The sequence below is a fragment of the Anastrepha obliqua genome, chromosome 2, assembly GCF_027943255.1.
Source record: "Anastrepha obliqua isolate idAnaObli1 chromosome 2, idAnaObli1_1.0, whole genome shotgun sequence".
NCBI classification, from domain to species: domain Eukaryota; kingdom Metazoa; phylum Arthropoda; class Insecta; order Diptera; family Tephritidae; genus Anastrepha; species Anastrepha obliqua.
Genome location: NC_072893.1, coordinates 69,870,229 through 69,937,734, shown reverse-complemented (window position 1 = coordinate 69,937,734; position 67,506 = coordinate 69,870,229). Strand labels below are relative to the sequence as shown.

Below are 67,506 nucleotides of genomic sequence, written 5' to 3'. Positions count from 1 at the left end.
TCGACCCGCAAATTGGGTTTTGAGGGCTGTACTAGGGCTATCTTTCAAAGCAGGCTGGAAGGAGGGGAGAGTCTGCACGAACATAGGTATCTCTAAATCAGCCAACATTTTAGTATCCTTTAAATACTCAGAGACCTTCGCAATCCTGCACGCATGCAAAATTTTTAGGTATAGCTATTCGGAGGGAGATATAAACATCTTTTCTGATAGTCAAGCTGAGATCAAGGTTCTGTCGTCGCCACAATCCACATCTAAACTCCTGTAAGGAGGATATCAAACATCTCGAACGTGCAGGAAATATGTCTCTTATCTGGAGGTACAGGCAGTCACTTACCATTTTTGCGACGACTACAGGTGTTAGAAGGGCTTTCAAAGCCAACTGACTATCTGCAAAAATCTCCTTTTCCTACTGAGACATTCGCTCACACACATATGTCTCGATGGCATGCTTTTCTGTCTGGAAGATTGTTGGGTAAAAACTCATTGGAATCTATTCTTTGAGTTTAAGCCCATTGATTCCCGCTCTTGTTCTGCGATATTCTAATTTCAACCCATCAGTCAACTGTATCTGGGAACCAGGTTTGAAGTTAGTTCCATTTCTTCAGGCCGTACGTACATTAATAAGAACTTGAAAGTTCCTGAACAGCATGGGTTTGAGTAATAATGTTTTTACCCTATGAAGAAAGTCGTCTAAGACTTTTAAATATCTTTTCATATCCCCTCTTTTCAGATCGGATGTGCCTTTTAATCTTAAAACGCTCAAACAAGCTTATTTTTCAATTAAAATGGAGAGCTTTGATAGGAGTAAAATCACATCTAATACGTCAGTTGAGCATGTCTTCATTGCTCCAGTTATACCGACATAGTCGAAGCCATACAGTTTGATGAGTTCATTTATCGCCTTTCGTTGTTTAACTTTAGACTATCAAGCCAGGGAATCGTAAGTGACTGTGGGTTTAACAACTGTAGTGAATGTCCAGTAGGTCATTCTCGGGCTCAGTCCACAAGTATTTTCCAAAAAGACAAAGAATGCTCTTGTGGCTGTTGCAGTAGCATGCGAGTTCCAAGTGAGCATTTCATCAAGATTGATGCCTTTCTTGATAGTTCGTTTCTGTGGATAGTTGAAGAGTTGATTCACTTAGGATAGTTTGATTAATTCCCTTAGGTTGATGTTCCTTTCTAGCGATGTTCACTTTCTATGCGTCCCTAGAGAGTTCATGTATAGTACCAGGTCATTAGCATAACTTTGAGTGTGGAAACCTCGATTGTTCAGTTTGTAGAGAAGTTCATCTACCTGTATTACGAATGTTTACAAAAGAGGTGAGAGTACTCCCCCTTGCAGGCAAGTTCTTGTCCGCTTGATATATAATATAATATATAAGTATAAGTATATATGTATGTACATATATGGAAGGAAGAATGAACTATGTAATAAATTCTAAAGAAAATATTTTGATTGCCAATAGAGTGATTTACAAGAAAATGTAAGTAAGTGTGTATGTATATAATTCCACTATTATTTTTAGATGTTGCAGTGACACAGCTCAAAGAAAGCTGGACTGATATTATCACCGCTGAGGGCAAAAGGAATATTGGCACATCAAGAGTCAACTTGCGGAATGATAATTGCGGCTGTTCGGAGTGCAATATTGGAAATTTTTATGCCGACGCTCTACTTCATGCAGTAATTAACCTCAACTTTAAAAACGAATTTCTATTTACATACGATTTTATACATTTTGCTTAAAGTTTTTAGAACTGGATTCCTACAGTGCAACGAAATGGGCCAACGCCTCAATAGCATTAACCACCAGCGCTGAAATGCGTGCCTTTATCCCACGCGGCAGTAAGATTAATTTGGTATTACTTTATTTAATAATAAAATCTTGTATGGACTAATTTCTTTTACAGATGTTACGTATGAACAAATTTTCGCACTTGGCATATACGAGGGCGCCATTATGGCCTTCGACTTGTCTGGTAACCATTTGCTTGAAGCTTTAGAGTACAGTGTCTCAACGATTGATTTGGCAGAAAATGTCAATGAGACTTACAGATTTCTGCAAATTTCCGGCATAAGAGTCACGTATGACTTGCAAGCGATAAAAGGAAATAGAGTAATTAGTGCTGAAGTACGTTGCACGGCTTGCACTGTGCCTGCTTATGAGCCACTGTCCCTAACGAAAGTCTACCGGATTATTGCTACGAGATACGTGGCTAATGGTGGTTATGGATTTACAATGTTTGCTGATTTTGGTTCGTCACGCCAGTAAGTGCTTACTTTTTTTATACAGAGACATAAAACAACCGCTACTTTGTTGTTATTCCAGAATACTTCCGACCAATGAATTTTCAGCGTTAATCAAATATTTTCAAGTTGAAACGCCAATAATCAAAGGTTTGGAAGGACGAATCAGAGTGACTTAATACAGTAAATGTTGTATTGCCAGATCGAAGAGCCCATATTCATATGAAAAAAACTTAATGAAATCAAGATCTGGAAATGACGTGCGCTTTTGTAGTAAAGTTTTTTTATTTTTATTTTTAAAAGTTAAGAAAAGCCAGCAAGGCAATTATAACACAAATATAAAAATTTAAATATATGTACACACATATGCGTATATAAGGTGGAGCAAAATTAATCATCCAATCGGAAGATTTATACAATAATTTTTGTAAATGGCGTCGAACGTCAATTATATTTGACACTTGTGAACCAGACAGCTACAGTGTACAAACAGACAAGCAATACTCGTAGAGCGCAGAAAGCTTAAAAGATTTCCATGTTTCAAAATCATTTTTTTTTTATTTAGTAAGAAAGTTATTCAAAAACAAAATGATGATTACTGATGATTAATTTTGTAGATACATTAAATACATAAATACATTTCGCTGAGATTTTAAGGCTACTAAAGATGAATCGGACTTCATTGTTATTTTCTGAAGTTGTCTGAAGTTGTTAGTTGGTTTTGTAAAAATTAGAAATTTTTAAATTTTTTTACCAGTTCCAGAAATAGAGCGTAGAAATAGTCAAAATAAAGGTTTCTATCACTCAAGGTCATTTTATTTTTATTTAGCAAACAAGTTATTCGAAAAAATAATGGGATGATTAATTTTGCGCCAACTTGTACTATAAAGAATTTTTTTTCCACTCAATGCCACGATATACAAAATGATAAAAATTAGACTGGCACATACGTATGTAATTGGAAGGTGGTTAAGTAAAACTTCTTTTCGAGACTATGGTGTGCGCTGTTGTTGTTGTAGCAGTTTACTAAACCCTGCCAGTGCGATGTAGTCACCGTTCGTCTTCTAACTCATCTAATGGCAGGCCCAGAAAACGTGCTGTTTCGCCGGGTTGGGTCCAAAGCGAGAGGGTTGTTAGGTGAGTAGGTGTGATGGGGCATGTGAAGAGGAGGTTAATGTCGTGCGTTGTGCTTTCACATGCTGGACATACATTGGCTAAGTCGAGGTCGATTCTGGATGAATAGGAGTTTAACTTACATACTATAATATCTAGAACGTAATTAAGCCAAAGTTACGAGGGTCTCGCGAGGAAGCTGAAGCTCTTCGGGTTCGACTTCAGAAGTCGTGAGTGTAGGAAGGGGGTAAGGGTTTCCCGATGAATGTCGTTTAATGTCTGTCTATATACTATCCGATCCAGTAGTTGTAGTTGTATTTTTGCCCTGGATTTCGTTATTGTAGTTGAAGAGATACCTCCCGATATGAGTAGGAGGTGGCTTACTGAGTATTTTGATGTGCTCCTTAGCTGGGAGCATGGTATTCTCATTATGAAGGTGTGCGTCGGTATGTTACCTCTCAAATGTGTGGCTCTGTAGATTTGCGTGCTCCACGAAAGGCAAGTAGCTATCATAAAAACATTTTTAAAATTTTATTGTAAACATTATTTTTTGTAAACATTATTTTTTTTTTTTTAATTTTTTTTTGCAAACACTTTTTCTTTGTTGAAGACAGCAGATTTGACACTTCAAAATTTTACATTCATTTTACATTTTTGTAGTAAGGTCCAGGTTTTTTTACATAATCATTTAACATTTGTCAAAATTTACTGCCTTCCAGCAGCTTTTCAAGTTCTAAAATATTTATGAAAAAAAATTGATTAAGGACTTGTACTGGGTGCAAAGGGTGAAGAGCGCCAGACAATAAAAGTGTTTTACCAACCTAATTTCCTGTCAAAAATATATTCTTTTATATGAAGACATGAGAAGGTGTTTGATCGATCAAACAATTTCGAATACAAGCTTTCATAGTTTCACTGGACTACTAAATTTTAAAGATTTAAAGATTTATTAATTTATTTGAAGCAGACTAATCCCAATCAACGTAGAATCTCCGTTGTCATAAAGTACTACTAAGTAGGTAAATTAGTAGTAAAGTCCTCTCTCGACGAACAAAACTAACACTTTACAAGGCTTTACGACGACGTAGAAATAGCGCAGCGAATAGAGATCCAGCGGCTACGTCAGCTGGGTCATGTCGTCCGAATGGATACAAACGCTCCTACTCTGAAAGTATTCGATGCGGTACCAGCTGGTGGTAGCAGAGGAAGAGGAAGGCCTTCTCTGCGTTGGAAAGATCCGGTAGCGAAATACTTGATGTGTCCGATTGGCGCGCTTTGTTAAACTCGGCCACAATCCGCCAATTAAGAAGAAGAAGAAGAATCCCAATCTAATATGAAAAAATATATATATATAGTTGGCACGTACACTCCTTTCGGGTGTTTGGCCGAGCTCCTCCTCCTTTCTGTGTCGTGCGTCCTGAGTTTCTTCCACAAATGGAGGGACCTACAGTTTCAAGCCGATTCCGAACGGCAGATATTTTTTATGAGGAGCTTTTTGATGCCAGAAATACACTCGGACGTCAGCCATTGCCTGCCGAGGGGCGACCGCTATTAGGAAAGTTTCGGCTACGGCGGGCTCCCATTCAAATTGAAAAATTTCTTCAGTAAAAAATTGTGCAGAAATTTAACCTACAATCAAGTAAATAGTTATTTTGGAAAAGTGCATCAGAATTGAGCTTAATTGCTCTTGAAACTGCTTTTCTCCAGGCTTGCTGAAAGAACTTTCTTTGCCATGTCTGACAGATAATATGCCAATACATTTACATACATACGCTAGATTATTGGACTGTTCAGAAGCATACAAAATTACCCCAGATATTCTTATAAAATTATAGGAGATCAAAAAATTAATTTTTTTTGCTTATTTAGGTGAAGCTAATAAAACATTTAAAAACGAACAAAAAAAGTGGCGCTAGGAAAAAACATGAATTACTATTTCATTATGATAATTTTTGGGGAAAATGTTATGTGATTTCAATAACCCATTTTTTTCGAAGAAGCTGCGTTTGATTTGTACTATATTTCTCAATATCTCTTAAATTAAAATTCATAAGCAATATTCGGTAACAGTTTTTTGTATTACCGAATTGAGAGTTATATTGCAACATCAGCCGAAATCGGGAATAGGGCTGAAATTGTGTGTTATGCTTTGCGTTCTTTAAATTTCACTGATCCAATTCGATCCTATAAAAGTGCTTGTTCATTGATCTAAAAACATTATATATGTATTAGGACTATTCTCTCCCTCATTTTCGTTTTCGATTTGACCTCCATTGCTGCTCGAGAAAATTAATTTCAACATTACACAGTGAAGCTTACGGAATCATGGTTAGGAATGGTAGAAACTAATTATGCTTCCAATGCTTCGATTTCTAGAACTTTAGGAGAATTTAATTCGATGCCAAATCATATTGGCTTATATTTTTCATTAACGAAGATTCACTTCAAATTGCTACTAAATGGATTGTTGAACTAAACTAAACTAAACAAATTATACCGCCAACCACGCCTAATAGAAAGAGCAAGGTCACACCATTATATCAATGAAAGTCCTTACCTTCTAGTGTCCCTATAGAACCCCCAGGAAAAGCTTTAAAATTTGGTTTTTTACGACTGTATTTGTATCTTGTACTGAAATCTCGTTAAAAAGAAATGTATAAAGCAATTGTTAACCCAGCAAGCATTTAACTTAGGTTTTATTATTAATACTATTTATGAAAATGTTGTTTTATCGTAAAATTTATGGGTCACTTATATGGGCGAAAAATTTATTATTTTTATAAAAATTTTATTTTATATATGGGGCATTCTTCGCCAACCGGACACCCCCATCTGCCCAGAACAGTTTTTATAAAAAAAATTTTTCCCTATGCCGAAATAAAAGCTTATGTCATGTACTTTAATTTGTCATGTGGCACTTTTTAAATATTCAAGATGGACGACGAATATTGACAAATATGTTGGAAAACACCAAAAAAAATGAAGTAGTTTGTTAAGAAAAGTAGAGAGAGAGATTCTGGTGCAACGTTCGACTGTTTCATTAACAGCACTAGTTCTTGATGTATTTCACATGTCAAACGGTACAGAAATAATTTGAACAAATTATAGAAAAGTCTAAACGAATAAACTATTAAAAATAAATCTGTCAAACAGTTCTTTTTAGAACTATTATCGCATCTGTTGTCGATATCGCTAAACTTCGTAAAATATTGTTTAACAGTTTTATTGACAGCACAAGTTCTGTATATGTCTTAATCGTTAAACTGTCTGGAGATTATTATAAAAAATTCTGAAAGAATAAATTAATATCTAATACCTGTCAAACAGTTCTTTTCAGAACTATTATCGCCTAAAAAATGTCGGGAAAATCGAGAAGAGATCGATGCATTAATCCCTTTAGAAAAGTAGCTCCATCTTGAATATTTAAAAAGTGCCACATGACAAATTAAAGTACATGACATAAGCTTTTATTTCGGCATAGGGAAAAATTTTTTTTATAAAAACTGTTCTGGGCAGATAGGGGTGTCCGGTTGGCGAAGAATGCCCCATATATTTTTTATTTTATTTTATAAAATTATTTTTTTTTTGTAATATGAATATATATTAAACCAAAAAAGCACCGCAATCGAAAATTTGGACTAAAAATCGCGCGAATTTGGTTCCATCTTTTTCAGTGCTTGTAAAAATATATATTTGAAATTGAAAAAGCGCCCTTTAATAAAATTTTTTTTTATGTTTTTAACATGAATATATTTTAAAACAAAAAAGCTCCGCAAGTGAAAATTTGAACTAAAAATTTGCGCTATGTTTTATTCGAAATTTTCACTTATTTTGAAAATATTATTTTATCGCGATTGATTTAGTCCAAATTTCCACTATTTTTTTAAATAATGATTTATCGAAGGCCAAAACTTAATTTAACTCTTTTAAAAACTGCAGAAGTTGTATCGAACCTCATTGTTGGTTGACTGGGTTTGTTTGGTTTCTCTTTATTCTTTTCTCATTATCGTCATATATCTGACAGTTCGCATATTTATTTTGCACGGTATTACAAACGTTTAGATGAACATTTATAATAATAGAATTTAAAAAAAAAAAAAAAATACGTAGTATTATTGAGTAAAAATAGCTTTAAATCAAATCTTGAATTAATAATGAGTCTTTATAAGAGAATATTGTTATTTTTTTGTATTTGTATTTAAACAGTTTGTAATAAGCGTCTGTCTGTAATAGGGAATTTTTTCAAGCTTATGCAAAAATGAAGCATTTTTAACGTTCAATATTGCTATTAATTCTTAATGGTAATTTATAAAAAGTACTATAAATCAAAAGACTGACATAGTGGCTACATTTATGTGTTATAATTTTTAAATTCGATCCACACCATAGACATTATCAGCAAATCTATCGTGATAGCAATGGAAAGTCAACACGTGCAAGCACCTCCCAAAGTCGCAAATCGACTATTGTAATCTAGTTGGGGTAATAGCTGGCGTGTGAGCACACAGTAACTATTTAGCGTTGCAGGTGGCAGCACAGGCAACATTAAGTCAAATTACAATAGAAAGAATAAACAACACTAAATGTCAGAACAGCAATAAAGTAGAAGAATCGACCCAATGTGAGAAATGGAAATTTGCGAATATATTTGCGTCAATCGAGAACGTATTATGAATTGACCGTTGGTGAAATATTAAAATCTGTTTTACAAGAAAAGCATTAAATGTGATTAAACTGAAAATATATATATTAAAGTCATTAAAAACGCGTTTAGATTACGGAAAACACCATAAGATTATTAAATATAGAGGAGTAGCGGGTTTCGTCTTATATTCTTGTGTATGCATGTGTATGTGAAAAGTGTAACATAACCCCACAAAGAGAGATGCATAAATTGCAGCTATATAATATGCAATTTAAATGCTGTTGTTAAAATATGTACAGTTGCAATAAGGTGAAGTGCGTGTGTTTTTAAATTAACTTCGATTGTTTAGAAATTAAGTGATCCAATACAAAATTCCGATAGGAGGCAGAGGTGATCAAAGTGAGTTGGCTAAAAACTGACTATTGTTTTTGTTGTGCTAATCACATTCCAATTGGAAATGAAGGAGATTAGTCACACAGGACTTGCTACATTTTCAAGTACCATGCAGGATAAGTGATATTTTTGTTTCATTATTAAATGAGCAAAATAATATATGATAATTTTGTCGCTCAGATGCAATTGCAAGTAAAAGCGAAATTCAAGAGCTAAAATGAAAAGGATGAGTTCTTACTACACATATGAACGCACATTTGTGTCTAATTTTACTCATGTATGCATATACATATGTACATAGTAATATGTATTTCTGGATTAGTGGTTTTGGATGAAATCGAAAGAAGTCATTGATTTTTGTGTAATCCTGCCATGTTCAATTCATATTTATTTTATAAAAGAAAACATAATTCTACACAATAATGATAGAATTCGAAGATAGTTATCTCTATATTGTAAATCCCTGCTTAGCACAGTGTGTAACTACATATAAATGCGTATTTACATTTGAAACCCTGTGAATACTTATTACCGAGTTTATATTAAAAAAAAAAGTTCTTCAGCCGAATGCCTTGGTATCTATAGCTTTTTAACCCTTAAGGAGGAGATGTATTTAACATATTTTAATGGCAATATTCATCGTAGGCACGTGGTCCCTTTTATTTTAGATTTTCTGTGTGAAAATTGATACACTGATTTTAATAATATTAGTACTGTTCGCGTACAAGATAGTTTGTACCAATTGTCATTTTTTACCGTTCTACAATAAAGTTTGCAAGCAAGGGGAAATTGAGAGCGAGAAGTTACCTTTATATTGAGGTTACATTTTATTTTGAGATTTTAATGGAAACCAGAGACTTTACATACATTAACGTTCTCTGTGGATACATTTCAAGAATGATAGATTACAATATTGGGACATCATTAAGAGTATATCTGATTCTGACGTAACAATTGGAAAGCGAGAAAGAGAATGGCGTAGCACGATAAATTCGCTCGTTAATTTCAATCAAAGTTAAAAGCAAAACAAATACAAAATTATTACGTCAACAAATCAGCTGATTCTCTCAAATACACTGAGAGCGGGACAGCATTTCACGGATGTCCCACCTTCTGTATTCTCTCCAGCGTGGATATAAGTATTTTTATTTGTAAGAATTAGCCAATAAAAAAACAGCCTTCCACAAGCATATGTTCATACAATAAATAAAAAAAAAGCTTAATTTTGAAAAAACTGTAGTGAAAAACTTTAAATGCAGGGAAGTTGACATATGAAAAGTGTGCTAAGCTTAAATCGCAGTATAATTAGCGATTTTCTATTTTTTCAACTTCATGAAATGCGCGCCAGGAAAACTGGTTACTTTTTAGAAGTTTTGCGTTATTGTACTTTTTGTGATATTTGCCTTTCTCGGAGCATATTCTACCATAGATAGAGCATAGATATCTATATATATAAAAAGAAGTTACATTTCCTTGGTAATCTTATAACTCAAGAACCGCCGAACCGATGACACAAAAATTTTAGAGTTCTTTTCTATCTTTGAGGAGGTGGTTTGTGTGAAGTTTGATCGAAATCGGTGCAGCCGTTCCTGAGTTATGACATTTCATGTGAGTAATGGTTTCCTCTCATACGAATTGCCTGTATGGGAAAAACAACAACAAATACACAGCCGCTTATGAGCGTTTCTGTTGTACTGTTGTGGTTGTAAGTGTATTATGTTAATATTAATTTTGGACGAAAATATAATAAAACATGAAGCATTCAAGGAACTGGAAAAACATTTTTAACTTTATTTATTTTAGCATAATTTATTTAGCGTAAAAAATTGAAATGGAAATTAAAGAATCAAAGTTTAATTACAAGTTTTTATCGGCTCTTTCACCTTACCTGTATATAGGTGACCACCACAATCAAACTTTAAAAAAGTATAGAAAGTATGTTGAATGAAAAAAATCAACTAATTCAACTGTTTAAACATTTTACGAGTTCTATAAAGAAAACTTAATATGAAAAATTTCTTGCGATATAAAAAAGCATTTTATGTATGGTGGTGCGAAGCCCACTGGGAAATGCTAGTACCGTATATTTTTAAATTCAACTATTTTTAAATTTGTCAATCTACCGCACACGGTTTGAAAACTACCACCTCTTCAAAATACACAACTTGCTTCTTTTGGTCTGGCAACTTTTCTATTCAAAGTACTGAGCTTTGTAGCAACATTTAAAAAGAAGATCGACAAAAACACGTATGGCAGCACATTCATGTTTAGCAGAGAGGGGAATATTTTCAAAGGGTTCCGGTGGTCTAGAGCTCGAAAATTTAGGGCATTTACAGGAATTTTTTTTTACGAAATAAATTAAGTTTTTTGGCTTCTTAATTTAACTTAACTTTACTTCGTTTACATACCAAAAGGAAAACATTTTTTAATTCTTTTAATTTTCTTTTAATTCTAATAATTTTAAAAATGGCGCTGAAGTTTTTCCCTCCCTGAAAATTGAATCTAGACGGTGTTGTCCGTTTTTACTCTTCTATTTATCTGAAACGCAAAAGCCAAAAAAATTATTAATCAGTATAACTGTAGCTATGTCCCGCTACTAAAATAAAAAAAATGTCAAAATGGCGCGGTCTTGAATTTGACACTGTAAAAATCAGTTGTTTTTCAGTTTTTTAATAAAAAAATACGAAATAATTGAAATAATAATAAGATTCTAGTACGGGCGATAGCCATTGATGTTGTGAACAACATATTAAAATTTCAGACGAATCGGTTGAATAGTTCTTTTTTTTTTTACAACACCAGGCCGAAAACGTTGCCGACCAGTTTTCCCAATCCATTTTTCCCAAAACTTTTTTCCCAATGCTTACTTTTCCCAAAGGCAAATGTTCCCAAATTTTTTCATCCAAACTGTTTTTCCCAAGACATTTTTCCCAAAAGTCATTTTTCCCAAAACTTTTGTTCCCAATAAAATAAATTCTTTAGAGGAGTTCTACGCAAAAATACGGTGGATTGCGTAGCCGGAGTCGGACTGATGAGGGTTATTTTTTTGAAGCGCGGCCGAAGGCCGCCAAGGCGAAAAGGAGTTCTACGCAAAAATACGGTGGATTGCGTAGCCGGAGTCGGACTGATGAGGGTTATTTTTTTGAAGCGCGGCCGAAGGCCGCCCAAGCCAAAAAGAGTTCTACGCAAAAAAAAACAAGTTTGGGAAAAATAGGATTTTAATTGAATTGGGAAAAATGGTTTTGGGAAAATTGGTTTGGGAATTATTTTATTGGGAACAAAAGTTTTGGGAAAAATGACTTTTGGGAAAAATGGATTGGGAAAAGTGTACGTTAACCGGCCGAAAAAGGTAGTTTTGAGATAATTGACTTTAAAGTTTTGAGAGTGGCCGCTTCACGAATCTGACTCTCCTGCTAAAACGGTTGTAAATATAATCGAAAATACGGGAATATCCTTCCAGTGTATTCTTAAAAGCCTATACTTTCGAAATATAATTTTTTGAAAATTCTAGACCACCGGGACCACTTAATGAATGTTATTTAGTACCTTTAGTCGATATACTTGTAAGCTGGTTGTATTGCCTCTCAGCAGTAGGGCTGGAGAGCCAATATTTTCTGTTATGGAAAATCATAAAACCCGAAAAAAGAAGTCGATTAAAGCTGAATCCATAAGCGATCGTAAGCAGCGTGTATTGTGGATGATCTATGATGATGACGTCTTCATTATTTCTGCGCAGATGTATACGTTTGTAGATTGAACTACACGAGTTTAATAAAATATATTTTAAACGCTTTCTAGTCAAAGAAATAACCTCTTTAAAAAGCATATAGTACAAACTCCGTATTTATAAGTGTTACGTGCGTATGTACACTTGTGCTCACAAAAATAGCAACCCAGCAAAATTTTATTCCATCACTAATTTATTCCTATTAAAATATAGTTTATACTCGTACTAACTACAAGAAAAACATTTTAACTGAAAGTTTCAAACTTTGTACCTACTTCAAAAAAAAAAAAATTTTCATAAAAATTTCAAACCATTTAATCAGAATTTTTAGAAAAATTTCCAGTATGCAGTTGCATAGAATTTTGGTGTGAAAAGTTTAAGTTCGAAGTTTTGAGCCTTGCGTTGATTTTTGACAATTTTTCCTCACTGGCAAAAAAGGCTATAAGATTTTCTTATGCCTTTTTGTAAATAAAAACAAAATTGAACGAAAAATAAATCTTTAAAATATTGCTATTATTGTGAACACAGGCGTATATTATTTTGTTGAATATATTAAGAATAAATCAAAATCTAGAACATTTTACTCGAATCTACCCAAGGCGAATTCAATAATTAATAATATTACTTCTTTTCATAGAACAAATGCATACCCAAATTTTTTTCTCTTGCACAAATTTCTTATCTACCAATTTTTATCTGCGATTCCGTGGATTAAAAATATAATTTCTGTTTTCAGGTAATAATGATGTATGATCAATAAACCAGCAAAAAAAAGGCGCAATCTTTGTAAACCACCACAAATGACGGAATAAGAAAAACAACGCGAATTTTTAGAATTTTCTATGATCCAAACCTGGGCATCGGTTGCACACCAATCGTGAATTGATCAATTTACAGGTTCAAGTGCAAGACAGCACAACTTAAATCATGCGGGTGGTTGCAATGGTTAGCGGTGGCAAAGACAGCTGCTACAATATGATGCAGTGCGTCGCTGAGGGGCACGAGATCGTTGCGCTGGCAAACCTACATCCAAAAGATCGCGGTGAGTACAACAGTGAAATGAATTGTGCAGAGATATTTTAACTCAAATTTGTTACATTAGTGCCTACTATTAAAATGTTAGATTATACGATTTATTCCAAAAATTTTTTTTAGTTATTCGAGTCGAGTAGTTAGAGTAATTTTTAAAGTAAAAACACAAAGGTCTAATATTAGCAAAAATTAATTTTACACCAGCCGACTGAAATGTAAAATACAGAGTATCTGCCAGAAAGCTGCTTAACACAATAAATTCAACTGCTGATATCTTTTAAAAACAGAATTTATCTGTTTGTTTACATTTTACATCCCGCCGGTAAACAAACCGAATTCATATCCGTTCAAGGTTGACTACAACAACTAGATCGACTTAACTCATCTACTTGATCATTTGGATACAAGGACGTTTGTTTGTGTTAATTAAACAACTATCAGTTTATTTGTCTAGATAAATAAGATAAATGCGACAAGCACAATTATTATGGTATTAACATTATTACTGATGCTGATGTACAGAGGAGGTACGTCGTGAGGACTGTTGAAATTTTAAGAAGAGAGAACAAAAGCAAACGTTTTTAATTTCTCCAAACTTTTTTAAAGCTGATGGCCTAGTCGCTAATTGCTTTTTAATTCATTGTGATTGTAATTCATTACTTTTCCAATTTTCAAATAAAAAAAAAAAAAATTCTCCAAAAATACAAATTTTTTTTCTTTAATTTTTGTTATTTCTCTGCTTTGGGTTAATATTTCACATAAAATGTTTTTACAACGACGCAAAAAATAAAAAATATATATTTTTTTTTAACTTTTAATTATTGACAAAATCAGAAGCATACATTTTTTTATAATTTTTTCTATATTGGTATATATATTTTTTAAATTTTTGTTTTATGATTTGTGTTTTATAATTTTTGATCTATATTTGTAATTGATAGATTTCGATAAGTTCCTGATCTTCGCAGGCTATGACATTAAATGTTTCTACAATAATAAAAAAATTTAAACTTTTAATTATCAACTTAAAATTTTTTTTTTTAACTTTTTTTTTATAATTTGTTTTATATTGTTTTTATTACATTACATTTTGGGTATATATTTGTCATTGATATAATTTCGATAAGTTCTTGATCTTCGCTGACTGTGACATAAAATGTTTATACAACGAGGTAAAAAGTAAGATTTTACAATATTTTCTTATAATTATTTTTTTACAATATTTTTTAAATATTTGTTTCTATAATTTTTTTGTTTATAATTGTTTTCTTTTATAATTTTTTTTTCATAGTTTTATTTCTTATAATATTTTTTTAATTTTTTTTATATGTTTTAAATATTTTTTTATAAGTTTTTACATACTTTTTTTATGTATTTTCTATAATTTTTATTTTTATAATTGTGTTTTTTTTAACTTTTTCTTTTTAAATTTATTTTTTTTTATTTTTTTTTATATATTTTTTATAACTTTGTGTTTTTTTATATTTTGTTTTTATACTTTTTTTAAATTAAGGTTTGGTTGGTTTTTTTTTTAATTTTGTTTATATACTTCTTTTTTTATAAGTTTGTTTTGTATAATTGTTTTTATAATTTTGTTTTATATTAAACATTTTTTTTAATAATTTTATTTTATAATTCCTTTGGTTATTCCTATGCTTTTGGTTTATATTTGTAATTGATATAACTTCGATAAGTTCCTGATCTTCGCTGACTATGACATAAAACGTCAACAAGCCAAAATAACATTTTTTTAATTTTTTCTTATAATAATTTTTTATTTTACTTTGTTTTTATAATATTTTTGTTTTTTTATAATTTATTTTTTCTTTTTAACTTTATTTATTTTTTTAATATTTTTATATAAGTTTTCATATAATTTTTTTTATTGTTTTTGTTTTATTGTTTGATACTTTTTCTTTTTAAATTTATTTTTTATAATTTTATTGTTTTTTATAATTTTATTTTTTTTTATTTTGTTTTTATACTTTATTCTTTAATTTTTATATTTTTTTATAATTTGGTTTTTATTTTATATTTGTCTTTATAATTTTTTTTTTATAATTGTTTTATTTTTATATTTTTTTATAATTTAATTTTTATTTTATATTTGTTTTTATAATTTTTTTTTATAATTGTTTTATTTTTATACTTTTTTTAAATTTATTTTTTATAATTTTTTTGTCTAACAGTGTTTTTTTGTTTCTCATATTGTTTGTTTATATAATTTTTTTAAAATAATTTTTTTGTAATTTTTTTTGTATAATGTTTTTCTTTTATTACGTACTACTTTATATGGTTGTTCATACTTATTTTTCGCATTAATTTAAATTTTCAAATTGTAGCGCGCATTTGAATCTATACCAGCTTATTTATACTGCTTTATTAGATTATTTATATATTTACATACAGATATGTATTGCTCTCATATATTATTGAGCCCTTTCTTTGCATCTATTCCAGATGAACTTGATAGCTTCATGTATCAGACTGTCGGACACATGGGCATTGAGAGCTTGGCGAAGGCAATGGGCTTGCCACTTTATAGGCGAGAAACTAAGGGTAAAAGTACACAAACTGGGAAACATTACGTGCCTACTGACAATGATGAGGTTGAGGATTTGTACAGTCTTTTGGAATTGTGTAAGGTTAGTATTGTGGTGTCAAAAGCGCTTCGAAGCCAAAATACAAACAAAATTCATGCAACATACTACATTCAGATTTGCTGTAATAGGGTCTGAAATAGATTTCATAGTAAAAATTTAATTGATTGAAACTGTATTTTTATTAATTTGTCTTGAATAAAGACATTAAAAGGTGTTCACTTTTTTATTGAGGAAAACATATGTATGAATGTCACACCTATATGAAAGTTGGAAAACATACACATAGCGAATAAAGTCTGCGTACACCTTTCACAAATTTTTAAATTGATTAAAAACACAAAATAAATTTATAGTTGAAAAAATATATTTTTTAAATTTATTTATTCGTGCATTACATTTTTAAGTTATAAAAGCAAAAGAAAATAACAAGATTCATCACTTCATTGTTTATATAACGGTACGTAACTGCATCAACATGTAAATATAGCCATCAGAAAGTCTGCGTACAGTTTTAAAACATATGGAAAAAGCTTTATAAATAATATACAAAAACGAAAATTAATATTTTGTTGGATAGCCACGATGTTTTAGGACTTCACTTAATCTAATTTGGCATTGAGTTTACTAACTTCTCTGTTTGCTGAGTTGTAATCTTCGCCCATTCAGCCCACTCAACTCTTCGCAAAGCTTACTTGTTATAAAATGCTGTCGAATTCTTTTTCCTAATAGATTCTACACTGATGGTTTGTTTTGAGCTGTTTTGGAGCTTTGTACGAGAGCCAAAGCTATCGATATAGGCTGTGTGCTTTGGGTCGTTGTCTTGTTGGAATCGAAACGTTCTTGATAAGTCAACATTTTCGACATTCTGTTTCAAATTGTTCAAATACCACTATTTTTATCCATTGTCGATTTAGTAAATTCTAACTGACCTACACCACTTGCCGTCATGCATCCTCACACTATAACTTCACCACCGTCTTGTTTGACTACATCAACAAGATTTTGTTTCTCAAGAGCAATTCTAGATTTGTGCCAAACAATTTGACGCCCTATTATCTCAAAAACACCAAATTTATCTGAAAAAATGACTTGTTTCCAAAACTCTGGAGGCTTGTTTAGTTATATAACTATTAACGAATTCAATGCGCTTTCTTCTGTTCACAAGTGAAATAAACGGCTTTCTTCGAGCGACTCTACAATTATATCCAGCTGTATGTAAAACATTTTTAGCAGTTTCCACAGAAATATTTTTTAGATATTTGGTTTACGTTTTTAACAAATTTTTAAGAAATAATCCGTGGGTTCTCGGACCGATAGTGTTCTTGGACGCCCAAACCTGTGCTTAGATGTTAAGATTCCGGTTGGCTTGTAATTATTTACTACGCGCTAAACGGAGAAAAACGTTCCAAAAATAGCTTTGCCAATATTTCGGAAACTATTTCCATCTCTTCACACTTTTATATGTAATTATTTTTCTTTCTGATTCACTAATTTCTTTTCCTTTGGTTTCCGATTTCCACTTTTAAATAAAATGTGCAACTGAGTTCGCTAACCGATTAATTATATGTAATAACAAATAATGAAAAGTGCGCAAAAGCGAAAAAAATCATAATAAAGTAACGGTATTATTAAAAGAAATTAACTCTACGCAGACTTTCTGGCGCGCATAATTACATGTTGGTGCAATTACTTACCGTTATGTAAACAATGAAGTGAAGAACTTTGTTATTTTCTTTTGCTTTTATAACTTAATAATGCAATGCACGAATAAATAAATTTAAAAAATATATTTTTTCAACTATAAATTTATTTTGTGTTTTTAATCAATTTAAAAATTTGTGTAAGGTGTACGCAGACTTTATTCGCTATGTGTATGTTTTTCTATTTTCATATAGGTGTGACATTCATACATATGTTTTCCTCAATAAAAAAGTGAAGTAAATTAAGAATGCAATGAAAGAATAAATTAATTAAAAAAAATTTTTTTCAACTGTAAACTTATATTGTGTTTTTAATAAATTTAAAAAAATTTGAAAGGTGTACGCAGACTTTATGAGCTATGAGTATGTGAAAAGAATTTTGAGACAGTACCGAATAAAACATCTTCGTTTTAATTGCTGTTTTTCTAAATCACTTTAAATAAATAAAATATCACTTGCACTCTTCATATGAACGCACGTGAAGTTTCATTTCAATCTGTCAATTCATTATTTATTTACAAGACATTTATAGTAGAATAAGCTTGTTGTGTTATAAAAATAAATAAATAAATACTCGTACGTGCATTACTTTCGAAATCCACTTCCAAAATTTTTTTTGTCAAATATTTCCATATGAAAAGATTTATGTGGCAAACTGAATGTGTAAAACCATTAAATCCAATAGCAGTACTACCACAGCTTAAAACAATTTTTTTCCAGTAGATATAATAACAAATATGTATGTATATGTAGGTAACAATCCGATCAGAATGGCACACTTTCTTCAATCATGTTTGCTAATGCCTTCTTGAGCTTCTCTTGTATAAAAGTAGCTATGCAAATACATATGTATGCACTCATATATATACAGATATATTTATATGATATGTGGGCATGCGGCCAATAATTTCAAACTTTTTATTTGCTCTCGATTTGTGATCGTGTGACCGCATACTTACATATACATATACACATGCACATACAAGGTGAAGTCCAAAATAAACAAGACTGAGCTAAAATAGAAACGACAGTAGCTTTGTTCTGATAACTTCGAGTTTATTCAAAATAGTCCTCTCTGGCCTCGATACACTGTTTTGCGCGATCTTAAATCTTTTCGAAAGAGTGTTTCAGGCGATTAGCCGGAATGTCCTTCAAGATGTCGGTGCATGCATTTTCGATGGCCTCTACGGACGCAAAACGTTTTCCTTTCATGGTCAAATGCAATTTTTCAAATTGGTCGAAGTCACAAGGAGCCATATCCAGGCTAATGCGGTTAGTGATTGATGGTTAAAATGCGATTTATAATCAAAAAATCAGTCGCAAGAGTGGTTCGATGAGATGGTGCATTATCATGCAATATGCGCCAGCTTCCTCCTTCGCAGTATTAAGAGCGAATTCGACGAATGCGATGCAACAAACGCTTCAAATCGCCAAGATAGAAAATGGCATTGACGTCTTGGCCTGTTGGCACGAACTCCTTGTGGACAACTCCCTTGGAATAGTAAAAACAAATGAGTATCGACTTGATTTTTCACTTCTCCAAACGCGATTTTTTGGGTGGTGGCTCCTTTGGGGCCTTCCACTCGGCACTTGGACGCTTAGTTTTAGGTTCATGTTGGAAACACCATCATCAACCAATTGCAATGTTCTCACCTCTTTAATGAGGTCTTTCGAATGTTGAATTCTGAGCAATTTTTGATCCTCAGTTAATTTGTGCGGAATGAAAGGTGCACAAGTCTTTCGTAAGCCTAAATGATAAGTTATATATATATATATATATATAATTGGCGCGTACACCCTTTTTCGGTGTTTGGGCAAGCTTCGCCTCCTATTTGTGGTGTGCGTCTTGATGTTTTTCCACAAGTGGAGGGAGCTACAGTTTCAAGCCGATTCCGAACGGCAGATATTTTTTATGAGGAGCTTTTTCATGGCAGAAATACACTCGGAGGTTTGCCATTGCCTGCCGAGGGACGACCGCTATTGGAAAAAACGTTTCCCTAATTTTGGTGTTTCACTGAGATTCGTACCAACGTTCTCTCTGTGAATTCCGAATGGTAATCACGCACCAACCCATTCGGCTACGGCGGCCGACGAATGATCAGTTAAAATGCGATAAATCGATGATTTGGAGATATTCAACTCAGATTCCATGAATTTTAACCAAGATTTCGGTTCATTTTTAATAAATTTATGGTTAATATCGATGGAGTTTTCGGTGATTACTGATTTGGGCGGTCCGTATGTTCGTTGTCATTTATGTCCTCACTCTGGCACGAGATAGACATAAACTTTTTTCGTCAATTCAGATGCTTCAGTAAACATTTTACCGACTTTAAAACAAAATTTGATAGGAGCTCTTTGTTCGAAACTCATTTTTGTACCGATGACACAAACATACTGACACTTTAGACGCAATAACTTCGCTTCCACTGAACCGAATGTCACCAAGCTTTCACTGGAAGTCAGCTAGGGATGTAATTTCCAACACACTAACTCATTAAAAAGATGGTCACATCAAAAACATTTTTATGATGCCAGTCTTATTTATTTTGGACTTCACCTCGTACTATATATACAATAAATAAGTATTATGTCACGTTGATCAAAACAATTTCATGCGACATTTGTTTACTTTTTCTATTGGATTGTGCTAAAAGAATAAGTGGAGATTTAAACGGGATATATGTATATAAAATTATATGTATGTATGTAAATATATGCATTATACGTTTTGTACGTTCATACATACATATAGTATTTATGCCCAACACCTACGCGTCGTGGTTAGCTGGTTGTAAATACTTAAATTATTACTACATTGGGCATGGCTGAAAATTCGGTACATTTTACAGTTTTTCTTTGATAAAGGCGAAAATGCAAACAAGGCCGCTGAAATTGTGAATGGTGTTCGTGGTGCGGATACTTAGACAGTTAATCGCAGGGTCCGGCACTCGAAGTGTAACCAACTTCAGACCGCTCGCGCAGCTCATGCACGGGCATCGGTTGTCTGTTAGTTGGCTAAATGACAGCCCAAAGTATTCTTTACAAGCGCGCGGAAGCATTTTGCCGAGAGTAAACGCGAAAAAATAAAATCAGTAATGGATTTCAAACGTAATAGTGTGATTGCATTATATTTGGGTGGAAAATCACAGCCAGCATTTGTTCGTGAGCTCGAGCACCTTAAAGTAAATACAGTTTTTTATTTATCGCACCATTACTCGTTATAATGATACTGGTAGCATCGTGAAACGTCATAGAGGTGGCCATCAAAAGACTGCAACGTCACGTGAAATGGTTCAAAAAGTGAAGAAGTGGCTTGAGCGAAATCCCCGGCGAAAGAACTGAAAATAAATGGACCGTAGCATACGCCGCATACTGAAAAATTATCTCAAAGGCAAGCCTTACAAGATCCAAGAGGCGTATGATCTCACACCAAAGCAGCAACAAGTCAGACTTGAGAGAGCGAAGGAGTTGCACCGCTTGGCCGAAAGCGGTCAATTTCCGAACATTGTGTTTTCTGACGAGAAAATGTTTCAAATTGAGCAATTCGTTAACTCCCAAAACGATAGGGTTTATTTGACCGACCGTTCATACGAGAATTTGAATCATCGATTGGCCACCAGAAGGTAGCACCCGCCACAGATAATGGTTTTGGGTCGCTGTAACCGCAGATGAGCGCTCTCCAATCGGTTTCATCGAGCTTGGCGTCAAGGTAAATGCGAAATACATATTTCGGGAAAGTATTCTGGAGATAGCTTTAAAGCCGTGGGCAGACAAACATTTCGGCGGCAGACCATGGACGTTTCAACAGGACTCGGCATCGTCTCACAAAGCTCGAGTGAATCAAGAATGGCTGAAAAACAACGTTCCAAACTTCATAACGTTCACAAAATGGGGCCATTTTGGAAAGTAAGATCACCAGTCTCGAGGCGCTGAAAAAGGCAATTATCCGCAAATGGGCCAAAATACATGCAAGTCACATTCGGGCAACTTGCGATTCATTTCTGGACCGTCTCAAGGCCATAGTCAAGGCAAAAGGTGGTCATATCGAGCGAAAGTGAGTTGATTCTTAATTTTGTATTATTTTCACACATTTTTTACTTTGAATTTAATAAAAGTAATTTTCCAATCTAAATGTATTGCCTTTTTAATTGGTTACACGCGAGTATCGGACCCTGTAGGTGCAATTTTTGTTTCGTCGATTCCGTTCCGGCATTTTTGATGTTAAAGAAAATGTCGATAAAATCACAGAAACAATCGAAGTTGACCAGTGTGTAAGTAGTCGTAGCATGGCTCAGAAGCTAAAGATCGTCCATGAAACAGTTTTAAACCATTTGCGTAAAAATTGGATTTATTTTTCCCCAAACTATATGCACCTTGCTGATAGTTAAATAGCGCTTAAAGCTTTCGATATTGACGTTCAGCAGGCGTTTTTAATTTGTTAGTACGAGAGACCTACCATAAGTCTAGCTGCGTGCACCTCCGCGGCTGACTGTCAAAACAACAACTCTATCCGATCTAATTGAAAAGGGTCAAGGTTGTCTTTCTATTGAGAAAAGTAGAGAGTTTAGGTAATGCCAGAACAGATCCTCAGATGAATCTATTTATAACTAAAAATGTACCTAATGGAATAAGGATTTCTGCGGGAAAATCGAAGTGAAGAATAATTAGCACAGCTGCAAAATGCCGCACCCCGACCCGATAACAACATTTAAATAATGCAGCCGCCTGAATAAGGTTAATTAACTGAAACAATAATCATTGGCTACTTATTTGTACATTAAATATTTATTAATATTCTATTATATATATATTGAATTCACATATCTGCCAGCAATGCTTGTTGGTGTACATATGTATAAGTATGTACGTATGTGTTCTGTTTTATAATATATTTGATGATAACAAAATGTGCAATTATTAGGCAACCAAATACTTAAAGGCATTTACATAAGTAAATACTGATAAGGCTAAGTTAAATACATTTATTAATGGTGTTTATTTGATTTGATATGGAAAAAAAATTCTAAGGTATAATTGAAAACGAACACAATGAGCTAAATATACACTTAGTAAGAAGATAATAGAAAATTCATTATGATATATGGGCTCCTCGTACACACGGCAAAGCTCTGCTAATCTGTATCAAATAAAACCTACTCAACCATATTATAAAAGCATCTTATTTTTGTTTTTTGGAAATACACAAACAGCTCGTTCAGAACATAGAACTCGCGTCGTACACCGCTCATTGCATTGCTTTCTTTTCATGCTCATCCTCCTCAAGACAGTCGGGGCAAATGGGGCTGTCACGTATGCCAACTATGTTTATGTGTTGGAACTATGAAAAATTATCAGTCAGCAAGTCAGCAATTCCACAGGTTGTCTTGGCGTGCCATCTATTCAATGAGATCACGTACACACCTAGCGAGGCCTACTGAGGTTATCAACCATGAGTTGACGTTGCTGCTGCTCTCCGATTCCTCTCACTCTTCATTAGCATGAGTTGGTTCACTACTTGACTATTGACGTCAGACTTGTCAAAATCACCAAAAATAAAGTAACTGCACCTTCTGTATCCAATTTGTCTCGCCAAATTTCGAACTATTTAAAATTTGTTGTGTATTTTCCTACAAACTGCTGAGAGAGATGAGTTCGTGATAGGTCAGGCCACAACATCTTTGAATGTAGAAATTAGATTCATCAGTGAAATATTGTCATTAGAGCCATTAATAGCAACAAGTGGGATATCTATTAGGAGGCACGAGATATCGAAATTACACGCAGGCAAAAAAATAAGATTATTAAAAATCAACGCAATTTTAAATAGTGGACGAAATAGCTAAAGAAAGCGCGAGCCTTGCAGGGGATTAAATAAGTCAGGTACTTAAACCCTTGCTCACAAATCAAAACGAACTAGAGGACCACATCTCCAGAAAGGCGAAGGCAGATAGCTTTGACAGGTATACTATTGTAAATCGGTTATGTCGTTCGATAGAAGGAACTGTAGAACTCCAGTCGTTGTACAAAGAGGACACTGCCTAGTTGCAGCTCATGCTTACAAGCTAAATCTCACTTTCAACGATCGTCATCGTCATACATTCCTAGAGTTCCAGTGTGGAATATAGGGTCTTAACGATGCTTGCAGGAAGTGTAATGAGCCGGGCTCAACAGAAACCCTGGAGCATATTCTATACTACTGGCCGGCTCTCTCGAAAACTAGTTTACGCTACTTGAATGCCCAGTTTTGAAAGACAAGAATGTATCCCTGAACAGGAGCGTGAGCGTCTCTAAAATTCGCGAACAGTTCGCGGATATTGAGTGATGCATAGTTTCGTTAAAAAACAAAAAAAAAGGAACTCTGATCTGGTATCGCTATGGACCAAAACGGTCCCTGCGTTGCTTTGGCCAGCCAGTATAATCAAACATAACGCAATTTTTTAGGCGTTTCAAATTTGCCCTTATTCTATTTAAATTTTATAAGCCATGTTAATTTCACACCCGGAAATTTTCCAAAAATTCCGATTAAAAAGTTTGAAATTTGTAAATTTTTTATAAATTTTTTAAAATTTGTAAATTTTTTTTCTACTTTCCATATTTTCACCAACAAATTTTATCAAGAAAAACATTGTAAATATTAAAAAAAATCACCAAGTATCCAATTATGCTCGTCTGGGTATGTATAGCACCTACGTTGTACATAATTATAAAAGGCGTTTTAAAAGTAGTGAATAATTCAAAAAGACAGATGCACAATTTTACATGATATAGGGTGGGCCATGTAAAATTTGCTTTTTGAATCGGCTATAAAAAACAAACTAATCAATATTTTTTCAAACTTTTCTTTTATTTTGAAGATTGAACATTGTCATTTATGAATGAAAAATAATATCGTTCAAATGATTGCCTCGCCTGGCCTTACAGTAGGCCATTCGATCAACCCAATTTTTAAGCACATTTTCGATTGTTTGGGCTCCAATTTCATGAATAGCAACTTCGATTTCGAGCTTTAAAGCATCAATCGTCTCTGGATGGTTCGCATAGCATTTGTCCTTAACGGCTCCCCACAAAAAATAGTCCAACGGGCTTAAATCACAGCTCCAAGGCGGCCAATTGATATCGGAATTTCGGCTGATTATTCGGTTTTCAAAAACGGTAGCCAAAAGTTCGAGTGTAACTTTGGCAGTGTGACAAGTTGCACCGTCATGTTGAAACCAAATGTTGTCCATGTCATCCTCTTCAATTTTTGGAAACAACTCGTTGAGCATGTCACGGTAACGCTCGCCATTTACTGTAACCGCGGCTCCTCGCTCATTTTCGAAAAAAATGGTCCGATGATGCCGCCAGACCAAAAACCGCTCCAAACATTGACTCGTTATGGATGCATTTGCTTCTCTACAGTAACGTGTGGATTTTCTGAGCCCCAAATCCAACAATTTTGCTTATTGACGTAGCCACCGATGTGAAAATCAGAAAAGAAGAAGAAGACTCACCACTATGGAAATAGGTTTTCAATATTTCCCAATTTTGTTCAAGCGTATAGCGTCCCATTTCGTAAATGTCAAACCGTTAAGTAAATTATGAATACATTTGACATGTCATTTGTGTTACCATTCTCAAAAAAAAAGGTTATTCCAAAAGCAAACGCTATATGGCCCACCCTGTAGAACAACGCGTTAAAATTACTGAAATTAATTAGGGAAATGGTCGATCTTTAAGAACAACATATCGCAAAATTCGTGATTTGTTTGGTGGAAATAATCATCCGAATGGGTCGAAATTTCGAAGGTTGAAGAAAAAAATTTTAAGAATATGGTTCCGTCGAGTATAGAAATAAGACTGGTAGACCAAAAACTGGATGCTCTGTCGAGAATATTGCTGCTGTTTGTGAGCGCAATTGTTTCTGAATAACTAACACCCAATCTAATCGATGTCTTAACGTTCTCAACAATTAGGCATTCATGAATTGACTGCTTACCGGAATTTATCTGTAGTCGTAGCTCATAATCGACATTTAAATGATGCCATTTTTCACATAAAATTGCTAAGAGTGTATTTTGAATAAAAACAATAAAACCTCAAAGAATATACATTTTTCAAAAAATTTTAAAACAACATCTGAGCGCGTCTTTTGAAATAATAAATTTAAATTTATATCATTTTAGAATGAATTACAAGTTGATGCAGTTGCTGTGGGTGCCATTCTCTCCGACTATCAGAGAGTGCGTGTCGAAAATGTTTGTAGTCGCCTAAATTTGGTATCGCTGGCGTATCTATGGAGGAGAGACCAGACTGAGTTGCTGCAGGAAATGATTGATTGCCAAGTACATGCCATTATAATAAAGGTAAAACATTATGCAATATATGAAGTTTTAGCCAAAATGATAATTTAGTAAAAGTCTTGCATAGTAAAAAATCTTTCCAACATATACAAATATCAGCCGACCCAAATTGAGGGCTTTTTAGAGGTTCTAATATCGGTTACAAATGTTCAAAGTTTTTCTTGCTTGGCCACTAGTGTGCCTGCTATTTGAGTAACTTTATGGAATACCTTTTAAGTAGGTGCTTGAAATTTGGGAATGCCTAAAGAAACTTTCAAGAAATCATACATATAAAATTATAAAAGTATTAAATCGCACAAAAAACATCCTACAACGTACTGAAAGGCCAATGAACATCAAGAAAGCAACGGGCCTGCATTTTCGCCACTGCAAAATCCTAACACACTTTTAAAACAGCTTTCACGCGCGGAGCGATGTTGACTGCACCACTGTTGCCAGCGAACTGGGACCGGTTCTAGTAGAAGGGGAAGGTCCAACGATCATTTTCCCCCACCAGCCGATTCGGTTGATCGCTTGGCAGACGCTCCGTGCGGGAAGGCTCATTACTTTTCAATCAAACCCTGTATTTGTACTTTGTATTAATAGTGCCTATTGCGCCTAAGTACTCGTGGCTTGGAAAACGCGCGAATCTTTTTGGTATGGTATAAGTTTCCGTCCTTCTTAGCCAAAGTTACGAATTATGTAAACAATTAAATAATACATGATATTACAACAACAACTTTACTCCATCTTTCAGGCAGTATACAGATTCCTCTGACGAAAAATTCGAGTCTTTTGACTTGATCCTTTCATTGAGCCAATTTGCCATGGTCTCTTATGAAGTGAACCGCTCTCCAATAAGGGCTGACTGCATTGATCGGAACAGATGGTAATCCGAAGTTGCAATGTCTGTGGCATACGGCGGGTGGGGCAAGATTTCCCTCTAAATATTTCTGGACCGATTTAGCAACGTGTGGCCTGGCGTTGTCATGCAGTAAAATCAGTTTGTTTTGTCTACCCGCCCATTCCGGTCGCTCTCTTTTAGAGCTCGATTCAAACGCCTTAGCTGCCGTCGGTAACGATTGCCAGTGATGGTTTCAGATGGTTTAAGGAGTTTATAATAGATGACACCCTTCTGATTCCACCAGATGCACAACATACCCTTTGAAGCATGAACATTTTTATCGCTATTGATGGACCTGGTTCACCTGGCCAGCTCCAACTTTTTCGACGCTTGGGAATATCATAATAGATCCATTTTTCATTACCAGTGACGGTGCGATGCAGAAAATCTTTTCTTTTCTGCCGTTCAATAAGCATCTCACACGTCACCAAAAGTCTCTCAATGTCCCTTTCTTTCAATTGATGTGGCACCCAGTTACCTCCTTTGTGGACCATTTCCATCGCGTTTAAATGTTTACCGACGGTTAAGCTGTCAACATCCAACTCTTTAGACATAATTGTTGTTGTTGAGTATCTTCGAATTTTGTCGGTGCCCCTTCGCGATCTTTATTACTCACGTCGAAATTGCAACTTTGGAAGCGTCGAAACCACTCTTTACAAGTTGTATTTGATGGAGCGTGATTACCGTAAATATTGATCAATATACGACATGTTTCAGTTGCACTTTTCTTTAAAAGGTAATACGAGGGATGCCTTTTATATTTCGGGATTAGAGAACAAAAACAAATTTTAATCATCGAAAATCACTATATTGTTTTTCAAAATATTCTCCATGAAGATCTATACACTTTTGCATGCGTTTGAACTAGGGGTGGGACTATTCGAATAAAAATTATTCGAATAAAAAATAATCCCACCCCTAGTTTGAACCAATTGTCGAAACACTTTTGCCACTCTGAATGAGGTACCTCCAAAACATGAATTCTGAATGCTTTGGGGGTACCTTTTGTTGGATTTGGCTCATCTTGAAACACCCATACAGTCGACTGCTGTTTACTTTCGGGCTCATACGCGTAAATACATGATTAATCACCTGTTACGATGTCATAGACGTGTTTCGAAGCCCCGCGATCGTATTTTTTGAGCATTTCCTTCGACCAATCGACACGAGCCTTTTTTTGAGCGATTGACAAATTGTGTGGGATCCAACGCGAACAAATTTTTTTGACAGTCAAATGTTTATGCAATATTGAATGTATGCTGGTCCCACTAATGCCTAAGATTATCTCAATCTTACGATAGGTCACATGACGATCTTGCAATATCAGCTCGCGCACAGCATCAATGGTTTTCGTAACAACAACTGATTTTGGACGACCTTCACGAAATTCGTCTTGGAGTGAACTACGACCACGATTGAATTCACCATACCATCGATAAACACTGGTCCTTGATGGAGCTTCATAGCCAAAAAATGAATTAAGTTCATCCATGCAATGTTGCTGAGTTAATCCACGTCGAAAGTTGTGAAAAAAAATCGCACGAAAATGTTCACGATTTAATTCAATTTTTGGACCGAGATGCATCTTTTAAGTTACTGTAAACAACACAAATAGCGCTGATATTTCAAAACGTTCTGAGTACGTAAAAGCCAAAATATGTTAAACTTTGCGATACAGCTGTCAGTTGCCAGATTACAACACCAGGGTTGTCAAATCCCGAAATATAAAAGGCACCCCTCGTAATGAAGTATGACTTCCCGCAAATGCTGTTTTTTCGGGACGAACGTTCATCGTTCAGCCCTACATTCATTTGCTACCTTGGAAGATTTATTATTGCGCTGTGGAGATTTTATGAGAAGTACCCTTACTGCGTGCCTAGATCTTTAATTAAGAGACATCAAAATAAAATCTTTTAAAGCCTGTATGAAATTCCATTAGCCTGCCGTAGCCGAATGGATTTGTACATGACCTCCATTCGTTGGGACTCGGTTCGAAACCCATTATGGGCATGAAACACCAAACGATAGAAACGGTAGCGTTCGCTTATTGGCAGACAATGGAAAACCTCCTAGGGTATTTCTCCTCCTCCTCTTAAAAATCCATCTGCCAAGGCAAGATCTCTACCTTTTTGGAACAACAAACATCCAATAAAGGATGTACGCGCCAATTATACAAGATTGACCATCGATTGTTTGAAACCTTAAGTAAGAAACGAGTGATTTCCAATGTGAGTTTTTTTGATTTGAAAGTACAATTCTTACGGTATTTCATTTAAATAACTTCCATGGCTGACTTTGGAGTTGCAGGTACGATGTAACCAATTTTCCGCACATTTTTGACTGTATGGAGTTGCATTTGATGATCGATGGGCGTTCTTGAAGGCGTCAATCGGTGCTGGATGATTCGCGTAACATTTACAGGGTTGCCCAAATTGGACGGACCCATCTGGCAACCCTGTATCTTTTGACAGAGACGTCAGATCACTTAATGACATACCGCGTTGGAAGCGTCAGTCCAAGCAGATTTTTACCATGGAACAGTACACGCCACGCGAGCGCTCCCAAGTTGTTGAAATTTACATTCAACAAAAGTCAATTGTGAAAACTCAACGTGCGTATAAAAAATTAAATTATGTGAAAAGTGCGCCTTTTAAGAACACCATTAAACGTTTGTACGAAATGTTTTCGACTGGTGATGCTCTTTCTAATCCAAAGAGGCCAAATCAAAACCGACCAAGGCGATCGGAGGAGAATATTGCTCTTGTACGGGCCAGTGTTCAGACGTCGTCAAGGACATCCCAAAATCGCCGTTCTCAGCAGTTGGCCATTGCTCGGACCACTTTACAACGATTGATTTGCATTTATTCCCGTGTAAGATTCAATTGACGCAAAGATTGTTGCCTGCGGACAAGTCTCGTCGATTGGAATGGGCCCAAAGAGTCATCGAAATCCGTCGGGTCCGTCGAATATGGGCAACCCTGATCTTTAATGGCTCCCCACAAATACTCATCAAATCACAGCTCCGCTAATAACGTGATTTTCTTGCACTCTCGGATGGTGTTACACTATTTTGGAAGTAAATTTTTAATATTTCCAAACATTGTTCGAGAAAAAATGGACTAATTTCGTAAACCGCAGATATTAATGTTGAATTAAAAAATAGTTGCTCCATTGTTTTTGGCGATAGAACAAATTTAGGGACTAGTATCAAGAATTTTTTTTTGTTTAAATCTTCCTGATAATTTGCATCAATCGTTGATTTTTTTATAATATTTCAGGTAGCTGCATTAGGTTTAGTTCCTGACCGCCATTTAGGCAAATCGTTGCGTGAAATACAACCTCACCTACTTAAAATGCGTGATAAGTACGGTTTGAATGTGTGTGGAGAAGGTGGTGAATATGAAACATTTACTTTAGACTGTCCGCTGTTCAAGCAGCGAATTGTGGCGTAAGTGAAATAAATATTTACTTCTATTTATTCTACCGCTTTCTAAAATCCTTACTAATCCTCTTGCAGTGAGGATGTTCAAACGATAATTAGCTCTGCGGACCCCATATGTCCGGTGGGATACATTAACTTCACCAAATTATCTATGCAATCGAAAGAGCCGACCCAGTGCTGTGATGTTTTTGTGAAAAAATCTTTGGACTACATAAGTGACCTAAACGAATCTACATACAGTGACCTCAGCGATCCGGATCTCAGTGAGACTGAGTTAGAATTGATAGAAAAAGAGACACGATTGCGCGAATCCCTTAGCCAAAATGAATTGATGATATCGCGCAGCAATTCATTTGGACGCCATTTGACCACTTCCTCTTCGCCCATACCGATTGTGACGAAGAGCGCCAGTGTAGATGAGCCTCCTACACCGTCGTCATTACTTTCATCTTCAGCGGCGCTGTGCGCTGCATCAATACAAGCGGCTACGAACAGTTTTGGTGTGCCATGTCCTTTGGGTAGCAGTACGGCTGCAGTGTGTGGCTCGCTGTCGCTGGGGATTTCGTCTACCGGTGCCACGGCTGGCATCTCGGCTGCACAGGCAACACAACCACCGAGTCCAATGAAAATTGAACGCGAGTTCCGTCCACTTAAAAATCGGCCAATGGCTGCGTTTAATCAAAAGGGTTGGATGTGGGTCGCGGGCATACAAGGTGAAATAGTTATACGCTTTCTGCACTCTTAGTTCTCTTAAAAATGTACCTCCTTTCGACTATATCTTTCGCTTTAGGTTGCGCTCCAACTTTAGAGGAGGGAATGCAACTGGCAATGAAATCTTTGGTTGACTTAGCTGCCCAGCACAATTATGAACTAACTGATTACTGTTACATTACACTTTACATACGTTCAATGGCAGACTATAGTCTACTGAATCGTATTTATGGCCAAACCATTAATTTCCAAAATCCTCCAACACGCGTCTGTGTCGAATGTCCTCTGCCGGAGGATTGCCATGTGATATTGGAAGCGATAGCATTTCGAACACCTGTGAGGCGCCGTCCAACAATTTCTGGAAACGAAATAGATGGTATTTACGAATAGTAGTGCAGCTGGTATGCCAATTGTAATTTCATTATTGTTTTCCTGTAGGCAATAATGATGAACACAATACTAACAGTGATTCGGTGTTTAAGCAGCGGCAGACAATGCATGTGCAGGGTATTTCGCATTGGGCGCCAGCAAATATTGGAACCTATAGTCAATCAACAAGGGTATTTATCAACATCGATATACTTAAGTACTAATAAATTTCATTAAAAAATTTCCCCTATTTATCAGGTTGGTGAGATTACATATATTTCTGGGCAAATTGCACTCGTTCCTGGAAGCATGACAATTATCGAAGGTGGAATTCGTCCACAATGCAAGCTGACTTTGCGACACCTTAGTCGAATAGCGAAGGCGATGAATGCTCAAGGCCAACTAAGAGATGTGGTTCATGGTATTTGCTTCCTGACTCACCCATCATTCATAGCTGAAGCGCGTCGTCAATGGGAACGACGTACAACGAACGCAATAATGGATTATATTGTTGTACCAGCTTTGCCTCGTGACGCATTAGTGGAATGGCAAGTCTGGGCACATACGCACAATGATTGCTTCGAATGTAAGTGCATATTTTAATCTTAGTTTGTGCAAATGGAGTGACTAGTTACCATCTTAAAAATATCGAAGTGGTTAGGGGATGGAAATCAAATGCGCGTATCACAACGGGCCTTAGGACCATCGAGTGTCTTGTCTTAGACAAGCAACCGGGCTAACCTAACTTAACCTAATCTTGTGCTATTCACCACATTCGATTCAATTTCAATTTATTTAAATTTATTACCATGTAAATATCCAAGTATGCAATTCTTAATTTGTATCATAGGACGGAAATATTAATCGTGGTATTATAAAGTGGTTCCACCGAATTGTTATACGAATCTTTGGCTGAAAATGAAAAGACAAGATAAAAACAAAAATTTTATTATTCCTTTGCTACAAAGTTTTGATTAAAATTTTATTGTTTATGATAATTAATTTATTGAACTTGCCCCAGAACTGCCTTGAATGTCGTTTTGCACTTACTTCTCCTCGGCTTTTACGTTATTTCCATCGCTGCTCAAAGTGCAATCAGGTTAAAAGAGGTTGGCCCCTGGAGGCAATCTCTCAAGCTTGTAGCTTGATGGTCGTGCCAGGGCAATCTTTCCAAGTAGGCAGAATTGGGGGAAATCTTCACCCAAGCTGGTACCTCTGTCTTCACTGACAGCTCAAAGATGGAATCGGGCAGAAGTCTTTGCGGTTCTTCCGGCATGCAAAATGCTTAGGGAACGTGGGAGCAAATGAAATGTTAACATTTTCCCAATAGTTAAACCGCGATCAAGGCTCTGACGACGCCATAATGCAGATCCAAATTAATTAACTCCTGGAAGGAGGAGATCAAATCTCTTGGGTGTGCAGGTAACATTTCTCTGATCTGGGTTGCAGGACATAGAAACATAAATGAAAATGAAATTGTTGATGAGCTTACCAGGAAGGAGACTGAATTGATCTCAGAGACCTTTTACCCGAGCATCGGCATCCCTCCAACTGTTGTTAAAGGGGAATTGCACACCTTATTTCTCAGGAAAGCGCAGAAGAGATAGAGCTCCATTTCTTCATTTCGTTTCGTCTTTAGAAGTTTTAACATAAGTTTTGTCGTTTTGCTTATTAAAAACTTTTTCAACAGTGAAAATATTCTCATCTGTGAAAATAATATTTTCATGGCCGTGGACCGCGCGCCACTGAAAAAGCTGCTTGCATCTGTCGAACATAATTTCCTTTGTCAAAAGATGACGGGTTGAGCGATGGAAGGTTTAATGTGGAGATCATCCCTAATTAGGATGTGATCGATACATTCATTTCCCTGGACATGGTTTTCTGCTTTCTAAGGGGATTTCTGCGAGTGGCTTTTATGAGTGCACTGGTTCGAACCACGTGAGGACGACCACTTCTTTTTCTGTCTGTCACTTCAGATACAATCATTCTCGAAATATTAAGTTTTTTCAGTAAATCGTAAATCTCACTTGCCCTGTTACCACACCTTTTTAATGCTTCACTGCAATGCGATTTTCCTTAGCTTCCACTCCATGGTTAAAAAGCGATATTTGCCACGAAACTGAGTATAATTTATGAGTAGATAAAGCATGCGAACAAAAGCAAAAATAACGGAGCTTTTTCCTGTGAATTTATTCTCGTCGCATGATTCAATTATTAAAGGTTTGCTCACTAGTGACATTCGAATTTTGACACTCCCTTACAAAACGTTGTATTTAAGAAGGTGCATAAAAAGGAAAAAATTAAATCCTTTTTGGTAAAAATGGTAGCAAAATACAATAGTATTTTGTTACTTCAATGGAAACAAACTGCGAACGGTTTAAAAAATAAATTTTAATTAATATTTGAATGTAAATAATGGTATAGATAGAAGTGATTAGCGGAAATTGCCAAGTCTAATATTAAAACAAGAAATTATTTCACATAATCCAAGATTTTATTTTGTGAATCAATTTTTAAATTTAAAACCAATCGCAACGTTTCGCCAATATGAAACTATTTTGTTAAAAATAAATAAATATTTGGCACGTACAGTTCTGTTAGGTGTTTCGCCGAGATCCCCTTCCTATTTGTAGCGCGCGTTCCACAAGTGGAAGGCCCTACAGTTTTAAGCCGTTTCCGGTAGATGTTTTTTTATGAGAAGCTCTTTGATACTGGTACTGTGCTTTTCTAAACCTCCTCTGGACACTTCATCCATCCACAGGATGGTGGGCTCATTGGAAACAAGTTCTGCCAACTTTTATTGTATGAGGTCTGCAATGTAATCGATTGCGTCGGGACTATTCAATAATTCTCCCTGCTGTAACTCTTTAACAAACGCTAGCTCTTTGCAAAACATGAGTTCCGTTTAAATCACCACATCATAAGAAATAAAGCTTTGTAAATTCTCCATCTCGATCTCGGATTGCGTCAAATACTCTATCATGTCCTGATTTAAGCGGTATCTATTTCAGGTCATATTACCATAGTCCCGAACATACCGATGAAAACTCTTGAGCGAGTTGTTGCTCGTAAGCAGACCATTTTGAAAATGAAACGTTTTTTCTACAAATTTTACTTTTCCTCCACTTTTAGTCAAAATTTCTAGAGCTAGCAACCCAGTGTCTTGCTAAGGGAGCCGATTTGTCAAGAGGGAATGAGAAAGCTGCTTACTGAGTAAACCTTTTATTATTGAATCATGTTCTCGTCGTATACATTGTAAAATTTGTCACAGAATTTATGGCAAGACTAAGTATGCAACGCCGACTCTTTTTTATGCTTCTGAGCGGTAGCTTTTAATAGAATTTTAGTAGAAGAAATTGTGTCTTTATTTTTGCTAAAGAAGGAGTTGAAAATTTGAAGCTTTTAAGCCAGGTTTCTCGGGAATGGTTACACAAATGACATGTCAAATGTGTTCATAATTTACTTAAAGGTTTGACATTTAGGAAATGGGACGCTATACGCTTGAACAAAATTGGGAAATATTAACAACCTATTTCCAAAGTGGTGAGTCTTCTTCTTCTTTTCTGATGAAGCTCATTTTCACATCGGTGGCTACGTCAATAAGCAAAATTGTTGGATTTGGGGCTCAGAAAATCCTCACGTTACTGTAGAGAAGCAAATGAAATCCATAACGAGTCACTGTTTGGTGCGGTTTTTGGTCTGGCGGCATCATCGGGCCATTTTTTTCGAAAATGAGCGAGTAGCCGCGGTTACAGTAAATGGCGAGCGTTACCGTGACATGCTCAACGAGTTGTTTCTAAAAATTGAAGAGGATGTCATGGACGACATTTGGTTTCAACAGGACGGTGCAGCTTGTCACACTGCCAAAGTTACACTCGAACTTTTGGCTACCGTTTTTGAATTCCGATATCAATTGGCCGCCTTGGAGCTGTGATTTAAGCCCGTTGGACTATTTTTTGTGGGGAGCCGTTAAGGACAAATACTATGCGAAACATCCAGAGACGATTGATGCTTTAAAAGACGAAATCGAAGTTGCCATTCATGAAATTGGAGCCCATTCAAAAAGCAAATTTTACATGGCCCACCCTATATATTAATTTTTTTATTTCATTTTATTTTTTATTTTAATTTTTTTTTGTCTTGAATATCATGTTCAGGCATAATTTTTGTGCCTACATAATTTAAGTTAACTTATTTTTAATTCAAATGTATTAGCATTTACTAATCAGTTTTGTTTTTTAACTAAAACCAGATGAGGAAACTGGCTGCTCTGTAAGCGACTATACAATTTCAATACGACGACGTTGGAACTATGAAAATAATTGCGCCGCAATTGTTTGTTATGTGTCTACAGGTATTAATATACAACAGACATTTAATAGTTTAATAAAACTTTTCTGTTTTTGCAGGCCTAGCATCATCCACTACCCAACTGACACAATTGAGCGAGGATATACTGAGCAATCATTGCCACCTAGCACAAAATCTTAGTGCTGAAAATCTTGACGAAATTTTAACGTATACTGTCAACCGCTTGCTAAAAGGTTATCCTATCGCAAAACGAATAACAGACTCAGCACAAGCCGGCACTGCTAATGCAAATGACTCGGACCAAATTTGTGAGACAGACGGTACTGTACATTCAAGCTCGACCACAAACAACAGCAACCAAATCAATGCGAACGCAGGTGGAAATAATTTAACTGCCTATTGCGTACCGGCAATTCACCTGAAAGTGTTCTACCAAGTAACCGCTGCACCGTCCGTGGAATTGCTGCTAAATGCACTCTATGACTTCCGGCTTAAGTGCCAGGAGACCGCCAACATTGTATACACCGTTTTGCCCGCCTGCAGTTTACATAATTTTAGTACTTTTCTATCCATTTGCGGTGTGCGCCATGAATAAAAACGAATTACACTACAAGACTTATTGTAATTTATATTTTATCTACATATGTACACTTAGTTAAACAAACTTTCTTATGCCATTTACCTCAATATTGTTTTTCTCTTTCAATAAGTGGAATAAACGACAGCACTATTTACATATACATATATATTTTAGCTTAAATCAAAATTATATGTTTCAGAGTTGGTGAAACAATATGGCAATACAAAATCTAAAGAATGAAAAATTTCTATGCCCACTTTTCAAAAAATACTTACAGACAAGGCGAATCCAAAGAAGGTGATAACAGTAGCACAAACGCGAAATTCGCACATATTTTGTTGCTGCAATTTGGTGGTTTAAATACCAAAACTTCAAACAGAATCCAAACAAGCAAATGAAAAACGGAAAACCTTAACATTCAAGCCAACAAAAAGCAAGACAAAAAAAAAATCAGCTGCTCTAGCAACTTAGCCATATGTGAACTCGCCTTGCCTGCAATTGTGATTTTTTGGCAATCAATTTTAACAAAATTGTTCGACAATAAGATTCAAGTTTTTTGTTTCTATTTTTATGCAGAGTCGAAATTGGCATTCAATTATACCAAAATTGTTCTAACTACCGAATTTCATTTCAAGTTTTTTTTTCGATAACGCTTACAGAGTCCTAATTCCATACTAAATATGTAATTGGGTGTTTAATTCTTTAATCAAATTGATTAAAAGCGCATTTTGCCATAGTTTCCAATTGATGTGGGAGTAGTGTAAAAGATATTGCAAAAATCGTTTTTATGATTTTTGCTAACCTAACTCAAATTTAGAATTTTGTGACATTTTTTCAAATAACAAAAAAATCATCCCTTAAAAAATGATATTGATTTACTTCCTTTGCATCGGCCAACATAAAAGAATATTATTTTTCATGATTTATGCTACGATTAAGTATTTACATAATGAAATATTTCATGTCTTAAAATTAACTTGATAAATAATTAACAAAGTAAAAACGTAATGTTAATAAAAATATGTCTAACCCTTATAGTGCATTGATTTTTTCGTATATATGTGCGCACATACCTATAACACTGGAAAATACCAAATAAGAAAAAGGGAGATTTATTAACTCGCAGCTTAAAATATATGTATGTCTCACTACAATTACACTCTTTATTATGACTACTCAGTTTTTATTGTTAAAAAGGGCTTGCCTGCTCACCTTATTATACCTTATGCCATATGCCACTCATGCAAACGTGGAACGGTGGAAAGTACACAAATTTAAATAAATTGAGAAAGTCAATAATTTAATGTTAAAAACTAAACCACACCAAAACCATTATATAAAAATTGTTATCCTTGTTTTTAGTTCATAGATAAGCAGTAAGCGAGTGGCAAAACTAAATAAAATATACAAAATTAACTGCTAAAAGCGTCAAAGTAAATATAAATCTTTATTCACAAAATACATACATACACATATATATGCAGTATCAGTTGCATTCACAGTATGTTAGTGTTTCACTTACCTCTACCTTTTTTTTTTTGGGTAGGAGGTTAAAATCAAAATGTCAGAAACATCATCAAAGGCGCCGTCGCACCAATGGTATGTGGGGCATGCTCGGCAGATTTCCACCCTGAGACCGCTGTAAACATTTCATCAAGGTGGAGCCGCGTTTATGTCTATTGTCACAACCAGGTACCTGCGTCCAGGTCCTTCTCTTGTGGACGTATGGAGATCTTACGTCAGCGATGGTATCCACTCCCCCCACTGTTTTTATACGTGGTTCTGGAGGAAATGGAACATCGGAAAATTTGCGATAGCGCAGTATTTACGAACTATCGTCTTGTCTTCTGTCTGATATTATTGTGAGTGATTGACTCAAGTGTGTGTGTTTGTCGTCATTCTGTTCATCTTTATTTCGTAATTGCAACTGTAGCTGCTGTTGCTGGGTCTTGCGCTCCCATTCGATGAATTGGAGTCGTAGCATAATTTTTCCATCAAACGCTTGAAGCGCCACCCATTTAGCACTGGATGAGCACATGTCCTGTACGATGTCATTAGGACTAGCTGAGTGTCAAAAAACCCTTTCAACTATTGCACGTTCTCTTGCGAAGCGATCACAATGAAAAGCCACGTGTTCCGCGCTTTCGATTGCATTAGGACAGCTTGGGCAGAATGGGTTTTCTGCCAGCTGAAAGCGGTGGAGATATTCCATAAAGCAGCCATTACCGGTGAGTATCTGCGTAAGGTAATAATAAGTTTCACCATGCTTTCTTTTCACCCACTGCTCGAGATGTGATATTAACTTGTACGTCCAGCGCCCTTGAAGTGACTCTTCCCATCTTCTTTGCCACTCATACATAGATCGCTCCCGTTCAATGGCTTTTTCTGTTGCCGTTGGTTTAGCTCCTTGCTCGCTATAGAGGCAGTGAAGCTATCTTGCATGAATATGAACTGGCAATTTTCCAGCTACAACACATATTGCATCGTCTGATACCGTTCTATATGCACATGAAACCCGTAATGCACTCCGCCTGTGTGCGCGCACCACTTCACGCATGTGAATGTTCTTTGCTTCTGCCCATACCGGTGCCGCGTAGAGTATGATTGAGTCCACGACAGTTGATAACGATTTCCTTCTTTCCCCTTGTGGACCACCTATATTCGGTAGTATTTTTGTAAAGCTCAATCTCGTGTCGATCATTACTCCTAGGTATTTTATTGCCTGCTTTGAGAGTATCTCGTGTCCACCAACTGAGAGTTTCATGGTCGCCCTTTTCTTCCGAGCACTTATCAGCACTGCCTCCGTTTTTTGGACTTCGGGACTTAAATTGAAACAAAACAACGAAAATTCAAATTGATTGGGCAACCTTTATTACTTTTGTGGAGAGCCATTCATGAAATTGATTTTTTTTAAATAACCCCTTTCAAATGTTAGCCGCAACTGCGCAGTAATTCGCCCCCCCTCCGTAAAAAAATTTGAATGACTCACTGGGGGACTTCGGACGGTATCTCGTGAATGACTTTAGCAATGTTGGCTTCCAATGCCTCAATCGAAGCTGGTTTATCCGCAAAGCATTTAGACTTTACATAGCCCCACAAATAAAAGTCCAAAAATGTGTTATCACACAATCTTGATGGCCAATCCACTGGTGCGAGACGAGAGATAAATTGCTTACCGAAACGACGACGCAGTAAATCCATTGTTTCACGGGCTGTATGACAAGTAACACCGTCCGCCATTTTGTGGAAACAAAGGATTTCAATTTCCGGCATCCGGCATCAAAAAGTCGTTGGTTGTTTATCATGGCGCGACAGGGTTCGCCATTCACTGTTACATTGGCGCCAGCCTCGAATTTGTCGAAATATGGGTCGATGATTCCTCCAGCCCATAGGCCGCACTAAACGGTTGTATTCAATGTATGCAATGCCTGTTCTTGAATGGCTTTGGGTTGCTCTTCAGCTCAAATATGGCGATTTTGCTTATTGACGTAGCCATTAAGCCAAAAATGGGCCTCATCGCTGAACAAAACTCTCAAAACACTTTTCACAGCGCGTCGATTTTCGTAATACAATTGTTTGATTACTAAACGTTTTTGAGGCGCAAGTCTTTCCATGATGAAATGCCAATGAATACTGAAAAAAATGATATAATTAGTTTGGCAGTAGTCACGCGTGATCTGTCGAAAAAACCATATTGGAAAAAGTACCTTCTATCTGATCAACCTTTATCCACAAAAATCGAGTTGTGTTTTATATGTAATTTATTGTGTGTTTGGTCTAGTTACTCCTATTTGTGGTGTGCGTCTAGATGTTTTCCATAAAAGGGGTACCTAGAGTTTTACGCCGGTTTTTTATGAGGAGGAAGAAATACACTCGGAGGTTTGTCATTGCCTGCCAATCGACGATCGCTATTAGAAAAAAAGTTTTCTTTCATTTGATTTCATGTCCGGAGAATCGTATCTATGCATTTCCGAATGGTAGTCAAGCAGCAGCCCATTCCACTACGACGCCCGTCTTTTTAAATTAGTTTTTAAAAATATTACTTCAATAAAATTACCTCAGCTGATAGAAGAGCGTAGGGTGCCAATAATGCAGTGACCCATTATAACATTTGTCCGTCCTCACAAATGTGGTGGTGGTTGATCTGTTGAATCCAAGCAGATATTTTTTTAAGATTAAGTATTGCTATATTTAGTGGTATTGTGTTGTTGGATGAGCGAGAGCGACCGATGTGCATTCTTTCACACATCTTGAATTGATGCACGCTGAGGCCAGTGTCTTGATCGCTGCTTGACTATCAACACAAATGGTAAGGTTTGCTGGAGGTAAGTCCATCAGTCTTATCGTTTTTGCTGCTTGGTCTATAGCGTAGATTTCAGTTTGGAAGACCTGCACCTTGGCTTTATTCACAACCTTGTGCCATCTGTTTCTATCTAGGATACCTCCTTCCATCGCCGCACGTTTAGCTTTTCAAGGTCAACTTCCACGTCTTCGAGCAACCTCTTTCTGGGCGTCCTCTTATTCGCCCTCCAACAGGGCGTAGTTTATCAGCCCTTCGAGTTGTTCTCTCCTTGGGCCATTTTAAACACGTGTCCATCTTTGCCTCTGAGATTTTATAAATCTTATCACAGTTTCGGTTTTTACTAATAGTTCCAGCTCATGATTACATATAGTTCGTTGGGTACCTTCTGCAGTCTTACAGACCCATATATTTTTCGCAATATTTTCTTTTCAAATACCATTAGCTGATTGTTGTCAGTAGTTTCCATAGCTCGCAACCATAGGTAAGCAAGGTTTTATATGTCCTTTAAGCAGCTGTTCTGCTAAAATTCTATGATTTATTGTCAATGATGTATCCTTGTTGGCTGATATTTTGATACCCAGTGAGGTAAATTCTTGTACACTCTCGAATGCATGGCCTCCGATCAGCAGGTCATCATGCCTTAAACCGGAGTTGGATCGGACCATAAACTTCGTTTTCTCATACACACATATGTAAGTACTAAAAACCATTCGTCGCTTGTAACGAGCAAATCACCAACCAAACATTTGCGACTCTTTTTAACGAGCGCACAGAGCCGTTAACATTACATATTTACATTTGGGTCTTTGCAATGAGTGAAACAGAACAAAATAATGAGTTTCATTTGGTTTGTTTGCGAACTCAATATGCACATATGTATATACATGTAAAGAATTATTCGATGCTATCTATAAGCAAACCTTTGAGGAAGTTATTAGCCCCGGGACACGTACTTGTTTCGTGTCACACATACTTGTTGTCGGCTTTTGCATGATTAAAATCAAAAATTTTAGATACTAGCGTCATGCACCCGACACGCACACATATAAGCTGCTGGACAGCAAATGTATAAGCGTGACTTGGAGTTATATGCCCCGAACATCGGCGAAGATATGATCGTACTTTTCATCTCCAACTGAACCATTTAGGTTTTTGTTAGTTGTTTAAAAGGCAACAGGAAATTTTTATTTATTACTATGCTAAATCTAAGGAGACCTTAAGGGTTAAGGGCAGTCAGAATTTTCAAAAATTTAGTTTTTTGTTTTGTATTTTCTTAAAATGTTGTGTGAAAATTTGAAGTAATTCCGACAAATACTTTTCGAGTTATTCAACAATTAACAATGAGCGCTCGGGTGCTCTGGAGCGTTCGAGAACAAGTAGCTAGCAGCAGCTGGAAGCAACCGACTTCTCGGGTTTTATTGTTATGAATGTCCATTTTGATGTAGGCAACAGCAAATCCATATTTTGGTAGCTGCTATTACGGCTGAAGAACTATGATATGGCCCAGGAATAGATGACACAGTGTAAGTAATTAAATAATTCATATAACTCTACATAAATCGATAGCAAAACTTTATATGCGTTTTTCTCAAAACTATGTTTTTTGAACTGGTGATCGCTGTAACTTAAAGACCGCTTGGTAGATTTCAATAAAATGTATACTGCTTTTGAAAAACATTAAAAACTTGTGCCTGATCAAAGGATAATTTTTTTTAAAAAATTACGATTTTTTTACAATTAATTGTCGGTTTTTTTCTCGAATATCTGAAAAATATTTCCTGAGGCCACAATATTGTTGGTAGGCCGCTCCTGGCAGCAAATAAAATTCCTAGCTTCTAATAGATTTAACTTTAACTTGTTCATTGAGGCCCTTTGTTCCACCTAGGAACCACGGGAAAATATATATATATATACAATATTGTTAATTTTGAAAAAAAAAAACGAAGCTTCGATCAGGCACAAGATTATTAATAAAACTAATTTGTCTTGTCCGATTGATTTTAGAAGAGTCTCCAAGGACTTGTGATGATCACCGCAAGGGACTTTTGGAGAAACGGGCTCCGCACAAACAACAATAACTTTTACAATTATTATTATTTTTTTTTTAATTTTGCTAAAGTCAAATCGAAACATGATGTATTAATGCTACGTTTTTATTTTTGATAATCATAATTTTTTCGGGCTTCTGTCTCCCGCTAACTCCTTAAAATCATGCCATGGTCATATAAATAGCACATTTAGACTTTGGAAGCAAAGAGTTGAATATGTTTTTAAATAATTATTTTTTATTGGGAGAAAAGCAACATAAAAAATAAAAAATTTATTTACTTCCACTTTAAAACAAGAAAATGAGCAAAAAGAATTTCAGTTCTGCTTTAATTTACGAAAACGTTGATAACTCACGAAACCTCCTGGATACATAAATAGCACAACCTAAAAAATCCAAATAAAAGCAAAAATAGTAAACAAATCAGATAGTTAAGTACTAATATTGTTTTACCAGATTAGTATTTTGTACTATATCCACCGGTTTTGATTACTTCTTCAAGCTGTCGCTCCATGCTTTCTACAAGCTTGTGGCATCTTTCCTTTGGAATCGAGTACCAAGCCTCCTCAACTGCGGCCCACAAATCATCAAAATTTATTAAATTTTTGTTAGCGATTTTGACCTTAACGTCATTTCACAAATTTTCTATTGGAATGAGAACAGGGCTCTGCGCCGACCAATCCAGTACAATAATTTTTTCTCTTCTGTGCCATTGCTTCACTGTCGCTGCAGTATGCTTTGGATCATTGTCCTGCATAAATGTCCAATTTAATGGCATACACTCAAACACAAATGGCTCCATTTTATTCGGGAGTATATCCAGATACCGAAATCTATCCATTTTACTAACCAACCACGCGAACAATCGGCCCAACACCATGCCAGGAAAAAGCTCCCCAAACCATGATGCTTCCGCCGCCGTGTTTAATCGTCTCTTTTGTGTACCTAGGATTTAGCGGTTGATTTTTTGGACGACGTACATTAGTTTTCCCATCTGGCCCCATCCTATTTATTTTGGTTTCGTCGGTCCAAAGTACGTTTCTCCAACTCTGAATAGATTTGGCTTTGTGGGTTTTTGCAAAGACAAGTCGGTGTTAGATATGTCTTTTTGAGAGGAGTGGCTTTTTTCTGCCTATGCGGCTAAACAGCTGGGCTGCGTTAAGTCGCCTTCCTACAAGCTTTCTGGACACCTATAGACCAGATTCTTGGTTTATTGCAAGTATTATTTGCCGTGCCGACTTAAAAGGATCTGCTTTGCTCTAGCGTATTATAGCTCTATCCACATTAATATCAGTTTGTCGCGGCTTTGTTTTCCCTCCGTTTTTTTGCTTAGATAGGATGAATCTTTCTTAACTAAATTAAGAGCATTATAAACCATTTTCCGAGAGCACATCATCATTTCTGCATAGCTTTTTCCGTTTTGACTCATTCGGTATATAAAGCTCTTTTCTCCGGCGCGCAATGTTTTCCACGTCCCATTTTGAGTAATTACTTTAAAATTTTATTTAAGAAACAAAAAATTATACTAAAAATCGCTGAAACAATATTAAAGTTTTACTCTCCGCTGCGTCCACTTCAAAACAGCAATAGGCATAAACAAATTGAACTCAAAAAATTCCATCGAAAAAAACGGTACATTCCTCGCATAAATATAAGCTTAATAACGGTAATAAATGAAAACAAACACATTTATTTGGGTTCACATTTGTGCGATTTTTAACGGTCCCTGGCTGAATGTATTTCCGTTAGTTTTTCTGAGATTTACTTGAACTTTTTACACACTATTTAGATAAAAGTAAAAAAACCAAAAATTCGATGTTTTAAAAATAAATTCATAGAACTCGTTTAAAGCTTCCCTCGTTTAAATTTTTCCTAGCTAGACTGCTTCGTATAAAATTGTATATCGCCCATAGTTTTTCTCTGATCTTCTTGAAATATCGACGCAACATTTCGGAAGTAACGGGTGGGCCATACAGCGTTTGCTTTTTGAACCTCCTATTTTTTTGAGAATGGTAACACAAATGACGTGTCGAATGTGTTCATAATTTACTTAAAGGTTTGACATTTACGAAATGGGACGCTATACGCTTGATCGAAATTGGGAAATATTGAAAACCTATTTCCAAAGTGGTGAGTCTTCTTCTTCTTTTCTGATTTTCACATAGGTGGCTACGTCATTAAGCAAAATCGTTGGATTTGGGGCTCAGAAAATCCACACGTTACTGTAGAGAAGCAAATGCATCCATAACGAGTCACTGTTTGGTGCGGTTTTTGGTCTGGCGGCATCATCGGGCCATTTTTTTTCGAAAATGAGCGAGGAGCCGCGATTACAGTAAATGGCGAGCGTTACCGTGACATGCTCAACGAGTTGTTTCCAAAAATTGAAGAGCATGCCATGGACGACATTTGGTTTCAACAGGACGGTGCAACTTGTCACACTGCCAAAGTTACACTCGAACTTTTGGCTATCGTTTTTGAATTCCGATATCAATTGGCCGCCTTGGAGCTGTGATTTAAGCCCGTTGGACTATTTTTTGTGGGGAGCCGTTAAGGACAAATGCTATGCGAACCATCCAGAGACGATTGATGCTTTAAAACACGAAATCGAAGTTGCCATTCATGAAATTGGAGCCCAAACAATCGAAAATGTGCTTAAAAATTGGCTTGATCGAATGACCTACTGTAAAGCCAGTCGTGGCAGTCATTTGAACGATATTATTTTTCATTCATAAACGACAATGTTCAATTTTCAAAATAAAAAAAAGTTTAAAAATATTGATTAGTTTTTTTTTATAGCCGATTAAAAAAGCAAAAATAAAATAGCGATTTTTCGAAAATAAATCAATCGCGTTCGTAAACGTCTTGTCTTTTAAATGTTCATTGGGTTATTGGGTATGTACATTAGTGCTGTCATTAACTTTATCAGAGACAAAAACCAGTTCGGTACAGTACAAATAAAAATTGTGTAACGGAAATCTATGCAATCGAGTTAGGAAGCGCAGGAATTTAAATAAAACCTTGCTGCAGTCTTTTTCCAACAAGTGACGCAAAATTATACATAAACTATTTGATTACTGAGTTTATAAAAAAAATATGCTTTAAATATAAATACACTTTTAAAGTCAGCTGCTTAGAATTTTGTTTTAAATAATATACTTATAAGAGTCGCAGCCAAGGCACGTCAAACAAGTATTAGCAGTAGAACGGTTGATTTTTTTTTTCTATTTTCCCCATTTATGAGTCCCCAACCATAAACTACCCCTCTCGTCAACGCTATTTAAACCCGTGCTTCCTCAGCAGTCATTCGCCAGTCATGTTTCATGTTTTATTAAAGAGACGGATGGGCTTCACCACATGGGGAGAGCTCCCAGTGCTGTTAATAAAACCAAATCAAAAACTCACCATTTTCTGAATTTTGAATAGTAAGTATTTAATTGCAGTCTTATGTTAAAATTTATTTAATTAAACTAGGCGTACCATAATTATTTAAAATTCAATTATTTACTTTCTATGCCATTCTTATCGAGTATCTGCCGAATAACAAGTTGCACATTCTTTAGGCGATTCATTGTAAAGAACTGAAATCCATAAATATTTAAATCGCTTTCCAATATGACTCGCACCGTGCGCACCGCATTCTCAACCGCAAACGCTCTGAAGGCTTTCGGGTTATTCTCCAATTCCTTGTATTTGCTCAGCTGCTCTGCGGGGATCACTGCCTTCACAATATTCATTATAAATTGTAAAATGCGCATATTATCGGGCACAACTATGCCAATGATGATGGGCACGGTGATGCCATTGGCGCGACAGTTTTGCACAAAACGCACAATTGATTCAGGTGAAAAGCAAATTTGCGTGATGATAAAATCGGCACCGGCATCCACCTAAAATACAAAAACATTATTAGTGGCTATTAGTGAATATTTTGGATAAATATAGGATTTAATGGGTTTGAGTGTAATTAGGTGGGATGCACCAGAGCGGAATGATTGTTGAGCTGTAATGGAAATATTTAGCAAAGTATGGTTTTTGGCTAATAACAGTCGTTTACAAAATTCATAAAAAATAAGATTTCTCCAAGGTCTGCGGAATATTTACTAGTGGATTTTCTAGTAAATTTTCCACTTTTTAGGAAAAAACTCGCATGTGACCCAAAAAGAAATATATTTGTTTCAACCACAAAGTCTTTTTCTTGCGTAATCTGGCGCAGTCGGTAAGAAGCAGAAGTGATTCTAAAAAAAAAACTTTTAGAAAAATTTCGGGTATGCAGTTTTATAGGCCATTGCATTTTTATATAATTAAGTGCAAGTTTGAAGTGGCTTAAGGGGTTGGAGTAGTCAGAGGCCCAAAAAAATGATGATTTTCAATAACTTTTTTTTTGCTAGTAAATTTTTAATTAGTATTATTAATAGATAATCTTGTGGCGGATCGAAGTTTTTTTTTCAAAATTAACTATATGACGGCATCAGGAAATATTTTTCAGATTTTCGAGAGAAATCCCACAATTAATTGTTAAAAAAAATCGAAATTTTTGAAAAAAAAATCCTTGGATCAGGCACAAGTTTTTTATGTTTTTCAAAAGCAGTATACATTTTATTGAAATATACCAAGCGGTCTTTAAGTTACAGTGATCATCAGTTCAAAAAACATAGTTTTGAGAAAAACGCATTTAAAGTTTTGCTATCGGCTCCGGAGCGCCCGAGCACCCTTTGTTAACTATTGAATAACTCGAAAAGTATTAGTCGGATTCACTTCAAAATTTCACACAATATTTTTAAAATTAAGAAAATGAGGAAAAATAAAAAAAAATTTTTGATAATTCTGCCTACCCCTAATCCCTTAAAAATTGCGTTGATTTAGCATTCTATTATGACAGAATTCAATGGTACAATATTTTTGTAAAAATTCTGCTTAAAAAGTTTGAAATGTGTAACAAAATTTGTTCATATAAATATATGTATATTTATGTATGATAGTTGCGCTTGCACCTTTTTTGGGTGTTTTGTCAAGCTCCATCCCCTATTTGTGATGGGCGTCTTTGATGATTTCTACAAATGAACTGGCCTAGAACTTTGAGCCAGTTCCGAGCGGCAGATCGTTTTTTTATGAGGCGAAACGAATACGTAGAAATACACACGGAGGCTTGTCATTGTCTGCCGAGGAGCGTTCGCTATTAGAAAAAACTTTTTTTATCATCTGGCATTTGTATCTCTGCACTTACGAATGGTAGTCACGCACCAACCCATTCGAGTACGACGGCCACTAAAATACTGTAAATTTGTTTACTTTTTTTTAATTTGCACAAAGTTTGAATTTTAGACTTATGTGGCTCTTTTTAGTAGAATTTCATGAAACCACAAAATTAAAATTAAAACAAAAACAGATAAATTGTCAATAAGTTTCAATAAGACTCTGTGCTACACTTTTTTAATGCAGTGTGGATTTTGAGGACATACACCGTTTTTGCATTTATCTCATCGCGCGTTGTGCTCGTTGGTATTGCGTTTTGCGTCGCAGAGGTATTTTTTCCTGGAAGTATTTTTTTTATTCTATGTGACAAGAGTTCATTAATTTCCTCATTTTGATTCAGGGTATTTTTCCTTATAGTTCTTATACAAGGTAGCGCATAATTATCATATTTATCCAATTTATTTTGAATAACTTTTTTCGTTAATAAAAAAATGCATTTAAGTGATGGAAATCTTTATTTTGATCTTTAAGTGACCCATTGCTTGTCTGTATACTGCAGCTGTCAGGTTCATAAGTGTCCAATATGATTGACCTATGTTTTCATGAAATTCTGCTAAAAAGAGCCATATAAGTCCAGGTTTCAAAATTTGTACAAATTTAAAAAGAATTAACATTTTTTAACGGCTGTCTTAGCCGAATGGATTATCGTGTGACTATCATTCGGAAGTGCACAGATTCGAAACCCTGGGCACGAAACCTCAAAGTGTTTTCATAGCTCCTAAGCAGGCCATGGTAAATCTCCGAGTGCATTTCTGTCACGAAAACCTCCTCACAAAAAACCATCTGCTGCTTGGATGCGGCGCTTAGCTATAGACCATTTCATTTGCAGAAAACATCAAAGACGCTTATCACAAATGGGAGGAGGAACTGTGCAAAATACGCAAAAAAGGTGTAAGCGCAACTAATAAGTAAAATTTTAATCGAAACTAATTTTAATCAAACTTTTTAATCAGAATTTTTAGTAAAACATTGTACCATTGAATTCAGGTATAATAGAATGATAGTTTATGGCTGGGCTCAAAATTGCGTTGGTTTCTGGCGTTTTCCTTGATCTTCTCCGAACAGTTTTTTATATGGAGGAAACCATCCACCAGCAAAAATTTTTTGTTAAATCAACCGAATTTATGAGCCACTTGAAATTTGGCTGAATTAAGAGGGTTATGAATAATAAGGGTTATGTAATTTTCAAAAAATCATTTTTTTTTTCTTAATGTACTTATATTTAAGAATACACACAACAAATTTAATATCGAATTTCGAAGTTACACGCAAATCTGAAAAGGCGTTTCAGACTTAAACTCAGTGTTTTTCAAACGTTAAACGCGTTTTTTCTCAAAATGGTGTTTTCAAAGTCGGTGGCCAATATTACGCGAAAACAATTTAAGGCTGCAATTTTGGTGAAAAATCGATGTTTGGCGAAACCGCCATTTTATCAAAAAAATTTATTTTGCTTATTCCTTCGATTAATTACTACATTTAACATTACTTCAACGAAATCTGTTTGGTTTTTTAATTTCAGAAGATCCAGTTCAGAGATATAGTGGTCAACGCAAAACGTCCCGGAGATCAGCTGTAGTTCCTTTCCAAATAAATATTTTTACTAATAGTAAATCTTAAAATACAGTTCAAAGATAACGTATGTGTAAAAATTTTTAGATCAATAAATTTAAAAGTTTCCTCAGAAAAAATTCTGGAAAATTCACTCTTTTTCAGCCTTCTAACTGTATATAACCCCTTAACCTTTCCTTCAATTTTCGTCCGTCGACCTACTAATTTTAACATCTCATATCTCGAAATCTTGTTTCCGAGCGATATATTAATTAACTGTGGAAATATAATTTAATTTAAATATTTACTTTCATTTTATTAAAGTATTAGTATTATACTTAATATTTTACAAATAAGCCATCAGTAACACTCGCAGCCTTCGGCTGTTAATTATAAACCTTAAACAAAAGCAAAACCCTAGAATTGTTAAAAAGTTAATGTTTGGTTTATCACTGAAAAATAAATACACTCACTATTTATCTTATTTTCATAAATTATCCGTTTGAAAAAATTGCAAATTCTTTCTCAAATATGCTAATGATAAACTAGACTACTGTAAACTGCTGTAGCCCCTCAAATTCGCTGCTGTTAAAAATTTGTTATTAACATTACAGGGGATTTTTTGTATCAGTGAGTTTATTGTTATTGATCATTAAATAATATCCGGTGTTGAAAATTCTAGTTATTGTTTTTAACTTTTTTTTGCTTTGGTTGCAATCTGACAACAGCAAGCGGTTGTTCTGGTTTTTGCTTCTTGATCGAGCATATAGTACATGTAATACAAATATTAATTATAGCTATTGATTAGATAAAAAATAATATATGCAGCACTTAGGGGAATCACACATGTCACTGTACTCACATATGCAATATATAAATGCATATTTTTGGTTTGATTAATAAACTCATCGGTGATTTTATTCTGTATCGAGATTATATCAATTGGATGCCTAAAAAGAAGTAAATTTATTCTTCCACTGAGAGAAGAGTTCATGAGTGGTATTCACGATTAAAAATAGTAGTTTGCTAACCAACATCAGCGATCAAAGCAGATTCCATGAAAACTGTATACGAATTCATCAAAAATCAGCCATCAATGTGTTGGATACAAAATTTGTTGGTACGATATGCCGCACTTAAAAATTGGGCTAAGATTCTGCAAATTGGGCTGTTAAGATTCTGTATTGCAAAATGCTGTATTACAACATTCTATGCTGTAGAATTCTGTACTGTAAAATTCTGTATTGCAAAATTCTGAGAACCGTAGGGGAAACTGCAGTACATTTTACTGCGGCCATTTTGAAATTTAATCAACACAAATAACGAAATTTGTAAATTGGGAGCAATGCAATGCAATCATTTAAGAATGGTAGACTAAGGTATTCAATGGGGCTCTTTTCTTGGCCAAGACTTAGCAAGTGGCGAATAAATAAAGCAACTGGTACAAATGCAGATATATCGGCAATGCGGGGAGAGAGCTGCCTTAAATTACATGTGTTGGTAAGGCAGTGCGTCTAATGAGCTATAGCCATACTCGCTAGTGGCGAATTTTACTCGATAACTTTGTTGCTGCTTTCGCATGCAAATTTTTCGTCAAGCTAATCGAGCATAGAGATAGCGAGCGGGGAAATGGCGAATAGAAGAGGCCTAATATAGAATATAGGCATCTACGCATGGCTCCCCTTATGCATACACACACAAGTCCTTATAATCTTGTTAGTGTGTTTATTACTAATTGCTTCGTCGTGTCAGACAAGTCTAATGACCGCAGGAAATCAAAGGTCAGACTATAGACGAGTAAATCAAACGGAGTATTTGTATGTAAAGGGTGATCAAGTTGATGGTACTTTTTCCAATTGGGTTCTTTTGACATATCATGTGGGACTACTGTCAAACTAAATACATAATTTTTTCAGTATTCATTGACATTTCATCATGGGAAGACTTACGCCTCAACAACGTTTCCAAATCGTATGTATTGTATTACGAAAATCGACGCTCTGGTAAAAGTGTTTACCGCGCGCTCAAGCCAACGGCGAGGGCTCAGTGAGGATGCCCATTGTTGGCTTAATGGCGCCCGAAGCCCAAAACCATTCAAGAACAGCCATTACATCTTCTGAAAACAACCGTTTGGTGTGGTCTATGGGCTGGGGCAATCATTGGCCCATATTTCTTCAAAGGCGAGTCTGGTGCCAGTGTTACAGTGAATGACGAAGGGTATCGCTCCTTTACGACTTTTTGATATCGAAAATTAAAGTCCGCGATCTCCACAATATTTGGTTCCAACAAGACGGCGCTATTTCTCATGCAGACCGTAAAACAATAGATTTACTGTGCGTCGTTTCTGTGAGCAGTTTTTTTCTCATTTCGGACCAATGGATTGGCCACCAAGATCGTGTGATATTACACATTTGGACTTTTATTTGTGGAGATATGTAAAGTAGGAATATTTTGTGAATAAACCAGTTGCGATTGAGGCATTGCAAGCCAACATTACTAATGTTATTCACGAGATACCGGCCGAAGTGTTCCAGCAAGTCATTCTAAATTGGTGCTTACGAATGGCTGAATTACGGGCAGTTGCGGCCAACAATTTAAAGTGACTATCTTTAAAAAATTTGAATTTTCGTTGTTTTATTTCAATTTAAAATCTGCTTCCCTTAAATTGATCACCCTTTATGTACTTTTGCTAGTAATCGATTTACACATCATGAATACTCTAATGGCCTTTCTATTTTAAGCCTACCTTCCATAGCAAATTTTGGTCAAATGACAATCCAAAGAATTTCACTTTTCTTTGCATTTTTACCCCAGTTCCATCTAAGCAAATTGTTTTAAGATTTTCGAGACTGTGTTTCCTTGTGAATATTGCAATGGTAATTTTTGCTGAATTTAGGGTTTAGGCCCACCTTAACACACCACCTTCAATGTAATCGAATTTCCATCTATGTAAAATGAATGTATGAAAAATTTATAGATATTAAATAAACAAAAGTAAAATAACCAAAAATGTTGCAAACCTATTTTATTGCCCATGAGCGAGTTTATATGTATTAACATCGATATATTACATTACTCTTTACCGCAAAATAAACTTTTTTTAGGTTATAATTATATATTATTTTTTATTAATTATAATTATATATTAAAGTAGAAGTAATTTTCTGTTTTATATAAATAAAGTATGCAGTAGTATTCATAATAAGTATTTCTTTTGCTAAATTTATCTATTAAAAAAATGGCATTTTTTCTATTTGGGGATTATTTTCAAATTTTTATATACAATGTATATAATTATGCATATTAAAGCAAAGCGTATAGTTACTTTTACAGCAGCACTAATCTTTTAAAAATCGGTTAACCATTTTTTCAAATATACGTTTTTTTTTTAATTTTTCGAGGATTTGAGAGCATCTGTAATACAATTTTATTATTTAGTAAGGTGGAACAGGCAGATCACGACTATAGTTTTATTTTTTAATTATTTACATACATTAACACTTTAAATTAATTAAATTTTGAGCTTCAAAAGCCCATATCGGAGAAATCACTTCTTTATTTATGACTCAATCTCTTAAAAAAATTGGTTTGGTCCAATACCCAGCCAAGTGCTGTACAGTGTTTTTGTTGGATTGCAAACAAATTGCGAAATTTTCTTAATTTATTTTCAAAAACAAAGAATAATGGCCCAAAATAAATTAGTATACAGAGTTTGAACACTAATATTGATTTTAGACTCGCCATTAACATATTTATTAAACTTCATGTATGACTACTTCAGGCCCGGCATTAGATGCTGTGGTTGGTGGGGTGCCACCACTTGATGCTTTCATCCAAGGAGAGGCCTTGAAGGCCATCTGCAGGCTGAAACACAATGGGAGTTGGTATGGCCCCTGTCCGGCATTTGACAACGGAGTAGGCATAGACTTCCAGCGATCCTCGCCATGCCCTTGACTCCATCCCATCCAGAGTCGTGCTTGACAAGAGATACAGTGTGGTACCTCCAGAGACTCAATTGTGGTCAAACTCTGAAAATGAGCCCCGGCAAACACTGTTTTCGTATTTTCACGGATGGCTCCAGGACCGCAAGGCAAGTTGGCGTGCTTTGGCAATTAAAAAAATGTTATTTTTTTGCTTTGCTTTGGATCATCCTAATGCATATCCTTAAACCCCTTTTATCAAATCACACCAAACGTGGCACACACAATGCATTTCACATTGCCCAATCATAGTACAAGTAAATACATAGTTCATTTGAATTTTAACGAATTGAAACAATATCATGGCCACCTACAACGTCTCATCTAGGACATTTTAAAAGAAATTGAAAATCTCAAATGCCTAAAGTTATTTAAGCACTCGACCTGCATTGTCTCCTATTGTAACCTATTGACCCATGTGTTTCTTACTGTATGTCGTTTGTTTTTTTTTGTACATAGGGCATTATTTTTTATTTATAGTATCAATATTTCAATTATATTTGTTGTTATAGTTTTCTGTTTGGATGATGCAATCTACATTCATATTGAATAAAAACCATATTTGGCGTATGCAAAGAAAACCAGAAAATGATAGATTTTTTAGTTACGTTCATTTTTATGTCATTAACATTTTGTTAATTGCCAGCAGCCAGCCTTGTGTGATATGCCTTCCCTGTGAAGCCTAAAAATGAGTTTGTGTTTTTGTAGACTTTTTGAAGCAAAGAGTGGACTAAAAAAAGGGTCGGCACCCTTTTGAGTCAAACATTACAATTTACAAGAGTTCAAAGTTTTTAAAGAGCCACACAATTTTTTCTTTCCAGCAATAAATAGGACTTGCATAAATAAAGTGCAGCAAAAAACTAATATATTTATTCATAAGACGAAATATCTATTTATTCATATATAAGTAGTGTTTTTCAAACCAAATTATATAATATACAAGTACAATATATAATTGGCGCGTACACCCTTTTTTGGCGATTTGGCCGAGCTCCTCCTCCTATTTGTGGCGTGCGTCTTGATGTTGTTTCACAAATGCTTATGCTGCTCCCTAAAGTTATTCTGTGGCATACAAAATTAATTACCTATATTTTCTTCTAAGTTTTATTTAATATTTACCCACTGACGGCTCCAAGATGGAATCGGGAGTCGGAGCAGGGGTTTTCTCAAAATCAGCCAATTTGTCTATCTCCTTTAAACTACCGAACACTGCTAGTGTTTTTCAAGCAGAAGTCTTTGCGATATTGCAGACATGCAAAATGCTTAGGGAACGTGGGAGCGAGGGAGATACTACCAAAATTTTGTTCTAATAGTCAAGCCGCGATCAAGACTCTGACGACGCCATGGTGCAGATCTGAACTAGCTAACTACTGTAAGGAGGATATCAAATCTCTTTGGTGTGCAGGTAACATTTCTCTGCTCTGGGAAATGAAAATGCTGATGTGCTTGCCAGGAAGGGAACTGAATTGGCCTCAAGGATCTCCTACCCGGTCGTCGGCATCCTGACTGTTGTTAAATAGGAATTGCACAAATTAATTCTCAGGAAATCGCAGAAAAGATAGAGCTCCATATCTTCATGTGCTACTTCGAAAACCCTTTGGCCCCAGTACAATATGCGGGAGATTCAGAAAGTCTTGAGGATTCCACACCCTTCAATTTCCAAACTTGTAGCTGTGTTTACCGGCCATTGGACGATCGGCACACATGCGGAAAAACTACGTTTACAATTTAGCCCCATTGCAGAAGTTGTGGGGACCTTCCAGAGTAGGAGACTGTTGAGCACTTTCTGTGCGAATGTCCGGGTTTGGCAGCAAGCCGATTTAGGCCAGTTTGTACTCCTTTCTTGGGAATCCTGGGGCAGTGCTCCAACCTTAATCCCATCAAATTTTTCCATTACATCAACAGCTATGGTTGGCTGTAGATATCTGCCCGTTGGAGTTCTCATAATGGTATCAAAAGGGCGCTTTAGTGCTACTTGAGGAGTTCCAGAGTGGCACTTCAAACATTTCACCTACCTACTTACCTACGCTTACTAAAATCTAATATACATAGTGAAACCTAAGCGCATCTCATCCTTCATCAACAAATGCCTCCGCATCATCTGCAGAATATTCTGGCCAAACACCATCAGTAACTACGCACTGTGAAGATTAACGAACGAGAAACCCATCCTTAGGCAAATTAAACGTAGAAAGTGGCGATTTATAGGTCATACGTTGAGAAAACCACTAGATAGCATCCCGTAAGGGAGCAGAGGTCGCGGCCGACCAAAAAACACTTGGAGAAGGTCGATGCTGCCCGAACTAGCAGATACCGGCATCTCATGGGACGGTGCAAAAATAACAGCCCAGAACCGTGTACGACGGAAGAGTCTTGTCGAGGTCCTATGCTCCCGAGAGGAGTGAACAAGGAAAAAAACAGCGCGTCTCTGAAAGGCGAGAGTGGTATTTATACCCGAAACCTGAAACCAAGCTCACTTTTACGCAAAAGTTACCAGCTAGAAAGTAAGTCTATTTGAAGTAAAGGGTGGTTAAATTTTAATGAACCACACCTAAGCGTCAAGTTTTTTTCTGCATTTCATTTGACATTTTTCAATTCCAGACTAACTCAATTTGAACCATGGGAAGATACACAATAGAGCAACGCATTAAAGTCATTCAGGCATATTATGAAAACGGGCGTTCAAATCAAAATGCATATCGCGCACTTCATCTTCAGTAATGAGGCACATTTTCAGGTCAGTGGATTCGTCAATAAGCAGAATTGCCGCATTTAGGCGAATGATAATCCAAGAGTGATTGCCGAAAAACCAATGCACCCACATAGAGTGACTGTTTGGTGCGGTTTATGGGCCGGCGGCATCAATGGGCCGTATTTTTTCCAAAATGAAGCCGGTCAGGCAATTACTGTGAATAGTGTTCGCTATCGTGAGATGATAACGAACTTTTTATGGCCCGAATTGGAAGATATAGATGTGGACGATATGTGGTTTCAACAGGACGGTGCCACTTGTCACACAGCTAACGAAGCAATGGCTCTTTTGCGCGAAAAACTTGATGGCCGAATAATCTCACGTCACCGCGATGTCAATTGGTCACCAAGATCATGTAATTTGACACCGTTGACTTCTGTCTTTGGGGTTATTTGAAAGAAAAGGTGTACGTCGATAAGCCAGCAACAATTCAAGAGCTAAAGGATAAGATAATTCGGCACATTAACGGCATAGAACCTCAATTATGCCTCAGCGTCATCGAAAATTTGGACCATCGGATGGAGGTGTGCCGCCGAGGTCGCGGCGCCCATTTGGCCGATATTTTGTTCCACACGTAATTGACCCATACCAATATTATCATAATAAAGAGATATGGCAATAATTTCCTAAAAAAATATTTTCCTAAAAAATTATTATTTTATTCAAAGTCAACACCGGCCCTTGAAACTTAACCACCCTTTATAAGTGGTGAGCGATTAAATTTGAGGAGTATTGCACTTAAAGTGAGTTAAAAGTTACTTGAATTTCCTACAGGGTTGCATAAATGAATGAAAGCAAACAAAACAAAAAAACAAATATTATCTTTATTATTCTCTATTATTATTTAGGGCCAAACTATTTTCGAATATTTACGAGTGCGTTTATAGCTTGCAATAAATTACAGAATGGCTACTAAGTAAATATTATTCAAGATGCCAATTCTAAAACGTAAGAGATCAAAAAGTTATTTTTAGCTACACTTGAAATAGATAATATTCTGTTTACTGCTGCTTCCTCTCCATTATGCGGGATCGCTAAATCAGCCTCGTCTTTCGAATAGTTTAATTGTAAAGGGGCGTGTTATTGATAATTAATGTTTTCGTATAAACCTTGTTTTACATATTCAGATTTTTCGTAGTAATTTTATATGAGAATGGGGCTTTTCACGCGTTTAATCCATAAAATTCGTTTACTGCTGTTTTTATTATTCTTTAGAATCCTCAATTAAAAATTTGTCATTCAAGTTTATGTAACCTTTAATGACTTTAAGGAAGCCAGTAGCCAATAAAAACAGATAATATGCAGATAAGTGTAATAATTAACCATTAAACGCTATTTTTCACGCAATACTTCTAACTTATTGGTTGTTTTAAAAGTTGATAAGTTAAAACCAAAACATTTGTGGGAACCCCAAGAGTAGTTGATGTTTACTTGAATTGTATTACTTATTTATCTTTAAGACAACGGATGTTATACACGCATACATAAATTCACATCTACATACATACACACATATAGTACATACGGCACTGACAATTTGACCGCACGCCTATAATTTTAACAAAAAACCTGCTTAGTGTGCAGATCTGAGATTATAATTGTTTATTTGCATAGAATTTTGTACACGCATACATATGTACATACACACATACGCACGTGACAAAACATCTTCTATGGAGTGTTCAATTATAGGCACAATAGGACTTTCAAAACTTAAAATTTAGGCTTAATTTTTTTGAAGCAAATAATTAATGCGTAACAGAAATGCGTTCGAAATATATAATATACAGGGTGAACGATATGAAGTGTTACCCATTCAAAACACCATAACATGTTTGCGTGAAATTAGTTTTTATTGATTTCAAAGACAAAATTGTTCAAAACTGATTACAATTTTAACATACCTACATATATTCACTTTAGCTCGATATGACCACCTTTTGCTTTGACTATAGCCTTCAAACGGTCAAAAAATGAGTTGCATGCTGCACGAATGTGATCTTGAGGTATTTTTGCCCATTCTCGTATAATCGCTTTTTCAGCGCATCCATACTGGCATATTTTTTAGTCCTCACCTTGCTCTCCAAAATGGACCAGATGGAATAGTCCATCGGATTTGCGTCTGGCGAATTCAAAAGCCATTGTGTGGACGAAATGAAGTGTGGAATATGATTTTTTAACCATTCTTGGTTCACACGAGCTTTATGAGACGGTGGCGAGTCCTGTTGGAACATCCATGGTCTACGACCGAAATGTTTGCGTGTCAACGGCTCTAAAGCAGCTTTTAAAACATTTTCCCGATAATAAGTCGCATTGACTTTGACACCAGGCTCGATAAAAACGATTGGAGAGCGTCCATCAGCGGTAACTGCGCCCCAAACCATTACTTGCGATGGGAAATTGCTTCGAGCGGCCATACGTAGGCTCAAATTCTCGTATGAGCGTTCGATCAAGTAAACACGATCGTTTTGAGTGCTCAATTGGGAAACTTTTTTCATCAGAAAACACAATGTTAGGAAATTCGCCACGTTCGTGCAGCGCAACAACTCCTTTGCTCTTTCGCACCGAACTTTTTTTTGGTGGGGTGAAAGATCGTGTGCTCTTTGGAACTTCTAAGCCTGGACCTTGAGCTCATTTTTCAATATGCGTCGAATGCTGTCTTGCGATGTTTTCAGTTCTTTGGCCATTTTTCTTGCACTTCGACGTGGATTTCGTTCAAGTTGAGCTTTCACTTTCCGAACCATTTCTGGCGTTGTTGCGGTTTTTTTTTGGTCCACCTCCATAGCGTTTTGCAATGCTACCACTATATTGTAACGTTTTATAGTGCGATACACAAACATCTTATTCACTTTGAGGTGATTGAGCTCACGAACAATGGCTGGTTGTGATTTTCCAGCCAAATATAACGCAATCACATTGTTACGTTTGGATTTCATCACAGAAAAAAAAATTCAACAAAACTGAGACGCAAATACTTCTGATGGCTTATAAACAATATATTGAACTGTCATTAGAACAATTTTGACGTTGATGTCATGAGCTTTTTTACAGATACAATCAGTGTGGAGTTGGTAACACTTCATATCGTTCACCCTGTAAATATGAGTGCGCGCATATGTATAATTATATACATACATATACCCTGTAGTCAAATGGACTAGTTGTAAACTGCGTCATAGCTAGCATGAATCACAGACCCAACTAGTCAGGCTACTGTCTTTTTTCCATACAAACAACTGGTATATTTTATATATAAATATATAAAAAATCCTAGCCCAACTATGAACCGAAACGACTAATTTGAGTTTAAAAAATGTAATTCAAAAAATAAATAAATTCATGAATACACAATAAAATTGTTTTATTGAATGTAGTTTACAATATGACACAGTTATATTTGCGAATAATATTAGTCTATACATATTGATGGAACTGAAAAATAAATACATATATATTTCAAAATTGCTATTATTCCGTTAAAGGGATAACGTTATTTTACATACAGTCTGTCTAATGGAAGCGTGACCGGCAAAATTCCAAATTTCCAAAATTACATTATAAAAAAGATAAAAAAATAAATAATTAGCGCGTACACTTCTGTTAGCTATTTGCCCGAATTGTTAATAGAGGCACCTACTGTTTTAAGTTGACTCCGATCGGCAGATATTTTTTATGAGGAGCTTTTTCATGACAGAAATACACTCGAAGGTTTGCCATTGGCTTTGCCTGCCGAGATGTGAAGGCTATTAGAAAAAACTTTTTCTATTATTTGACATTTCATTCACGGAGATTGCAACCTACGCACTCCCAAATGGTAGTCACGCATCAACCCATTCGGTTATGGCGGGTTGCTGCTAAATAGGCGTATCCTTGTCTCAATACGCATTGTGCCATGCGAATATTCGTGATGTGTCATAATAATTTAAAAGTAATCTTTGTCGTATCGACTAAGACCTTTTAATATTCGATTTTTTATACAAAAAATGAGGTATACAAGTTCTTTGCTCTACTTTTAATAATAATAAATCTTAACAGGAAAGAAAACACAGAGTCTACTTATTTTTGAATATTTACCATTTATAAGTCTTTCAAAATGCGCGCCTAGATGTTATTTTGAAATTTGTTGCAAAAATTTAGATTCCTTAATTCAAAATACGGCTCTTAGCAATTATGTGTGAAACATTTCGTTTACTGGTAAGATCCGCCAAACAGTCATTGCATGAATGCCTAATTGTTGAGAACGTCGAGATGTCGATGTTGAAGGTTGTTTCCGCAGCACTTTGCGCTAAAGCAGCAATATTCTCAACACAACGTCCAGTTTTTGGTCTGCCAATCCTTTTCCCATCCGTCATCGACGGAACCAGTTTTTTTTTAAATTTTTCACCAACGTTTGAATCGTCGACTCATTCAGACGATTATTTCCACCAAACAAATCACGAATTTTGTCTTTCTATTTAGTTTATAGCACTTTGCTCTTGGCTCATTTTTTAGAGAAATAAAAGTAGAGCAACAGTGTTCGTTGATTCGACGAAGATTACTTGTTCAGGGTTACATAAACGCATTTTTCATTACATGCTATCAAAAGTAAAAGGTTTAGAGTAAAAGGTCTTCCCGATCGAAAGATTTTTAATTTTTGTAAATGGCGTCGCACGTCAATCATATTTGACACTTGTGAACTAGACAGCTGCAGTATATATACAGAGAAGCAACGGAGTGCGTAAAGGTCAAAGGTTGCCATCACTCAAAATTATGTTTTTTATTTAGTAAAAAATTTATTCAACAACAAAATTGTACCCTTGTACAATAAATATCTAACATTTCCTTAACTTCTAATTTAATTGAATATGTTCTCGTTTTAATGGCCTACAAATACCCAAATGAAAGTGTATTAAAAGGTTGATGTAAAAAAAGTAGACATGAATAAATCGTTTTGCATCGGTACAAATCTGGTCCTTTTCGGCCTAGTTCGATTTCACTCAGGAAATTCTTTATGTAAATTAGTATTTTTTCTTACTAGTTTGACGCTTCACTGCATATATCATGCTTATACATATGTATCTGTGTGTGGATTGATGTATACGTGCTTGTACATATCAATAAATATTAATTTGGGTAGTCAAATTATAATAATTGTACACAATTTGGTAGTAAATTGAAAAATATTAGAATTCCGTGTATTTTAAAATTTCGTATTCGGGGTTAATAAACCATAGCTTTATTTTTTTATGTTAATAATAGAGCAGATTTATACGACCATGGATTCAAATTATGGAATTGGAGTGTGAAGTTGTGACTTTAATTTTAGTCAATTTAATATTTTTTATGTTCACTTAGCTGTAACCATCTAACGCTATGAAAAAGCGTAGCGGGTGATTTTTTAGATGCATGAACTTTCTCTTTTTTCGAAAAAAAAAACATACATGAAATAATGGAATTACCAATACGACTGGTTTGCAAATGACAAGATTCTACAGACATTTCATAGACATAGACTTTGACTAGACACACAAAAAATTGTCTATCACACACACAAAATCTTTATTTATTGTTAAAAAACCGGTTTTTCGTTTTTAATAAATAATTGGCGCGTGCACTTCTGTCAGGTGTTTGGTCGAGGTCTTCCTCCTGCTTGTGGTGTGCGATGTTGCTCCACAAATGGAGGGACCTACAGTTTCAAGCCGACTCCGAACGGCAGATATTTTTATGAGGAGTTTTTTCAAGGCTCAATTCGTGCTTACGCTCTCACGAAAGGATTGCAGAGCTATTATAGGCATGCTGACAGGTCATAATATGTTGGCTGCACGTGCTCTCAAAATAGGAATTGCTAACACAGACAAATGCAGGAAATGCAGAGAGGATGTTGAGCAAACTTTAGAACACCTTCTGTGCGTTTTTCCGGCATCTTTTAAAACAGACATTTTGGGAGCCCCACTGTTTGAGGGTCTAGAGGACGTCTCAAAAGCGGATCTCCCAGCTCTGCTTATATTCGCTAAAAGCGTTGACATCCTACACAATGTCTAGTTTCAGTATTCATAGAGATCGGTCTCCATCTGGTAACGCTAGCGACCAAAAGGTCTATGCGTGGCTTAATGTCAACCAGGCTAACCTAACCTAATATTTTTCATGGCAGAAACACACTCGGAGGTTTGCCATTGCCTGCCGAGAGGCGGCCGCTATTAGAAAAAACGTTTTCTTTATTTTGGTGTTTTATGCACGAAGATTCAATCCTAAGATTCCAAACCAACCCATCCATCTACGGCGGACCCCATATCGGTTTTCAGTTCTTGCTGCATTAAAATACTGATAACTTCGCTCTCCTATAACCAATTCAAGATTTTTTGACGGTTTTATAAAGAGGAAGATGGAAGCTTTCAGAGCATGCCCTTGTTTTTGTTTTAGATATTTCTGAGTTACGATCTAGTGTTTCTTAACCCTCTACCGCATATGAGCCCATATGTGGTATTCCAGCTTTGATTAAATTTTATTTACAAATTTAGTATTATAAAATAATTTAAACTATTTCTATCCATCAAATATATATTTACCAATAAAAAAACGCAAAAATATTCTATGGTTTTATGACATTTCCAAATAAACTCACTTTGGTACAAGTGGGTAGAAAAGAAGAATTTTCAAAAAACGATAACAGCGTAAAACGTAACTTTTATAACTTTTTCACAAATAAAATAAAAATATTTTCAATCAGTCGATATACTCATCTTTCTCGACGGATAATAACTTTTCCGCTTTTCAACTGTTTTCTATACTTTATAACTAGTTTTTATACATGGTTCCGTGAAAAAAAAACCAAAAACTTAGATCTTTTTCACTATTTTTCTTTTAATATGTCTCATCGGTAATTAAGTCACAATACAAGAATAGAGGCCTCCGTATTGATTTGGTTTTTAAGCTTTCATCGTGAGATTTTGCTGCCTTTTTTATTGTGTCTGCTACCGAGTCAATATTTAGGTCACGCTCGAGATCGGCGCCACGGATAAGCCAAGAAGCATCGACTGCACATTTATTATTTTTATTCTGGAACCTTTGTATAAGTTGAATGTTATTATACTTTGGCTGGAGCAGCCAACTACGACTGTGCGTCGTAGGACCATATAGGCTTCAAAATTCATTTATATGTAATTATTTTATTATTGGTGGATAGTGTTGACTCCTTTCCCATAAGCCAGTACATATTTCTATACTTGACTTCCATTTCTTCTTTCTGTTTTTTACATGGGTGCTCCATCTTAGCTTGACGTCTAGAATCATCCCCAAGTATTTTGTACTATTTGTGTAGGGAACTTGTGTACCGTTTACCATATATATATTGGAACATATTTGATTTTGCTCTGAGTGAAGTTTATATCCATAGTCTTGTTTTGCTTTAATTTAATATGCCATTTATTGGTCCAGTCGTATATTTCATTATGGCTAATTGTATCGATGCGCTCTCCTTGTTTCCTATCGAAGAAATAGTTGTATCGTCAGCAAAGGCAGCAGTTTTGATTGCATGGGAGATCACACGTAAAGTGCAAATATACTGATAACAAAGGGTTAAGTACGCTTCCTTGGGAAACCCCTGCTTTAATTTTTTTGAGGCAACAATAGCAATCTTCTTTTTTTACTCTGAAATAGCGGACGGATAAATACGAACGTAGGATAATGGGTAGGTGCGCATTTATGTTCTTCAGTAGCCCATGATGGCATACTTTGTCGAACGCCTTGGAGACATCAAGGAATACCGAGGAATACCGCAGAGAACGTTTTTTTTACTTAAAAAACAAAAAATAAATAAATAATTGGCGCGTACACTTCTGCTAGGTGTTTGGCCGAGCCCCTCCTCCTATTTGTGGTGTGCGTCTTCATGTTGTTGCACAAATGGAGGGACCTACAGTTTCAAGCCGACTCCGAACGGCAGATATTTTTATGAGGAGCTTTTTCATGGCAGAAATACACTCGGAGGCTTGCCATTGCCTGCCGAGGGGCGACCGCTATTAGAAAAATGTTTTTATTCATTTTGCTTTCACCGAGATTCGAACCAACGACCTCTCTGTGATTTCCGAATGGTAATCACGCACCAACCCATTCGGCTACGGCGGCCGCGTTTCCAATTATTCGAACTATCCAACGTACTTGATCAATAGTTTTGGAAGAAGTGAAGTAGGTCTGTATGATGTTAAGTTGTGAGAATTGATGTGTTCCTTACGTCTTTCTTTAACGTTTCAGTTGCAAACATAAAGAAATACTATTTCTACTGGGTTATTTGAGTTATCTGAGTATTTAAAAAAAATTTGAAATCTTGCAATAATTTACTGTTGAGAAGGATCCTGACTACTGAGTTTTGTGTGTGGAGTACTTTTCATCGCACAATTCTTCTTTTTTATTTCTTTCGTTCTTTTCCCGGTTACGTTTTAAAAGTGACTTAACTAATTACTTCTGAATGTGTTATTACTGTACCCGATTTAGTACAAATACTGTCAGTGATTGAAACTTGGTAGGTCGACATTGAAAATTATCACAATCGGAAATTATCACAAAAGGAAATAAAAAATGCAAAAAATGACAAAAACACAGAGATTTCTGTATTTGCTGTGCAGAGGTATCGGAAGAAGAAATATTAACCAATTAAAAATTCTGGAAAATAGGTGTGGCACCACCCATATTTGATGTACATACTTATGCCCATAAAACTTCTTAAACTTCTTCAACAAAATCTACCAAACTTGGCATGTAAAATATCTCTTAATAGTTCTTGGATGAGCACTCTTTCCGGATGTCTCGACGATATGTTGGACCAATTCCGGAGCACTTATTCTCAGATTTTGGTCGATTTCGAATTTAAGATGTAGCCTACATCTCTACTAGACATCTTCTTTGGGAGGCCGGTTCGCTTTTTATTTTCATACCAATTCATACGAATTATCACATGTATGTACATATGTATGCATGTAATTCAACGACTATTTATCAAGTGGAATTTTCGAATATCGGTACTTTACAGTTACTTTTTCAACATCTCCTCTGTGAATGTCCTGCACTTCAAAGAAGCCGTGCCAAATATCTTGGCGATTATTTCTTTGAAGAATTGGGGAATTTGCAAAATGTGTCACTGGCGGGACTACTTTCTTCTTAAAAAGATCCAAGTGGTTTAAGCTACTTAGAAATCAAAAGCAAGTATCACAATGGACCTTAGGGCCACCGATTGTCTTGTTTTAGACAAGCAACCTGGCTAACTTGATCTACTTTTTCAATTTTTGCTTTGCTTTTTTTTTGCTAATTTTTTTGTTATAAAACAAGTGAAATAATTTAATTTTTGTCAATTTATGAACAAATATGAATTCCGAAAACAACTGCATCAGCAGTTTTTTCAATAAATGTATACCTTCTGGGAAATAAGAAAATATACTGCTGTATGTAGACTTCAGTCCTTCACTGTATATGTGAGAAACAACATCATTAAAATGTCCAGCATGAGCACGTCTACAGGTAAAATCTGTCAAACATTAGATTCAAAAATGCCCAATCGAGATACCTAGAAAAAACCTAGTCGAGATATCGATGTTAAAGGTGGTTTCGAAACACTTTGCGCTACAGCAGCAATGTTTAAAACAGAACGTCCAGTTTTTGGCCTTGAATCCTCGACTCATTTGGACGATTACTTCCACTATAAAAAATCACGAGTTTTACGATATGTTGCTCTTAAAGATTGGCCATTTTCATAATAAGTTGTAATAATTTTAATGCTTCGTTTTATGGTATAAAATTATATATCTGTCTACTTGACAAATGTCAAAGGTGACATAAAATACCGACATATCTTTGTTAAGCAAAAACGGAAAACATTCTGTGAACTGTGTGAAATTTTAGCTGGTGGACCAGAGATCAGTATAATGGGCCTAATCCTATACTTGCTCTACACCCACGATTTACCAGTCACTGGGGCAATCATCGTCGGAACTTTTGCACTCGCAATTGGCTCTAACGCCCAGACGGCTGCACTTCAACTCCAAAAAGGACTTGGTATTTGAACATAATGAGACAAAGTCAGTTCATATCTAACAAAGTTAAATCAAGTTACTTTTACGCTCAATCAATGTTTCGATGCCCTCCCGTGAAGCTCAATAATGTAACCATACCACAAAAATTGTTACGAAGAAAGCTTACATGGAAAACACATATTTTCACTAAACGTAAGACACTTGGAATCAAACTCCGAAATCTATACTGGTTACTTAATCGAAAATGCCAGGTTTCTCTCAAAAGAAAGCTCTTAATACTACTCAGCCATCTTAAGGGGGTGGTAGGGTTTAGCGCTAAAAAAAAAAACACTTTTGTTTTGAATTTTTTACAGAAATATGGCTTAAGATACTTTAATAAAATCAGTTGCATGTTATTGTATATCTTTTCAATAAGTTTTTAAAAAATATTAATAATAAAATATTGACAAATAAGCCCATGCTAGAGTTGTTTGGGAAATATGTTTTTCGAGAGGTGCTCTGCGGTGCCAATGGGCATTCGTCGTAGAATCATCTGAAACTAAAAAAGTCGAATTTTTCAGTTAAAGTATGACGGAATGCTCCCCCCCACATGAATAAAATTTTTTTTTTCATTTTTGTAGTTTTGGTGGCAAAAAAACGTAAAACGAGCATTTTTGGCGAAAAATTTAGCCATATTTGTAAGTGAAAAACAACCTTAAAAAAAAAAATAAAAAAAAACAGTAGGGTGGGGGGGAGGTATTTTTAATTTAGAAAACGTGTGCCAAATTTGAAAAGAATCGGTTGAATAGTTTCGGAGTTGTGATTGGCACCGACTTTTAAGAAGTCGTTTCGGGAAAAACGCGTTTGAAAAAATGACTCTGAAAAATTATCGATGCTCCGCATTTGAGGTAGAGTGCCTACAAAGGCTATAACTTTGAGAGTTCTGCTCCGATCCACTTAAAATTTCGACACAACATTCTTGAAATGATTTACTATAAGATGAGTGAAGAATGGCGACTTATGGCGTACAATTCTGCATCGAAATACTCCAAAACTTCCGGTCAAAAACCCTAAGAATGATTTCAAATGCACCATATTATAAGATGATCTCAAATTTCTCACAATAGTTGAAGCAATAAAAAAGATTACCACATCACACAATATGAGACCCCAATCGCATCTAAACTCAAAATTACAGAAATTCCCGCCAATCCTATTTCCTTTAACAGATTGAAGAGGAAATCAACAATAGATCCCAAGTGCTAAAGAGCAAAAATTTATTAACGGGTGCACCAATGGGTGCTTTCTCAGGTATCACAGTACCATGCTTCTCCGATATTAGAATTCAAATGCACACACTTTGGCAAGTAAGATGGAACTTTGAACGGTATGGTAGATGGACAGCAAGACTAATACCCGATCTAAAATAGTGAGTAGATAGAAAGCACGATGAGATTAACTATTACCTCACACAGTTTTTGTCCGGACATGGGTCCTTTTGTAAGTATTTGTGGCGAATGGGAAAAGTGAGCCTACCAACTGCATGA

At 35.6% G+C, this 67,506-nt stretch overlaps 2 protein-coding genes across 3 annotated transcripts in view; one reads left to right on the top strand and one right to left on the bottom strand.

The window, feature by feature from the left end:
* Positions 1 to 7,965: 7,965 nt before the first annotated feature.
* On the top strand, positions 7,966 to 37,603 carry LOC129237368 (uncharacterized). Of its 2 annotated transcripts, none has more exons than XM_054872063.1 (11): positions 7,966 to 8,315; positions 12,863 to 13,168; positions 15,619 to 15,803; positions 25,627 to 25,806; positions 29,965 to 30,134; positions 30,204 to 30,841; positions 30,919 to 31,215; positions 31,278 to 31,399; positions 31,467 to 31,794; positions 35,461 to 35,562; positions 35,618 to 37,603. In XM_054872063.1, exons 2-11 carry the CDS (start codon positions 13,054 to 13,056, stop codon positions 36,112 to 36,114), a joined length of 2,634 nt encoding a protein of 877 aa, XP_054728038.1. In that variant the 5' UTR covers positions 7,966 to 8,315; positions 12,863 to 13,053; the 3' UTR covers positions 36,115 to 37,603. The 2 variants fall into 2 exon arrangements, with proteins under 2 accessions (XP_054728038.1, XP_054728037.1); XM_054872062.1 differs by having other exon boundaries at positions 7,966 to 8,405.
* An 8,287-nt stretch (positions 37,604 to 45,890) lies between these two features.
* The window catches only part of LOC129239387 (5,10-methylenetetrahydrofolate reductase), a 23,778-nt gene continuing 2,162 nt past the window's right edge, over positions 45,891 to 67,506 (bottom strand). Inside the window, exon 3 of the mRNA XM_054874851.1 lies at positions 45,891 to 46,336. Within this exon, the coding sequence (XP_054730826.1) occupies positions 45,947 to 46,336 (390 nt within the window). The 3' untranslated portion in view covers positions 45,891 to 45,946. The remainder of the gene's footprint in view (positions 46,337 to 67,506) is intronic.

Bases quoted from the DNA above. Each gene is read 5' to 3' on its own strand.
- LOC129237368 (XM_054872063.1), top strand. From the start codon at position 13,054: ATGCGGGTGGTTGCAATGGTTAGCGGTGGCAAAGACAGCTGCTACAAT. The intron at 13,169-15,618 runs GTGAGTACAACA...CATCTATTCCAG, and splicing joins CCTACATCCAAAAGATCGCG to ATGAACTTGATAGCTTCATG. The intron at 31,795-35,460 runs GTAAGTGCATAT...AACTAAAACCAG, and splicing joins GCACAATGATTGCTTCGAAT to ATGAGGAAACTGGCTGCTCT.